This window comes from Nicotiana tabacum, chromosome 14 (genome assembly GCF_000715075.1).
Source record: "Nicotiana tabacum cultivar K326 chromosome 14, ASM71507v2, whole genome shotgun sequence".
Classification (NCBI taxonomy): domain Eukaryota; kingdom Viridiplantae; phylum Streptophyta; class Magnoliopsida; order Solanales; family Solanaceae; genus Nicotiana; species Nicotiana tabacum.
The window spans coordinates 113,720,726-113,792,814 of NC_134093.1; the positions used below are offsets into that span (position 1 = coordinate 113,720,726).

The 72,089-nt window shown below is 38.5% G+C and overlaps 3 protein-coding genes across 4 annotated transcripts; 2 read left to right on the forward strand and 1 right to left on the reverse strand.

Annotated features, from left to right (window-relative positions):
• The first annotated feature begins 9,422 nt into the window (after positions 1 to 9,422).
• On the forward strand, positions 9,423 to 29,928 carry LOC142168781 (PHD finger protein ING1-like). 2 transcript variants are annotated; one of them, XM_075229900.1, is made up of 7 exons: positions 9,423 to 9,581; positions 10,344 to 10,415; positions 11,019 to 11,206; positions 11,301 to 11,364; positions 11,472 to 11,568; positions 29,340 to 29,493; positions 29,581 to 29,928. In XM_075229900.1, the coding sequence occupies exons 1-7, from the start codon at positions 9,554 to 9,556 to the stop codon at positions 29,689 to 29,691; spliced, it is 714 nt and encodes a 237-aa protein (XP_075086001.1). In that variant the 5' UTR covers positions 9,423 to 9,553; the 3' UTR covers positions 29,692 to 29,928. The 2 variants fall into 2 exon arrangements, with proteins under 2 accessions (XP_075086001.1, XP_075086002.1); XM_075229901.1 differs by lacking the exon at positions 10,344 to 10,415 and having other exon boundaries at positions 9,442 to 9,581.
• Positions 16,875 to 23,604, reverse strand: LOC142161676 (uncharacterized). The gene is made up of 4 exons (XM_075229899.1): positions 18,438 to 23,604; positions 17,653 to 18,357; positions 17,447 to 17,565; positions 16,875 to 17,361 (listed from the first exon to the last, which is right to left on the reverse strand). The coding sequence occupies exons 1-4, from the start codon at positions 18,964 to 18,966 to the stop codon at positions 16,951 to 16,953; spliced, it is 1,764 nt and encodes a 587-aa protein (XP_075086000.1). The 5' UTR covers positions 18,967 to 23,604; the 3' UTR covers positions 16,875 to 16,950.
• A 17,276-nt stretch (positions 29,929 to 47,204) lies between the features above and the next one.
• LOC107785868 (DNA repair protein RAD5B-like) lies at positions 47,205 to 55,854 on the forward strand. Its single transcript, XM_016607266.2, has 18 exons — positions 47,205 to 48,422; positions 49,319 to 49,452; positions 49,541 to 49,676; positions 49,777 to 49,830; positions 50,191 to 50,340; positions 50,421 to 50,572; positions 50,653 to 50,731; positions 50,837 to 51,064; positions 51,412 to 51,555; positions 51,667 to 51,819; positions 51,996 to 52,063; positions 52,350 to 52,472; positions 52,571 to 52,670; positions 52,818 to 52,930; positions 53,028 to 53,598; positions 53,831 to 53,902; positions 54,436 to 54,534; positions 55,450 to 55,854. The coding sequence occupies exons 1-18, from the start codon at positions 47,370 to 47,372 to the stop codon at positions 55,570 to 55,572; spliced, it is 3,552 nt and encodes a 1,183-aa protein (XP_016462752.2). The 5' UTR covers positions 47,205 to 47,369; the 3' UTR covers positions 55,573 to 55,854.
• The last annotated feature ends 16,235 nt before the right edge of the window (positions 55,855 to 72,089 follow it).

A 72,089-nucleotide genomic window follows, 5' to 3' on the forward strand; every position in this document is an offset into this window, starting at 1 on the left:
TTGTGCAGATCCAGGTATCTCGAAGTCAGTTGATCATTAGCTAGTTGTGCGGACTGTTGCTGTGGAGACTCAAGGTAAACATGTTGCTGCGTCCGCAGGCTTCGAAGTCACCTTCTGATTTGTATTCACATTGTTTACTTTATTTCAAACAATTGTACTTAGTAAATTGTAGCAAACTATGTAGAGCTTATGACATGTACTAACAGTTTTGGGAATTGTAAATTTTATAGAGATTTTCATTTCAAAAATTGTTAGATGTTATTAAATTATTGTTGTTATTCAGTAAGTGTTAGGCTTATCTAGTCCCTAAGACTAAGTGACATCACCATTCCCAACAGAGGGGAAATTGGGTCGTGACAAAAATTTGAATTAAACGATGAATATAACCATATATTTATGAAATATAATCACTTTTGGATGTAGAACACTTACCTCAGTCGAAGTCATGAAGAAATCCTCAAAATCGCCCAAGAACCGAGCTTCAAAAATCCAAAAGGAAAATGGAAAGCGACCAAGTACAATCCTTATGTTTATGCCCAGTTTCGCACATGCGGACTAATTTCACGCTTCTGCGTGCTCGCTTTTGCGAGAAAAATTATGCTTTTGCGAATGTACTGGCCAACAGCCCCATCGCACCTGCAAACTATCCCCGCTTCTGTGCAAACGCAGGTGTGATGCAAGATTGCGCATCTGCGAAGCTAGCCGCCTCTGCGTTACAGGCACCGCACTTGCGGTGTCGCAGGTGCGCATTTTCTTCCTACGAATTTTAGAAGTTGGAAGATTTGAAAGTTCATAAGTTCAATTCACGGTGCGATTCGTAGTTTCGACATTGGTTGATGAGATTTGAGACCTCGAGTGAGTCCGTGTTAGGTTATGGAACTTGTTGGTATGTTTAGATGGGGGCCTGGGGGCCTCGGGTGTATTTCGGATGGGCTATGCGCCATTCTCTATTATTTTTGAACTGCTGAATCTGTCATCTGGTTTTCTCTTTCGCATTCGCACTTGTTCCTCCGCGTTCGCGAAGAGTAATTTTGGAGGAACGAATATTTGTTCTTCGCGTTCACATGCCTCCTTTCGCGATCGCGGAAGCCTACCTTCCCCTTCTTCGCGTTCGCATCCGATCCATTGCGTTCGCGTAGTAGAAACTAAGAGCTGGGAACTGTGACCATTTCCTCTACGCGTTCGCACTGCTCTATCCGCGAACACGTAAGTGTGCTTTCCCCTCCTTCGCGTTCATGTAGCCCGGTTCCTAGGCCATTATTTTTCTTATTCGCGATCGCACATGCTTGTTCACGATTGCACAACACCAATTCCGGGCAGAAGTCATTTCCTCTTCACGATCGCAGCTCTTCTTCCGCGATCGCGATGTACAAACACCTGGGCAGCAAAATATATTTTTCTAAATCGAGGGTTAGGCCATTTTTATCATATCTTGACTTGTAGAGCTCGGTTTTGAGCGATTCTTTGTGGGTTTTTCAAGAAAATCGATTGGGTAAGTGTTCTTCACCTATAATGTATTATATTCCATGATTTTATCTTTATTTTTATCATTTAATTTGTGGTTTGAGTTGAGAAAAATGGGGATTTTTGAAGAAAATTTTCAAAATGCAAAATCATGATTTGAGGGACGAATTGGTATCGGAAATTGATAATTTTAGTATGGTTGAACTCGTATCGGAATGGGTGTTCGGGTTTTGTGAAATTTGTCGGGTTCCGAGGTGCGGGCCCCGGGTCGACTTTTGGGTCGATTTTTAGATTTTGATAAATATTGAGGCTTTATGATACGGAATAGTTTCTTATGAGGTTTATTTGTACTTTGAAGTTATTTTGGTTAGATTTGAGCCGCCCGGAGGTCATTTCACCCAAGAAGTTCATTTTAGAGTATCGGCCTGTCTTCTTTGAGGTAAGTATATTTTCTAACTTCGTATGGGGGAACTACCCTTTATGATTTGAGTCTTCTATGCTAATTGTAGTCCGTGTACGCAAGGTGACGAGTACGTGCTCGGACTTATTTATGAAAAATTGGCCTTTTATGGTTCTTAGGTCCTTGTATTCACTGATTATGCAATTGTTATGTTATGAATACATCTCTTGATTACTAGTTTCACATTTACCTGCTTTAATTAGAATTAATTGCTTCATGATCCACTCTTGTTGCTTATTTGATTCTTCAGTGCCTTAACTGAAATTGTTATCTCTTCTATTGCCATGTTATTCTTTCCTAACTGCTTATCTTTATTTGAAGTTATAATTATCTCTTCTATAACTGTTCACCCTTAATTGAGGCTAAGATTATCTTTTTGCTGCTTATCCTTGTTGTATTTGTTGTATCTCTTTCCTAATTTACCAACCTTAAAAGAAGCTAGATATCCTATAATTTAGTTGACTGTCCTTATTTGGAATTATTCAACTTGTGTTAGCTCCCTCGTTGTCGAACTGTATATTGTGGACCGCTGTTATATAGTATTTCCTTTCTTGTTGAGTTGTTCTTATTATGACTAGCATTCTCTATCGTGGCTACTCCTTGTGACATAGTTCCTCCATTTTTTTGAGTTCTTTAATCGTTGAGTTGACTTATTTGCCGTACCCTTGTATTATTGTCATTGTTGTTGTTGTACTTGTTGTTGTGATGCACGAGGTTTCTGCCGTGCGGTTGTTGTTATTGTGATGCACGAGGTTTCTGCCGTGCGAGTGTTATTGGGTTGCACGAGCTTTCTGCCATGTTGTTGTTAATATTGATGTTTGCATATGCGGCATGACAAAGCAGACTATATATATATATATATATATATATATATATATATATATATATATATATATATATATATATATATCGTGCGGTTGTTGTTATTGTGATGCACGAGGTTTCTGCCGTGCGAGTGTTATTGGGTTGCACGAGCTTTCTGCCATGTTGTTGTTAATATTGATGTTTGCATATGCGGCATGACAAGGCGGGATATATATATATATATATATAGGTGGGATACATATATGTGGGCTGCGCATGTGGCGAGACAAGGTGGAAATATTATTATGCACATGTGGCGAGACAAGGCGGGCATTTACTTTACTATTGCACACGTGACGAGACAAGGTGGGCTATGTCAGGGATTGATTTGTGATGGCCTGGGGCATTGTTGTTGTTGATGTTTGTGTAGTGGTACACTTATCTGTGTGAGTTTTATCTTGTGGAAAGTTGTGAGAAAACATTCTACGTGTTGTCCATTTCCTTTCCTACACTTATTAGCTGTCATGAACCATGTTAGGACACTTGCACAAGCATATACGTAGTTGAGCACTCTTATCGGTTAAGAGGTTTTCTTGATATTGTTGAGTATAGATGCACACCCTTGTTACTTGCCTTCTATGTGAGAATGGCTCTATTTGGCACGTGAGTCGTCTGTGCGGTTATGAAGTGTAACGAGGGCACAAGATGCCCACTGTTAGGGTTCAGGTATTGGGACCCGTGAGTTGTAAATAGTTTGAGGTTAGGTACCTCGTGGAGTTTATTGACTAAAACCTGGTGTGAAAGTGGTTGTGTTCATCTAGCTCCTACCTGCCCTTCTTTTAATTGTGTTCATCGGATTTAGGCTGTGTTTTTCGTTCGTTCTTTTATGTCATTACTATGGTGTTCCGCTGATAGTTGTTGTTTTCTTTTCTTACTGAAATTACCGTATTATTTGCCATTTCGCGTAGTCTTTATGTAGAACTATACTCTGTTGTTCCTATACTTATACTTGTTCAGGTTATTTAGTCTAGTAGGTATCTTGACTGTTCCTCGTCACTACTCCACTGAGGTTAGTCTTGATACTTGTTGGGTACTGCTGTGGTGTACTCATACTACACTTCTGTACATTTTTGTGCAGATCCAGGTATCTCGAAGTCAGTTGATCATTAGCTAGCTGTGCGGACTGTTGCTGTGGAGACTCAAGGTAAACCCGATGCTGCGTCCGCAGGCTTCGGAGTCACCTTCTGATTTGTATTCACATTGTTTACTTTATTTCAAACAATTGTACTTAGTAAATTGTAGCAAACTATGTAGAGATTATGACATGTACTACCGGTTTTGAGAATTGTAAATTTTATAGAGATTTCCATTTCAAAAATTGTTAGATGTTAATAAATTATTGTTGTTATACAGTAAGTGTTAGGCTTACCTAGTCCCTAAGACTAAGTGACATCACCATTCCCAACGGAGAAAAAATTGGGTCGTGACAAAAACTCGAATTAAACGATGAATATAACCATATATTTATGAAATATAATCACTTTTGGATGTAGAACCCTTACCCCAATCAAAGTCATGAAGAAATCATCAAAATCGCCCAAGAACCGAGCTCCAAAAATTCAAAACGAAAATGGAAAACCACCAAGTACAATCCTTATGCTTATGCCCTGTTTCATACATGCAGACTAATTTCACGCTTCTGCGTGCTCGCTTTTGCGAGAAAAATTACGCTTTTGCGAATGTACTGGCCAGCAGCCCCATCGCACCTGCAAACTATCCCCGCTTCTGTGCAAACGCAGGTGCGATGCAAGATTGTGCATCTGCGAAGCCAGCCGCCTCTGGTTGCGGCCAAACACTAGCCCTATCCAATGTCGCTTGTGCGATGGTTGCCTCACTTCTGAGAGGCCGCTTCTGCGATCAAGCCTCTGCAGAAGCGATTGCACGAGCAATTAAAATTCCAGCAGATCCAACCAACGTTTAAATAATCTGAACCCCGTCTGAAATTCATCCGAGCCATCCGGGACCTCGTCCGAATATACCAATAAGTCCCGTAATATAACACAGACCTGTTCGAGTTTTTAAATTACATCAAACAATGCTAAAATTAGGAATCACGCCTCGAATCGAATTATGAGTTTTCAAATCTTTCCACTTCTATAATTTGTGCCGACACGTATCAAATCAATCCGGAATGACTTCAAATTTTGCACACAAGTCATAAATGATATAACGAAGCTATTCCAATTTTCGAAATCGAATTTTGACCCTTGTATCAATAAAGTCAACTCCCTGATATACTTTCTAAAAAAATTCCATTTTTCAACTTTCGCCAACATGCGTCAAATTATCCTACGGACTTCTAAATCCAAATCCGGACATATGCCTAAGTTTGAAATCACCATACCAAGCTATTGACATATCAAAATTCTATTTCGGAGTCGTTTGCTCAAAAGTCAAACTCTTGTCAACTCTTTTTATTTAAGCTTCAAAATATAAAAATAGTTCTTTCAATTAAATTTCGAATCTTCTGAAAATCAAACTCGACCGCACAAGCAAGTCATAATACACATCACAAAGCTGCTCGGGGCCTTAAGTCGGTGAACGGGACGTAAATTCTTAAAATGACAAGTCGGATCGTTATAGGAACCGGGTCACCACCTTAATACGAGTAGCGACATTCTAAAGTTAATTTGCCCAAAAGGATACTTCCCTTCAGAAAAACCCATGTCATCCTTCAAGCCTGAAAATAATTGAATAAAAAACCATTAAACTGAAACATTGGGGCAACGGAAAATACATAATCCCTTATCTTAAAAGTCAATGTAGGAGCCATAAATTGAGAAGAAGAAGAATACCTAAACGTAATTAAACTAGATCAAAATTGAAGCAGATGAAGAAAGAACGTACCTGAAGCAATTGAAGCGAAAGGAAGTCACAGGGAAGAAGGCAGTTCAGCCGAATTGTTGAAAAGAGAAAACCTTGAGGCATAGTGTAATTAAAAGAGGAAAAGATTTGGGAAATTTTTTGAAATGGGAGGGAGAAATTACCGCGTCTGTTTTTGGAGCAAACAAGAATGAAAATTTTAAGCAACAAAACCAAACTAGTTGAGAAAATTAAATTTTGTTTTTAATAACAAAAATATTTTTGGCATCAATAAAATTGCTAAAATCTCTATATTAGATAAATGCAATAATATTTTAATTGGTATGATGAAAATAACGAAAATCCAAGTGCTTAGTTTTGTTAGTATTATTTATATCCTTTCAAAATTTAAATTATCTCAAATAAAATGATAAAACAAAAATTATGTGTATATAATTATAAAGCTTAAATATCTTTCAGGTAAATATCGCGCGCGCCTGACGTATGGTCGTTACCTCACATAAGGTGTTATTTACGGTCAATCTAAAGCGTACTATATCACAACAATGATTTATACTTGCCTTCGAGCCTATATTTTTTACATAGCCTTAAGGTAAGTTATTTCTTACTATTCGCCAGGCATTAAAAATATATAAACATTCATCAATAAGATCTTTATTACTTATATTTATATATTTTTTTGTCTCATTCTACTATTTAGCTACTACTGCCTTATTCTTTCTAATTGTAAAATTTTATCACGATCTCAATTTCTTCCGTAGGATGTCGTGATGACACCTAGTCTCAAAAACTTTTACAAAAGAAACCTCACAATAAGAATAATTTTGTGAAGGTTAGAACAAAAACGCCACAAATAAAATATATATTGGGGTCTTCTACAACCCTCACAAATAAGCTGCCATAAAAAGAATTATTTTGTGGGGATTGACACAAACGCTACAAAATAAATGTATAGTGGAGGTTTTGTATAAACCCTATAAATAAACCGCCGCAATTTAACAGATATTTTGTAGTGAAATGGGATCCTTCTATTCTTAATTAGAGGTTTTAGATTCGAGTCACGAGAGTAAAAATAAATATTGGTCGAGACCGTTTTCTCATTTAATAGGCCTTATTAGGCACGGATCCAAATTAGTTGGGACTCCAATATAAATATCGTACACCAAATTGAAAACAAAAAAAATGAACTACTACAAAAGGTAAGTTCCAATATAAATAAATAATAAATATTTAAAGGGTCAAGAGAAGTTTCGTCCAAGTAGTAATGGCTATTTTTACTCTTATCATCTCACTAGAGCAAAATATGTTATAAGGAAATACTAAAGTTTTGCTCCTTTTTTTTTTTTTTTTTCATTTAGTACATTTCTTGATCTGCTATAGCTATTATTGTATTCGGAGGAGAATACAAATGAAGAGAACAGAATTGATGAAGCTGATTGGAATTGTTGTTCAAGAACACAATGAGAAACACGAAATTTCAAAGATCAATTCTTTAATTTTTTGTTCCTCAAGTTATATATAATCTAGTACATATAAAGAAAAAACTTTTGGGAATCGAAGATTATTATTATCAAAACCTATGCTTATTTTTTTTTTTTTTTAAGAAACACCATGATAATATCGGATTTAAACTTTTATAAGATCAAGAATCTTACCATGTCAAATTCGAAATGATATGCATGCAAATAGATTTTACTAGTAGAACAATTATACATTATATTACACTTTATAAGATTGATTTTTACTTGCTCAATTCAAGAAAGCGTAACAAATAAATCATACTTAAGTTTTAATCCTGACCATAATTAGGCAGAGTTGGATGAAGGGAACTTTTAATTTTATTGGATATCTTTTTTATTTTTGTAAATGTGAACAATATAAAAAGAAAAATCTTATAAGGATTGGAACATCCTTGGCGGGCTGCCCAGACTTCCACCTACGAGCTGGAGGTTCGATTCTTCATTTACGAATTCCTTCTCGAAAATAAAAATAATATTGTATAACCGCTTTCAAAATAATAGTCGAAAATCATATATATATATATATATATATATATATATATATGTTATATATAAAAAATATATAAATTTTATATACTCTTACGACTACATGGTATAATGAGTTTTGACTGTAGGCTAAAATTGATTTTTGTCCAATTCCCACCCCTTCCCCCTTCCTTCCATACTAGTAAATCCTTTCTTTAATTCACCGGAGGGTTAAATTCCGATTGTTGTCTCGTTCTATAACTCAGCAGTGATTACAAGCTGTCCAAATACTTTCTTAGCTTAGTTTGACTGTTCTTATTTAACCATGACTAACTTCTTTTGTATTTGTGCTTGTTATTTTGAGTTTTAGATGGTGCATTGTTGGTTAGACCGACTGAATAGGCAGATAACTTTAGTTTATTTAGAGATATTCGTTGTGTAAATGTTAGCTATTTTATAATGTTTACTTATGTACTTCCTTTGTGTCAATTGAAAAATTATGAAATGCTTTAGTTTCATGTCAAAAGCTAACCTAAAATTTTAATGTCAAGTGACATATCAATTTCATTCCATATCATGCCAGATTATTTATTATAGATGTGTTGTAAAAACATTAAGAGGAGAAAATTAGGAGAGCTGCAACATGCTTATTAGAAGCTACTTGCTCAATTTTAGTATACTGCTTATTTGTGACATGCCACCTGGCATAATGACTTTATTTCATTCAATGAGTTTTTTTTTTTATCTTCCGTGTTACTTTTTAGGAGAGAATTATACAAAGATAACCCCTTTTATCTTGATTGAAACGTTTTTCATTTTTGATTTTTAAAAATACATATTAATTTACATTTTCTTACCTAAGTTCCTAACCAGATATGACTATGAAAACTACTGTAAAATGAGAAAATATGTGCATTTCTCCTAACGGGTTGCTTCTTTTGACATTTTAGCTCTCATGTTTTAAATATTCTCTTTTATTATAATTTTATGTAACACATATGGTATACATAAATTAAATTCAATTATGTTGTCATACCAACTTTGCATCGCTAGTTAAAATACGGAAAAGTCAAAAACCTCCATAAAACGTTTTCTGTACAGTTTGATTATAGCAATATAGTGTATTATTTAAAAGGCTCAACAAATCAAAAAGTTAATTTTTTTTCAATAGGCCATTAACAGAAATTGAAAAACTCTTAACCTTTGAAGTTCAACCTTCATTTTTAGAATTAATTCTGATGAATTAAATCAATAGGCAAAAAGAAAAAGTAAATGCAAACTTGTGAGTGAACTCCATCATTCTTGTGGGCCCAATATAACTTGGCAGCTGATGTCACGTGTAGGACTCTAGCTAAAATAGCATGTCAAAAGATGGGCAAAATGGTCAACACAATGAATTATTTTTGTTGGAGCTACGGTCAGTAATCAATTCTTTCAGCCAATAGTATTGCACTATTTCAATAAAATATATAAATACCCTTATGACCCGTATTGAAACCGGATGCAGCTCAGTTGCTTACCGGAGGCAACTCAAACTCCCTCTTATTAATAGTAGGAAAATAATAAAAAGAAAAAAAAAACTTAAGAAATTAAGTGAGCAAAAATGCAAAATTTTACAAGTATAGGGCATTTCTCCTAAATGCCAAATATACTAGAGATTCATTAATCATTACAAACAAAACCCCCAATTTTAGCAAAAACACAATTTCTCTTGAAAATAAAAATCGCATAGGGGGCAGATTTACAAATTCCAGAAATCTCAGGAGGACTAAAGTGAAACTATCCCAAAGTAAAAATAAAGAAACTTTAGGGGCATAAATGTCCTAGTATTAATCGGAATCGGATCCTATATTAGGGCTTGAAACTCAAAACGAACAAATCGTCGCTGGCGGGAAGATTCTCATGCAATTAACCGAATCTTCAAATGTTCCTCTAAAATATAAAGTTTCTCCGGAAAATGTCATTCATCGATGAATTTCAAGCCAGTAAGTCTGAATTTTAGTTCTTAAAGTTTCATTTACCATACCTTTTTTTTGAATATTTGTTATCTGTTCCTATTTCTGTTTTATAGATTAATCGAATATAGCGTTTTCTGTTTTCCTTAATGTAGTGGTAAAGGGTTGCCATTATTTTCAGATTTAACAATTTTTTATTTAATGTTAGTACACATTTCCAATGTGTAAATACGGACAATAATTTCGATTGATAAATTTAGTGTTCCAAATAACTTTAGCATATATGCTGCAAATGTCTGTTGGGGCTTTATGTGCAAGGCACAAATATAGCGGGGAGAAGAAAATTATAAAAAACTAAAAAGTTATTTTAGAATAATAACTTTAAATGCAATTTGTGTTGGTGGAAGGTAGCAGGTACCCGATAGAATAGTCGAGGTGTGCACAAGCTGGGGCGGACACCACCGTCATTAAAAAACTATATAACACAATAAAATAATTATATTTAAAAAGGAAATGGAAAAAAAATTATAACTTAGTGAAGTAGTTATTATTTAGTATTGCCCACTTCATGACAGAATCCATTAGTGATATGATGCATGCCTTACTTTCCTGGTGGCCTGAATTGAAATGCTACCTAAGCGAGGCGAAACGCTGAACCTATTCTAGTTTCGAGCATGATATTCAGTATTGTCTATGCAAGTGTGATGCATTACTAATTATGGATGAATTAATTCCTCTGTGTGATTCTGCATTGATTTCTAACAAGTTGCTATATTGATTACATTGTCTCAGATATAGAAGCTCTTCCGAACCATTTACGGAGGAAATATGCCTTATTGTGTGATTTAGATAAAAGTCTGCAAGGTATTACTTATAGTGCAAAGCTTTATATATTATTGGACTGTTATGCAAGTTAGTTGCTTTCCAACTTTCCATTGTATTGTGCTTAATTAAGTACACTTGTACAGTATTGAGTCGATTGATAATCCACTAGCATTCTGAATCTGGAAAGTTTATGTATTTTAAGTGGAATAAGGATCCATCTTTGGCACAATGCGACAGGCAGCTTATTGTAGTGTATAGTCCTTCATGTAGTCCCTTTGCACTATATCTGATGGAACGTCTACTACTGCCATTACCTAGTTTAGTAGAAGCTTCAGTGGTATATCATTGTTAAATTGCAGAACAAAAGAGTAATTGTTTGGTATTCTGATTGCCAGTGTTCAACTGGTTCAGCAATTAGCCATATCGCCCCTTCGTTCTGTTTTACAATGCAAAGATGATCATAAGTATACTCCTGATTGGAGAAGGGAATATAGGGTGATTTTGTAAGATTCTCAGTAGTATTTAGCATTGCTGTGTTAGTAGCCCGACACGAGCACAGTAGGTTAGTGGTGTATGTTGTTTCTTCGTTGCCTAGTGTATGGCATTATTACTAAGAAAGTGCTTTTCTTTTCCCCTGAACAGGAGTCCAGAGGCAAAATGAACAACGTTGTGAGAAAGAAATAGAGGATATGATACAGCGTATTAAAGCTGGTAACGTGACACCAGACTCTTCACTAATCAAATTCTCTGATGATGCATTGGATGAGCAAAAGCATGCAATCAGGATTGCTGATGAGAAAGTTGCATTAGCTTCTCAGGCATATGATCTGGTAGGGATGTTGGGAACAACATCCTTTTTCTACATCAAACAAACTGTCATTAATTAGCTCCTTATGGCAATTAGTGAGAAAATTCTTGCAACAGGTAGATGCTCACATTCAGCAGCTCGATCAGTACTTGAAAAAATTTGATGAAGAGCTCCGGAGAGGTATGTTTGTATCAGCTTACTCATCTCCTCACCAAGAACAGTGTCCAAACTTACTCGTTTCTCTGACTGTTGAACAACTTTCTCTTTATGGATTCTCTTTTATGCAGAAAGAGATGTTGCTGGTGTTACTGGAACTCCTGCTACCACTGTTGCAAATAATGGCAAATCTGGAAGGTCTGGTGAGGGTAAGGGAGGGCGTAAGAAGTGAGTGATATATCTCTATCATATTTCACCATTCCTAATGCTAATTGCACATTGCGGATGCTTATTCTTTATTTATTTAATTAGTATCATTTCCTATTTGAAATGGAAATCTAATAAGAAGCCTCAATCATCTTAAAGAATAAATTGATTATGTGTTGAAAGTCAAGAGATCAATGTTACTAAAAGTTAGAATATATATTGGTTAATAGTATGGTTTATTCTATTTGGTCGCCTCATAATTTGGAATTTAGAATGTGATTGGTATGAAGGAAAATGTCTCCATGGAAAATGTTTTCATGGAAAATGAGTGGTTTTATCACTTATTTTCCCTTGTTTGGTTGGTGAGTGAAAAACTTTTTCCGGAAAATATTTTCTAGTATTTGGTCAGAGAGTAGAAAATATTTTTTATGCTACTTTTCTCACCCCTTTCCCCCAAGTCCTCATGTTTTATGTGCTCCCTCCTCCAAATACATCATGAAAAGAAAATACTTAATTTTTTGAAATGAAAGAAAATACTTTTTACTACATCATTTGTTGAAATGAAAGAAAATACTTTTTCTACATCATGAAAAAGCACTTTTTTTGTTAAAATGAAAAAAATACTTTTTTTGTATCATGAAAAGAAAATACTCATTTGTTGAAATGAAAAAAAAATACCCTATTTATAATATGAAAAGAAAGTACTATTAATAATCTGGAAAAGGGCTAAAAATTCCCCTAACGTATTGGAAATAGTTTTAAATTACCCTCCTTCCACCTATTAGACCATAATTGCCCTTAATGTTACTTTTAAGTCTGAAATTGACCCTCCTAATAAAAGCTGATTTGGAATATGTAAGCCTTTTAATCAAACTAGTCTTAGGACACGCGTGTACCCAATCTTGATGAGTATTGTTTTTAAACCTCTAAGGATAGAACTTCTAGATTACCTAATCCAAATACTTTTACGATTGTGCTATGATCTATTTATCTGTTATTCTTGTTCACTGTAAAATGAAATTCAATTAAAATTGAAGGTTGTTATAGTTAATTGTTTATTTGGTCATAGCATCTAGTTTGGGTTATAAAGGATTTATAGAGGAAGTGGCATATCTGAAGCTTCTGGAGAGCGTGGACGAGGAGGCGAAGAGGACGAATAAGGAGCGGTATAGGATGGCTTTAAGTGAAGTTAGCAGTTACTGCGGCCAAGACCGCTGCATTTGAACGCTTGTATGAAGAACTCGGAGGCAGAGGAGGGGATAAGAAGTTGTACAGGTTAGCCAAGGTGCGAGAAAGGAATGCCCGTGACCTGGACCAAGTGAAGTGCATCAAGGACGAGGATGACAGAGTTTTGTTGGATGAGACACTGATTCGCCATAGATGGCAGGCTTACTTCCATAAACTCTTGAACTAAGAGGGGGGATAGGAACATTGAGCTAGGCAACTTAGAACACTCTGAGTGTCGTCGGGACTTTGGGTATTGTAGGAGTATAAGCGCTGAGGAGGTTGAGAGGGCTATGTGTAAGATGAGCAGGGGGAGAGCGACGGCCCTGACGAGATCCCGTGGAATTTTGGAAGAGCGTGGGTAGGGCGGGTTTGGAGTGGCTCACTGGGTTATTTAATGTCATTTTTAGGACAACAAAGATGCCCGAAAAAAGGGGCAACATCCTATTCTTCAACAAGATCTCCAAACTCTTGAAGTGTCATCATGTTCGAGTTATTATATTGGTGGTCATCTTCTTCTTCATCGGAGGCTTCATCAATTAGGGTTCTACTTGAACTTGTAGAAACTCTTTCTTTGCTCCTTAAAGTACTTCCCCTAAAACCATAAACATTCTCCTCAACTCCACTTGCCATAGCAACATGACCAAAAGTAAGGCCTTCTCCTTCATATACTTCTTCATCTTCATGATTTTGGGGGGGCTCCGGTTAACCATTCATTTGCTTCATCAATGTTATCCAATAAAATTGGATCAATGATATTGCGAGCTTTGTAACGACAAGCCAATGTTCTATTATATTTAACGAACACGAGATCATTGAGTTTCTTTAGCTCAAGCCTATTCCTCTTCTTAGTATGAATCTGCATATAGGTTGTAGAAAGTAATTAAGAGGAGTACTTAGGACAATTGAGATATACTTTGATTTAGTAATAATGTAATATAGCTTCTCACATGTTCATAAACACTCCAATTTCTCTCGCATCCGGATGAGCTACAAGTTAAGCTTTGAACTCTAATAGCAAATTGTTGCAAGTTTGGAACTTCATAACTAAATTGCATCCACCATTCAACTGTAAAGATATTATTTTAGAAGTTATTAACTTAAAAGTTAAAGCTCTAAAGAGTAAAAACAATTGAAACAACTTGCTCACCTGGTGCCAATTTGGTTCTGGCTCTAATGGCCGAAGCTAATCCAAGTATTCCATCGGCTTGCATATACACACCCAAGTTCTTCCCCTATTTTGTCTTGCATCGCTTCATCTGGCACCAACCTCGCAACACATGCATGATGCCCCTTCCACACTGCTTTATCTAAAGTCTTGTTCTCGTTATTTGTATAAAAGATTCGGGGTTCAAAATATGCCCCGCTGCATGTAAAGGTTGATGAAGCTGAACCGTCCACCTTTCATCAATGATTTCAAAAACTTTCCCATATTTCCTCTTATCATGAACAAATGCCTTCTCAATAACTTCTTTAGCCATATCCATGGCTTCATAAATGTATCCCATTGGTGGTTTTCTCTCCCCATCCACCAAACGAAGTACAATAACCAAAGGATTACCAACTTTAAGTGCTTGAACAGTGTCATTCCAAAAATATGGACCAACAATATGTCTCGCAACTTCTTTCCCAAGAGCTTCCTTTGCATAGATACCCTCACTCCATTCAATTGACATGAACAAGGTTCGCAAATTTTTCTTTTGCAAGTAAAAACTATGCAAAGTCATGGTAGCTGTTGCGAATCTTGTCTTAGCCGATTTTACCAAATTTCTTTGGTTTGTGTATCTCCTCATCATGTTCAACAACAACGGCCTCTGACTAATGTAAGAATGTATCTTGACCGCCTTAGCAAAAACTGTAGGAAATCAAATTTCATAGTGAATAAGTATAAACAATTAACATGAAGGTTAAAATAGAAAATTAGAACCACTTGTTCACCTGTAGAATATGGGGCTAACTTGAAAATGTCGCCAAACATCAATTTGATACAATGTGCAGCACAAGGAGTCCAAAAAATATTCGGGAAAACTCCTTTCAACATGTCACCCGCTTTTTTATTCTCACTTGCGTTATCGGTAACAACTTGAACAACATTTTCCTTTCCAACTTTCAATATTGTCTTCTCAAACAAGTTGTACATTTTATTGGAATCGGTTGAAGAGTCACTAGCATCATAAGATTCAAGAAACAATCTACCTCTCGGAGAAATCACCAAAACATTAATGAACATTTTTCCATTTTTTGTTGTCCATTTATCCATCATAATGGAACAACCATAAGTTTTTCATTGCACCTTATGCTCCTCGACAATCTTGTTTGTCTTCTCCACCTCCTTTTTTAGACAAGGAACTCTTACTTCGTGATAGGTAGGGGCTTCATTCCTGGGCCATATTGGCCTACAACCTTAATGAATTCACCAAACTATCGGTGTAATTTACACAATTAGAAGGGAGCCCCGCATCATACATCCACCTAGCAAAAGTATCTACAGCGCGCTCCCTTAAACTCTTCCTACAAGAATTTAAGTCAACATCTTCACCTTTTCTCTTTTCATTTGGTTTTTGCGAGAAATAAAGATTAAGAGGACCTTTCACATTGCTACCGGTGGATGATCCACTTCCACTTGTTGAATTCTTTCTTTGAGATTTTGAGGGAGGTGGCCTCATTGATATATCATTGACTTCAAGGTCATCCTCATCCATTTGACTATCTTCGTCAAAAAGATTAATCATAGATGCTCCATGGCTCATTGGATTTTTTATCTCATTTTTTTTCGCAACATACTCTCTAATTTCATCCTTAACAGAATCCGGAACCTGTGAACATTCTTTGACATCTCTAAAACCACCAATTAGATGTCTCTTGTGACGATGTATTCCACCGTTATATATATTTTGACAAAAGATACATTGCACTTTTGTGCTACTGCCAATTGCAACTCCATACGCCTAAGCTGAATCTTTTTTTTGGCTTGATGCCATTGAATAATAAGATTGAATTTACTACAATCAACAAAAAAAAATGCAGAACTGTTAAAAAATGGCATAACAGTGAACAGAGAAAACAGAGCACATAGTGAACAGCAGAAAATGGAAAAATAGGAGAGGAGAAAACACAAAACAGGGCAGAACAAGAACAAAGAAATAAGAACTGAAAAAGAAGAGAAAATCAGAAGAGCACATGTTTGAGAACAACCAAAAAAAAATGCAGAACAGTGAACAGAGCACATACGAACAACAGAAAATGGAAAAAAGGAGAAGAGAAAACAGGGCAGAACAAGAACAGAGAAATAAGAACTGAAAAAATAGAAAAGAAGAAGAAAAAGAGAAGAAGAGAAAATCAGAAGAGCAGAAGTAGAAGGCAGTCGTCGCAGAAGAAAAGAAGAGAAGAGAAGAGAAGAGAAGAAAGAACTGATGGAGAAGAAGAGAACTAGAGAAGAAGAGAAACTTACCTGAAGAGCAGAAGTCGAAGGCAGTCGTCGCTTGCAGTAGAGAAGCAGATGTTTGGAAGAAGTGTGCGTAACAACTGATGTTTGGAAGAAGCAATTTTTAAAAAAAAAACCCTAGTCAGCCGATGGAATCGCTTAAGCGTGCTTTTGTCGCTTGTTTTCATCGCCTCGCTTTTCACTTTTTAAGGTGAAGCGTGCACTTATTTAACTGCGTCGCGCTTTAGGGCAGAAAAGCATAGCCCCCTCGCCTCGCTTCTGCGCTTTAAGCGAGAAGCGTGCGCTTTTAATAACACTGGGGCGGTGGAGCTGAGGTTGGGGAGGATTGTGGATATCTCTGAGAACCAATTTGGATTTATGCCAAGTCGTTCGACTACAGAAGCTATTTATCTTGCTAGGAGGTTGATGGAACAATATAGGGAGAGGAAGAGGGATTTACATGTTCATCGACTTAAAGAAGACTTACGATAAAGCAGTGTTTTGGATAGCGTGCGGCGACAAATAGCGACGAGGGCCCGCTTCACTGAGGCGAGAGGCGCGCAGCGAAGCGCTCGCTTTTTGATGTGAAGCGACAATTTATACAAAAACATAAAATATTATATACATATAACTAAAAACTCAATAACAATAATATATTAATAAATATATCATTCAAAAATTAAAGACTCAATAGATAGTCATAGACTCATAGTAGATTCATAAACTAAAGTCTAATAGTCTAAAACAAGCAACGTCTATTCTTCTTCAAGATTTTCAAATTCTACAACTTCATGAATGTTAGCATTATATTGGCTATCATCTTCTTCATCCTCGGAGTTTTCATCAATTAGGGACCGGCTTGAACTTGCTACTCCCTTTCCCTTGTAACTTGAAGAACTCCCTCTAAGACCATAGATATTCTCCTCAACTCCAACCGCCATAGAAACAGTACCCCAATCAAGATCATCTCCTTCATACACTTGTTCATCTTCATGATTTTGGGGGGCTCCAGTTAACCATTCATTTGCCTCGTCAATGTTGTCCAACAAAATTGGATCAATGGTATCGCGAGCTTCATAACATCGCCTCAATGCTCTATTGTATTTAATATACACTAGATCATTGAGACGCGATAGCTCAAGCCTATTCCTTTTCTTGGAGTGAATCTGCGCATAAGTTGTTTAGATTAATTAATCGATACTAATAATAATACAATATAAAATATATTAATATAATAAATCTACTTCTTACATGCTCAAATACGCTCCAATTTCTCTCGCATCCAGATGCACTACAAGTTAGGCTTAGTACTTTGATGGCAAACTTTTGCAAGTTTGGAGTTTGATGTCCAAATTGCTTCCACCATTCAACTATAGAAAAATATTTTAAAAGTTAATAAGTATAAATCAAATAAATTAATTTAAAGTTATAAGGATATCTATATTAAAGTTAGTTACCTGGCGACCTTATGTCTCTGGCTCTAATGGCCGCTTGTAAACCAAATAGGCCCTCTGCTTGTGAGTACCTACCAAACTCCTCCCCTATTTGATCTATCGTCGTTGAATTAGGGACCAACTTCTCAAGACATGCATGGTATCCAATCCACACCTCTGAAGCCAAAGTTTCATCTCTAGTGTTCTTGTAAAATAATCCCGGGTTCAGAAGATGGCCTGCTGCATGCAAAGGTCGATGGAGTTGATTCTCCCACCTGATATCAATTATCTCAAAAACTTTCTCATATTTTCTAACATCTCCCTCAAATGACGCTGCAGTAGTCTCTTTGGCTCTATCCATAGCCTCATAAAGATAGCCCATTGGTGGTTTTCTCTCCCCATCCACCATACGAAGTACCTTAATCAAAGGACCACCAACTTTAAGAGCCCGAACGACGTCATTCCAGAATGATGGAGAAATAAAAACTTTGGCAGTTTCTTTTCCCGCAACTTCCTTTGCATATCTATTATCTTTCCATTCATTTGAAAGAACTAGCTTTCTCAATTTTTTCTTTTGCAAGTAAAAACTATGCAAAGTTAAGAAAGCCGTTGCAAATCTAGTCTTGGCCGGTCTCACCAAATTTCTTTCATTTGTGAATTTCCTCATCAAATTCAACAACAACGGCCTCTGACTGATGTAAGAATATACCCTGACGGCCTTAGTGAAAACTGTAAAAGTAACAATAATAATTTTATAGTTAATACTTAATAGGATAGGACATAAGTATAAATAACTATATTAAAGTTACCTGAAGCATATGGGTTTTCCTTGAATATGTCACCAAACATCAAGTTGATACAATGGGCAGCACATGGAGTCCAATAAATGTGTGGATACATAGCTTCCATCATCCTACCCGCACTAACATTCTCACTAGCATTATCTGTAACAATTTGTACAACATTTTCCTTTCCAATTTTATCAATAGTCTTTCTAAACAAGCTGTACATTTTGCTTCCATCCGTAGAAGAGTTGCTAGCATCGTGAGATTCAAGAAAAACACTCCCTCTTGGAGAGTTCACCAACACATTTATGATCATTTTTCCATTCCGTGCTGTCCATTTATCCATCATAATGGAACATCCAAACTTGTTCCATTCCACTTTATGCTCCTCAATAATTTGGTCTATCTTCTTCACCTCTTTTTTAAGATGAGTTACTCTAACTTCATGATAGCTAGGAGGCTTCATTCCTGGGCCATATTGTCCTACAGCTTCAATGAATTTATCAAAAGTTTTGTAGTTAACACAGTTGAAAGGAAGCCCTGCATCATACATCCATGCTGCAAAGGCACTTACGGCGCGGTCTCTCAAAATCTTCTTGGCTTCTAAACCTAGACCTTCTTCACCTTTTCCCTTTTCTTGTTGTTTTGCCGAGAAATAAAGATTGAGAGGACCTTTTGTCACTGTACGTGCCGTCGTGGATGACCCACTAGAACTATTTGAAGATATCTTATGAGTTTTTTGGGGGGAGGTCTCATTTCACCATCTTCATCCATTTCATCATCTTCATCAATTAGATTCACCGATGCTTCAAAATTCATTTGAGTTCTTGTCACATTTTTCTTATCAACAAACGCTTTTACTTCCTCCCTAACCTCGGGCGGACAAAGGGGACATTGTACTACATTTTTAAATCCACCTATCAAATGTTGCTTGTGACGAGTTATCCCACCATTATATGTTTTTTCACAAAATACACATTTAATTGCGGATCTTGATGAGCCTTGTATAGCATAATTCCAAGCTATATCATTTCGTTTATTACTATCGGATGACATTTCAACGCTGTTTTATTGAAAAAAAAATTATCAAGTCAATATGCAATTAATTCTACTCTATAAGAGACTATAAGTCAATAATTGAAAAAAAAAAAAAGGGGCCTGAAAGAAACAGAAAGTTTGTTAAGAGAAGAAGCAACCTCTGTTATTTTGCAAAAACAGGGCTTCGAAACAACCTCTGTAATTTTGCAAAAACAGAGCTTCAAAACCTCTGTTATTTTGCCAAAACAGAACCAAAAAAAATAGAGCACAAAAACAGACCTCTCTTTCTGTTAAGAGAAGAAGAAACCTATGTATTTTGCTCGAAAAATAGAGCAGAAAACAGAACTCTGTTTCTGTTCTTTTCGACAAAAAAACAGAGGAAAAAAAATAGAAAGAAGAAGAAGAAGAAGAAGAAGAAGAAGAAGGAGAAAGGAGAAAGGAGAAAGAAGAAAGAAGAAAGAAAAAAGAAGAAAGAAGAAAGGAGAAGAAGAAACCTCTGTATTTTGCTCGAAAAATAGAGCAGAAAACAGACCTCTGTTTCTGTTCTTTTCGACAAAAAACAGAGGAAAAAAAATAGAAAGAAGAAGAAGAAGAAGAAAGAAGAAAGAAAAAAGAAGAAAGAAGAAAGGAGAAGAAGCATACCTGGACTTTCAATGGCTGGAACCTCAAGCTTCTGAAAGAAGAAGACGATGGCTCGCGAGTTCAGAACGTCAAAGTCTCAAAGAAGCTCTGTTGTTTTGTTCAAGTTGAAGAAGATATGTTGTCAAGCCCTAATCACGACCCTTTTTGTTGAGTCTTTGCTTTTTTTCTTTTTCTTTTTTAAAAAAAACAAAAGGCGACGCTATGGTCGCTTCTCGCGACACTGTCGCCTCTCGCCACGCAGGCAAAGGCGAGCGCTATTTCGAAACGCAACGCAACAGAGGCTCTGTGGCGACACTGTCTCGCCTCGCCTCGCCTCACGCTATTAGCGCTGAGGCGAGCGCTATTTATAACAATCGGATAAAGTGCCAAGGGAGGTTCTGTGGAGATGTTTGGAGGCTAGAGGTGTTCCTGTTGCTTACATTAGGGTTATTAAGGACATGTATGGTGGAGCTAAGACTCGAGTGAGGACCGTAGGAGGGGACTCGGAACACTTCCCAGTTATGATGGGGTTGCATCAGGGGTCAGTCCTCAGCCCATTTCTATTTGTCTTGGCAATCGACGCGCTGACGCGCCATATTCAGGGAGGTGTCGTGGTGCATATTATTTGCAGATGACATTGTTCTGATTGACGAGACCCGAGGTGGTGTTAATGGGTGGTTAGAGATCTGAAGGCAGACCCTGAAGTCTAAAGGTTTCAAGTTGAGCAGGACCAAGACATAGTACTTGGAGTGCAAGTTCAGTGGGACGACTCAGGGTGTTGACGGAGAAGTAAGGCTTGACTCTCAAGTCATCCCTAGGAGAAAGAGTTTTAAATATCTTGGGTCAGTTATACAAGGGAATTGAGTGATCGACGAGGATGTTACTTATCATATTGGGGCGAGATGGATGAAATGGAGGCTCGCTTCAGGTGTTTTGTGTGATAAGAATGTGCCACATAAACTTAAAGGTAAGTTTTATAAAGCGGTGGTCAGACCGACTATGTTATATGGGGCTGAGTGTTGGTCAGTCAAGAATTCCCATGTCCAAAAGATGAAGGTGACTGAAATGAGGATGTTGAGATGAATGTGCGGGCATACCAGGCTGGATAGAATTAGAAATGAAGTTATTCGGGATAAGATGGGCGTGGCCTCTGTGGAGGATAAGATGCGGGAGGCGAGACTTAGATGGTTCGGACATGTGAATAGGAGAGACGCAGATGCATCTGTGAGGAGGTGTGAGAGGTTGGTCCTGGAGGGCCTAAGGAGAGGTAGAGGTAGGCCGACGAGTATTGAGAAGAGGTGATTAGGCAAGATATGACGTTGCTCCAGCTCACTGAGGACATGACCGGGGATAGGAAGGTGTGGAGGTTGAGAATAAAGGTAACGGGTTAGAATAGGTCGCATAGCGTTGTCCTTGTCTATAACAGTAGCTTTAGTACATGAGTTAGCGTTAGTTATATATTTTCGTATTTCTTGATTTATGTGATTACTTGTCGTTGCTTTCGTTTCGGCCTTATGATTACAATACTTAGTTTTAGTTTTGTATCTTTGTATTTTTTTCTTGTTTTAGAATTGGTGTGATTGCTGCTGCCCTTCCTTTTATCTTTCCTAAGTTGAGGGTCTTTCAGAAACAACCTCTCTGCCTTTTTGAAGGTAGGGGTAAGGTCTGCGTACATACTACCCTCTCCATACCCCACTTGTGGAATTACACTGGGTTGTTGTAAACAAAAAAAAAAAGCTATATTAAAAAAAAGATATTTTTTGTAATATATAGGCTAGTGAATTGATCTTACAATATGTCAAGAACAGAAAACAAATAATTAGTAAAAAAATACAACAACAACAACCTAGTATTATCCCATTAGTGGGGTCTGGGCAGGGTAGTGTGTACGCAAACCTTACCTGTCACGGCCCGAAATTCCCACCTTCGGGACCGTGATGGCGCCTAACATTTCACTTGCTAGGCAAGCCAGCGTTAGAATATAATTAGCCATTTTAACAAAATTTTAAATTAATTAATAACAAGGAAACAAATGCGGAAGTAAGGTCTGAAATAAAGTGAATAATTCATAATAATCGCGATATCTCAATACCATCCCAGAACTGGAGTCACAAGTGCACGATCTTCTAGAATAATACAGATAAAGGTCTAAATAAAATTCAAGCTGTTTGAAATATAATACACCGCAGAGATAATATAGAATGGGACTTTAGAACTGCGAACGCTGTGCAGTTATACCTCAAGTCTCCACTGGTAGCTGTATCCGAGCAAATCTGCAGTACGCCGCTGGGACCAACTCCGAAATCTGCACAAGAAGTGCAGAGTGTAGTATCAATATAACCGACCCCATGTACTGGTAAGTGCCGAGCCTAACCTCGACGAAGTAATGACGAGGCTAAGGCAGGTCACATACAATAACCTGTACGCAATAATAATAATAACAACAATAATAGAAATGAAACAAGTCTCTTTTCAACAGTTGAAGCCAACTCGACAGTCATAACCAATTATTATTTCAATCAGTTTCCGTTGCGGCGTGCAACCCGATCCCACAATATATTCATTTCAATCAATTATGTTGCGGCGTGCAACCCGTTCCCCCAATATAAACTTTAAATAAATCTGTTGCGGCGTGCAACCCGATCCTCCATATAAACTCTAAATAAATCTGTTGCGGCGTGCAACCCGATCCCCCATATAAACTCTAAATAAATCTGTTGCGGCGTGCAACCCGATCCCCCATATAAACTTTAACAACTCTTAAATGTATTAGAAATACTCCAGTAAATACCACGTTCAATAAGAAACTATTAAGCATCAAGACATACAATAATTATAATTTAGTTATGAGACAAACAATGTCAAGTAGCAATTAATTGAGGAAATCAGGGATAAAATAGGCAGTTTAATATTTATTATGCAAAACGTCAAATAACAATTAAGACACATAAATCAATTAAGCATGTAACAATTATTGCAGGAATTCAAGAATTAATATTTGACAAGGAATATAAGTGAAACAATTATTTTAACGATTAATTCGTGTCTTAAAATAATTTAAGATGTTTAAATAATTAAGCAAACAATTAATTTGACAAAGTATAGGCACCCGTCACCTTGCCTATACCTCGTTACACATGAAATTCACATAGCAAATAATTCAAGGGTTCTATTACCTCAAGTCAAGGTTAACCACGACACTTACCTCGCTTTGCAACCAAATTCAAGAATCCAATAAACCTTTGCCTCACGAATTTGTGTCCGAAATCCTCAAATCTAGTCATAAGCAATTCAATATACTCAATATAAATCGTAGGAATTAATTCCATATGAATTTACTAATTTTCCGGATTAAAAATCCGAAATTCATCTAAAAAATCAACAGTGGGACCCACCTCTCGAATTCCGGAAAAACTCACGAAATTCGAACACCCGTTCCAATACGAGTTCAACCATACAAAAATTATCGAATTCCGACACCTGATTGACCTTCAAATCTTAATTTTACATTTTTTGAAAGATTTTATAAAAAAATAATCTTTCTTCCATAAATTCACGGATTCATGATGTAAATGAGTATGGAATCATGAAATATAATCAATATAGGATAAGGAACACTTGCCGCAATGTTTTCCCGTGAAAATCGCCCAAACATCGCCTCTCCCCAAGCTCCAATTTGTCAAAAATGGAAAATGGGACGAAGTCCCCTGCTTTATAACTTACAGTTATGTCCAGGCTGCCCTCGGCCCTCGATCCTCCGCCCTCGGCCCTTGATCCTGGGCCTCGATCCTGGACTTTCGATCCTCGGCCTTCTATCCCGGGCCTTGATCTTCGGCCTTCGATCCTAGGCCTCGGTCTTCGGCCTTCGACCCTCGGCCTCGATCCTTGGCCTCGGTCTTCGGCCTTCGATTTCTGCCCCCAAATTTCCAGCAGAAAATATTGCAGCAGCTGTTTAAGTCCAACTTTTGATCAGTTAACCATCCAAAACTCACTTGAGGCCCTCGGGACCTCAACCAAATACACCAACAAGTTCTACAACATCAAACGAACTTATTTGAAACTTTAAATCACATCAAACGACGCTAAAATCACAAATCACACCCCAATTCAAGCCTGATGAAACTTAAGAATTTTCAACTTCTACATTCGATGTCGAAACCTATCAAATCAAGTCCGATTGACCTCAAATTTTGCACAAAAGTCATAAATGACATATCGGAGCTATGAAAATTTTCAGAACTGGATTATGACCCCGATATCAATAAAAGTCAATTTGTGGTCAAACTTTGAAATCTTTAAGCCTTTAGGCTTCTAGTTTTCGCCAACTGGCGATAATTCAAGCTAGAGACCTCCAAATTAAATTTCGGGCATACGCCCAAGTCCCAAATCACGATACGGACCTACTGGAACTGTCAAAACACTGATCCGAGTCCGTTTTCTCAAAATGTTGACCAAAGTCAACTCAGTTGAGTTTTAAGGTTCTATTTCACATTTTAATCAATTTTTCATATGAAAACTTTTCGGAAAATTATACGGACTGCGCACGCAAGTCGATGAATGATAAATAGTGCTTTTCAAGATCTTAGAACACATAATTAATTATTAAATTTAAAGATGACCTTTTGGGTCATTATATTACCCCTACCCTGGGGTAGAGAGGCTGTTTTCGATAGACCCTTGGCTCCCTCCCTCCAAGAACTCCCCACCTTGCTCTTGGGGTGGCTCGAACTCACAACCTCTTGGTTGGAAGTGGAGGGTGCTCACCACTAGAGCAACTCACTCATGTCTAATTAGTAAAAAGATAACTAAAGATAATTTAGTATTCAAATTTTCAGGAAGAAAATTCAAATTGTTGCAGGTAATCTACAACCTACATATCAACATTGTTTTGAAATAATATATATCTTGTGATTACGTAGTCAAATTTCTTTTTTTTGATGAAGTAAGGAGAATTCATTAAAAGCATCCGACGGATGCAGGTAAAAGATTGCAGTTTAGAGAGATGGTGTCTACTCATATACACTAAAAAACTATTCTATCACTAGGGAGCAGACACAATCAAAAAATTGAATAGAACTAGTTACAGGTGCGTGATTTAGCCAACTAGTGATAGAATAGTTTTTTGATTGTGTAACTATTCTATCACTAGTTATTACAATATAGTGATAGGAGTAATAACGAAAAAAATCCTTCAACTATATAATCAAGAGAAAGAAAGGAGACATTCAAACAGATTTTACGTTGTCAAAATTGAACTAAACACGAAAAGAGAATTTAAAAGCTCACATATTTCATATCAGATTTTATCAAATTAGGGGCAACTTCAGACCTAAAAATTAGCATTAAGGGCAATTATGGTCCAATAGGTGGAAGGAGGAGCAATTTTAGACTTAAAACTAACAACAAGGGCAATTATGGCCCAATAGGGAGAAAGAGGACAATTTTAAATCATTTACAATACGTTAGGGGCATTTTTGGCCCTTTTCCGTTAACAATATTTCAATTTAAGAGGGGTTGGGGGTTTGAGGCGAGGGTAGGGGCAGGGTGGGGTGGGGGGTTAGGCGGGGCATGTTGGGGTGTGGTGTGGGGTGGGTTGGTGGGGGTTGGTAGGGATGAGGAATATGGTGAGAAATCTTGAAAAGGAGTTTCGGAAAATGTTTTCCCTTTTCATGATAGGGAAAACATTTCCTCCAATTGGAGGAAAATGAGTTCATGAGGAAAATATTTTCCAAAACATTTAAGCCAACCAAACATGGAAAAATTAGAAAACATTTTGTTTTCCTTCATACCAAACACACCCTTAGTATTCAGGAAATTTTCTTAGCCTAAACTTTCTTTACTTAGGAAACTTACTGTAGCCTGAACTTTCTTTATTTCTTCAGCTTAAATTTTCCTATTTCATGTAACCTAAATTACTTATTAGGAGCTTTCATTTATGTTATTCACCATCCAATTCTAGACAAGTTTCTTTTCTATTTTCATATGGTGTTAGAGCCTCTACGACTTTGTGTAAAGACCAATGTAACGTCGACCTACTGGCTGCTGGCGTATGATGCCTACTTTGCCAATGTACTTTACTTGCAAGATATTTCAACCAGGTCTTGCAATCCAACCTAAGTTACTCGGACTCGGGTACGGGTATCCGACACGGGTACGGATCCAAAGGTCGGATTCTTCATGATCTAAATTTTAGGATTCGAGGATACGGATCTAGGTACGGGTACGAGTGCGGGGATTCGGCAAAAAATAAATTAAAAATCTAAAAATATAGCTATAAATTGGATGAAGAAAAAAATTTGAATTTTTTTGGTTTTGGTCACAGAAAGTCGAGATGAGCAGAGAGAGAGAATGACTTCTTTGTCCATTTTCTTGGTCTTTTGGAGGGAAAGTAGGTAGAGAAAAGATAGGAAGGATGTATTTTGCTGTCAAAAAAATTCACTCTGTACCCCACCCCACTTTTTAGACAAGAAAGTTCACTACCCCACTTTTTTGACAAGAAAGTTTACTCTGTACCCCACTTTTTTGATAAGAAAGTTCAGTACACCACTTTTCATGGGATAGTACAATAAAAAATATAAAGAGATTTGTACCACTTGCCTTTACTTAGGGAAATCAATTCTCAAAATTTTCCCTAAAATTTTGGTCAACACACCGGATCTTGTCTACCGGATCCGACACAGATCCCATACCCTTACCCATGTTAGTGTCGTGTCGACACAGGTACGGTGCCCAAATTGCCGAGTCCGAGTAACTTAGAATCCAACTACTTCTTAGTCCTGAAGGTTCTTCCTAACCCTTACGTCTCAATGAACTTCTCCCTTTCGTACCCTTCGAATCTTCTCTCGTCATCTCCTTCTGCTTGAGATACTGTACATGTTCGGCGATGTCTAAAAGTCACTTCCTACACCACTTGCAGGGGCGGCGACCCTATAGAATATGTGGCCTAAAGCCAAAATTGAAAAAGGCCTTAATTTTGTTCAATAGATTTTTTGTATATTTTATTTGGAGTTTATCCTTATGACTTCTTAAAATGTAAAGTAATGAATTTCCTTTTTTTAATAATCAATTTCTTTTTTGATTGACTATATCCAAATCCTGTAATCTTTCTTGAGATAGTGTTGATCTTAACCAAGATCTTATTGATTTTAGTGTTTTAAATTTTCTTTCAACTGAGGTAATGATTACAGAAACTGTTTAAATTATTCTTTAAACAATAAAATATTTATGAAAAGAAGAACAAAGACTTGACCTGATTGAGTATGTCAATTATTATATTATCTTCTACTTGTAAAATTTCTCTTAGCACTTTAAATTCCAAAATATAAGTTGAATCCATGAATGTCATAGTGACTATTATGCTTTAAGAAACATTCTGCTTTTTTCAAATCTGAACATTTGATAGTCTAATTAGCTTGCCCTTGAATATTTGCAATGCCACTCAAAGAATTGAAGGAAAATAGTACAAAGTCAAAGTCGCAAACAAGATTGATTCAAGTTTAAGTGAATTAGACAAAAGAAGTAGGATTTAACTGCAATGTTTATTGGCTACAACTTTCAACTGTAATTACTTTGATCATATTTTAAATAGTAGCATAAACTTTGGAAATTTGTGCTTAATGGATTGTGAAAGTTTGACAACAAATAATTAAAAAGACTCATTTTTACTACTAATAATAAGTGCATAATTTTATACTTACATATAATTTGAGCAATTTTGAAACCTAAACTGTTTTGGGGCCTAAAGCCCTTTAGGGTTAAGTCGGCCCTGGCCACTTGTAACTTCAAAGTTGATCTGCTTTCATCCCCTACCCTGAAGGTTATGTTGCTGATGAAATCTCCGCTTCCTTTCATAATATTCCTCCAAAGTCCACATTCAAAAGGAATTATGATATTTTCAGTCCTCCATCCCCTTTGAACATTCCATCCTTTTCTTCCTCCATAGGCATGCTCCTCGATCCCCCCCCCCCCCTCCATTTTGTTGGGGACGTAACGTCCTCCCAGTGACTAAGTGCAAAATATGCTATTCACAGAGAATTAAGATAAGTTCTCTTTTCTATTTATTTTCTCTGTTTTCACAATTAGCAATATATTGACGTAAATAATGAGGTATACCAAGTTATCTTGCCTTGTACTCTTGAGTCGTCGACTCTTCTAAAAGTTCAGGCTGACAATAATATAGGCTGTTAGGTAGAGTCGGAAATTATTTGGGTGCTTAGGTCCTTCCCTATATAGGATTTTATGGTCTTCTGTTAGGATGTAAAAGAAGTTCGTTCATGAGGATGGGGAATAGGTGTCTTAAGTGTTGATATAAGGAACTGTAATTCAGACTGGTCCGGGGTCGCTAGATACTCATTATTGCAAATAAGTGGCTTAAGAAACCTATTTTTGGTGCTTCTCAAGAGATGGGGCTCAGAATACTTAAAAACTGACTTTTTAGCTTATTCAACATTTTTCCAAAAATTCACCTGCCGTTCCAACTCAAGTTATATCACCTGTGGTTGCGTAGCTTGTACTCGGCTTTGCTAGTTTCTCGAGGAAGTGGTTAAGGGTATTGTTCTGTTCATCCTCTAATTGTATATGATAATCATTGAATCTGATTACATTTCTTTGAGGCCTTTCTTGATTTAAGTGAGGGGTTTCCTAAGTTGACAGAGGAACAACTGTGTTTAACCTCTTTGGGATTACAATGTAGAGAAATCCACTATTTTAGTTTCAAAACATAGTGGGCAATGGACCTGACCCTTTATCCTTCTCCACTTAAATATTAAAGTTATTTCAACAACTAGGTTTCAAGCTCGTGACATTCAAGCTTGCTCTTAAAACCAGCCAATCGCGTTCCTCTGTTAGAAAGTTCTTCCTTACCGCACATCCATGCTGTACTGCCTTTACAGTTAAACCAGAGCCCAGGGTGCAACTCTTGGGATTATAATTCCTACCTTTATATGATGGAATGAGTGCAAATTAATACAGAAAGTCATGTCCGGTGTTTTGCTGCAGAAACTAGAAAGGGAAGCATTCTAAAAGATGCAGATTTATTAAGTGTAAGCGGAACAAATTGTTTGATGCATTAGTTTGGACAAAATGGCTTCCCTTTGGTACTGAACCAGCTTAATTCACTATTGGTGTTAGTTTTGCAAGTTTCCACATTTTTCTCCATTAAGGTTCAGTTTCTGGTTGCCTGAATGATAAAATGTCGTGTGACTGTATATCTATGTCCCTGTGTAGTACAGACTAAACTTGTGTTAAAGGGAATAATTTCTTCCGCAGAACACGTCTTGCAACAGCAGCGGCAGCTACAGCCACAGCAGCAGCAGCAGCAAGTGGAATGGATTTGGATCTACCTGTTGATCCAAATGAACCAACATATTGTTTCTGCAATCAAGTTAGCTATGGTGAAATGGTTGCTTGCGACAATCCTAATGTATGTAATAAACCAAGTTTTATCAATTATCTTTTAAAACTTGATTAGATTGAACTTTTGCTAAAAATTTGATTACTCCTTCAACAGTGCAAAATAGAGTGGTTCCACTACGGCTGTGTTGGCCTCAAAGAACAGCCAAAGGGAAAATGGTTTTGCGCGGATTGTGCAGGAACACAAAAGAAGCGGAAAGGCAGATGATAGAAAGTAGAAGAAAATAACTCAGTATACTGATTTTAGACGTTTTATCACTGGAAAAATTTATGTAGATACTGTACTTCTGTAATTTTGTTGTGTAGCCATTATTAACAAGTCACACTTGCAGCATTCTAATTGTATGAACTATAACGAACAAATAAACTATTGTCTTTTACCAATCAACATATTTGTAACCTACACCTTGACCATCAGTCAAATAAATACCATCTTCCTTGACAGTCCATTGACAAACAGTTGCACGGGCAGGACTAAGTGCATCCTTAACACACGTATCTTTTTCATTGAATACCTCAAAAGCTTTTTTCCTTAGAATTCCACCAAAACTGGCCAAAAAAACATAGTTTTAGACCAATTGACATGAAATGACCAATTGATATTGGTTGAAGGGGAGCCTTAGAGCAACTGTGTGACTTATAGGTTATGGGTTCGAGCTGTGGTATCAACCATTACTGCTTGCATCAGGGTAGACTGCCTACATCACACCCCCTTGGGGTGCAGCTCTTCCCCGAGACCCTATGTAAACGCGGAATTATTTGTGCACCGAGTTACCCTTTTTTTGATATTGGTTGTTGGAGCAATATTATGGTACCCTATATCATCGTCTTCAGATGCACAATGTACCCATAGTATAGAGGAGTATTTGGGAGGGCATTCCATACATAAATCTCATACTTTTGCCCAGGAAATATATTACATTGTGCTTGTGAAAAAGCAAAAGAAGAGATGCATAACAAAAAGATAGCCTTGATTTGTGAAAAAATCATGCCCGGAAACTGTTCAATTTTGCTTGTGTTTGGCTTCTTATAATCATGCATGTCTTATATAAAAGAAAAAAACTTTTAAGTACTTTCTAATTTTGTGAGTGGAGATTTATGATACCATCAACATTGGCAAGTAGTTCATTCCTGTCCAATTTTGCAATCGTGGAAAGAAATCAGATATTGAGGTATTCCTTTACTAGTTTGACTATTTGGAATATGATTAATATTATGCCATTAGCGGGATTTTATATACGGACTTAGAGATCAAATATAATGTGATAAATTTAAAATATATAATGATGATTAATATTTAACGTGTCGAAAAAATCAAGAATTGCATTGTTTTTATAGAGAACTATTTTCTTTAGCCTAAATCATGTCTCTATCTTGTTTAGGCATGCTTCTCCATCTGCTCTTTTATTTTCTCTATAATTTCCTCCCTTGATGTATATTTTAGTTCCTCTGAATAAGGATATCCAACTTGCTGCTTTGGTGCCATCTTTTAATTACTGAAAAATGAATTTGATGTTCATAATTCGATAAAATTGAAATGGAACAAACTGAACCCAACAAATCGAAATGGAATAAAAGAAAATCCCTAAAGAGAAACACCGAACCGTACCGAGTCTAATTATGTTTGATTTTAGTATAGCCTTTTAAGAAACCAAATACTACAAAACCATAACATACCTATTGTGACCCTATAGGTGAGGTTTGGGGAGGATTGAGTATATGCAGACATTACATCTACCTTCTGTGAAGTAGAAATGTTGTTTCCGATAGACCCTAAGCTCAAGAAAATCGCGTTCGAAACCGGTTTGAAGAATACAAGAGTAAAAAAAAAAACTAAGATGAAAATACATAAGGAAAGAAAAGTATTGCCATAAAAAATAGTAAAGATAACCAAAGTAAAAGAAACAACAGTAATAATAAAATTGAACGATAAGATAATAATAGAATAATAAATATAATATTGATAAGGCTAAGAAGAAGCAGAATGAGGTGCTCTAAACTAGACCATGCATGCTCTCGCACGGCAAAAGAGAAATCATTCGAACACCTACTAACCATCTTAACTAATCCTCGACCGCCATAATCGAAAATTCTTAAGATTGTCAAAATTAAAATCTTGAACCCTAGTGACACTGAATGAGGTTACAAACCACTAAAAAGAACTCTAGTTTCAATAAACTAAATAGTTCAATATGCTGAAAAATCCATATAATTCAACCAAAGAACAGCACTCTTATTTATTGTGAAGTATTATGAGATAAAACATACAAGTCTCTCACCAATCTGTGTACTTGTAACCTACACCTTTACCATCAGTCAAATAAATACCATCTTCTTTCACTACCCATTGACAAACAGTAGTAGGATGTGGAATATTAGATTGACCTGCATCTTTAACACATGTATCTAAATCATTAAATACCTCAAAAGATTTGTCCTTAGAATTCCACCAAAAATGACAAAAAAACATAGTTCTCAACCACATACTAGCATGAAATGACCAATTGATATTTGTGGTTGGAGCAATATTATTGTAACCTATTTCATCATCTTTAGATGCACAATGTACCCATAGTGGAGGGGAGTTATTTGGGAGTGAATTCCATACATAAACATGATATGTTGGACCATTAAAGAAATTGCCTTTTGCTTGTGGAAAGCAAAAGAAGAAAATAAATACCAAGAAAATAGCCTTGATTTGTGAATAATCCATGCCAAGGAAATTGTTAACTTTGGCTGAGTTTGGCTTTCCAAACAATATTGGCATAAGGTCTAGACATGGTATCTAGCATGATTTACAGCAAATCTTTTTTTAAAACGCATAAGGAGCATATAGCTACACCAGGTTGTTCAACTTTACAGTTGCTACGGGACGGACCAAATCACGATCCCCCAACGGTGCACGCCCATACACCCGTCACCTAACATGTGTGTCACCTCCAAATAGTCATATGACACACAAATCTGGGGTTTTATACCCTCAGGACTAGATTTACAACCGTTACTTACCTCAATCCGAGCAAATCTCTACTCCGCAATGCCCTTGCCTCTCGAATCGGCCTTCAAGCGTCCCGTATCTAGCCCCAAGAAGTACAATACCATTAATACACGCTAAAGAAATCAAATCCACAAGAAAACTACTAAATTAGACTCAAAACTCGAAATTGGCTCAAAACCGGCCCCGGGCCCACGTCTAGAAATCCGATAAAAGTTACAAAACCCGAAAGCTCATTCACTCACGAGTCTAACCATATAAAATTCATCAAAATCCAACATCATTTGGTCCCTCAAATCCTCAAATTACACTCTCCAAAATCCCAAGCCCTAACCCCCAATTTTCACTTCAAAACCCCACTAATTAGATGAGAAATCAACGGGGAAAACACCATAGCTAAGAGTATTAGAGCTCAAGCAACTTACCTATGTGAAAACCCTTGAATCCCCTTAAAAAATCATCCCAAAAGCTCCCAAGTCCGAGTTAGAAATGGTGAAAATCAGCAAAAATCACGAAGTCCTCAATTTATACATTCTGCCCAGTGAAACCGCACTTGCGGTCCCTTTTTCCGCTTCTGCGACGCCGCACCTGCGGAATTTCCATCGCAGGTGCGGAACTCACTTAAGATCCCTGGTTCCGCATCTGCGGCCAAATCTCGCATCTGCCCAGCTACTTCAATCTCGCATATGCGATCTCCCGCTCGCTTTTGCGGGCTCGCACCTACGATGAGACATCCGCAGGTGCGATTATGACAGCTGAGTTCAACTTCAGCAATTCTTCCAATTTCCAAACTTGTTCCGTTAATCACCCAGAATCACCCCGAGACCCTTGGGACCTCAACCAAACATACCAACATATCCCACAACATCATACGAACTTAGACAAATCACTCAAAACAACATCAAAACATCAAATTACACTCGGATTCAAGCCTAAGGACTTTTAAATTTTTGAATTCCTCTAACGATGCCGAAACCCGCTAAACCACGTCCGAATGACCTCAAATTTTACACATAAGTCAAAAATAACACCACGAACCTATTCCAACTTCCAGAATTCCATTCTGATCCCGATATCAAAATTTTCACTACCAACCAAAATTGCCAAAATTCTAACTTTCGCCAATTCAAGACTAATTCTACCACGGGCCTCCAAATCTCATTCTGAATGTGCCCCCAAGTCCAAAATCACCTAACGGAGCTAACGAAGCCATCAACATTCAAATTCGAGGTCGTTTACATATTAGTCAATGTCCGGTTGACTTTTCCAACTTAAGCTTCTACTTTAGAGACTAAGTGTCTCAATTCACTCTGAAACCACTCCGGACCCAAACTGACTAACCCGGTATAATACAATATAGCTGAGTAACACAAAAAGAAGTAGAAATGGGGGGAAACGGGGCTAAAATTCTTGAAACGACCGGCTGGATCGTTATATCCTCCCCCTTTTAAACAACTGTTCATACTCGAACCGGTCTAGAAACATACCTGGAGTCTCAAATAGGTGTGAATATCTGCTCCGCTTCTCCCGCTAGGTCTCCCAGGTAGCCTCCTCCATGGGCTGACCTCTCTACTGCACTTTCACTGAAGTTATATCCTTGACCTCAACTTCTGAATCTGCCGATTCAAAATGGCCACCGGCTCCACTTCATAAGTCATATCACCCTCCAACTGAACCGTGCTGAAGTCCAAAGCATGGGACGGATCGCCAACATACTTCCGGAGCATGAAAATATGAAACACTAGAAGCACACTCGACAAGTTGGGTGGCAAGGCTCCCCTGTCCTCTTAAACACCTCAAAAGGCCCAATAAACCGGGGGATCAACTTGCCCCTCTTCCCAAACCTCATAACACCCTTCATGGGTGATACCTTTAGTAAAACCTTCTCCCCAACCATGAAAGACACATCACAGACCTTCCTGAATCAATTTCACCTTATATAATGCATCTTGGACCAAGTCTGTACCCAAGAGCCTAGCCTCACCCGGCTCAAACTATCCTACTAGATATCTACACCTCCTCCCATATAAAGCCTCGTACGGAGCCATCTGAATGCTCGACTGATAACTGTTGTTATATGCAAACTCCGCGAGCGGCTAAAATTGATCCCATGAACCCCCAAAGTTAATGACACAAGAGCGTAACATGTCCTCCAATGTCTGAATAGTGCGCTCGGACTGTCCGTCCGTCTGAGGGTGAAAAGTTGCGCTCAAATCAACCTGAGTACCTAACTCTCGCTGCACGGCCCTCCAAAACTGCGATGTAAATTGAGTGCCCCTATCTGAAATGATGGAAACTGGGACACCATGCAGGCGAACAATCTCTCGGATGTAAATCTCAGCCAACCGCTCTGAAGAGTAAGTAGTTCCAACTGGAATGAAGTGCGCAGACTTGGTTAGCCGATCCACAAAAACCCAACTAGCATCGAACTTCCTCGAAGCCCAACTACGAAGTCCATGGTGATCCGCTCCCACTTCCACTCTGGGATCTCTAACCTCTGAAGCAAGCCACTCGGTCTCTGATGTTCATACCTAACCTGCTGACAATTGAGACACCGAGCCACAAACCAAACTATATCATTCTTCATCCGCCTCCACCAATTGTGTTGTCTCAAATCCTGGTACATCTTCGTGACACCCGGATGGATGAAGTACCGCTAGCTGTGGGCCTCCTCAAGAATCAACTCCCGAAACCCATCCACGTTGGGCACACATATCTGGCCCTGCATCCTCAATATGCCATCATCACCAATAGTCACATCTCTGGCATCACTTCGCTGAACCCTGTCCTGAACAACGAGCAGGTGAGGGTCATCATACTGACGCTCCCTGACACGGTCATAAAGAGAAAACCTGGAGATCACACAAGCCAATACCCGAATCGGCTCCGAAATATCCAATCTGACAAGCTGGACTGCTAGGGCCTGAACATCCAATTTCAATGGTCTCTCTGCTGCTGGTAGATACGCTAAACTCCCCAAACTCTCCGCCCGGCGACTCAAGGCATTGGTCACCACATTGGCCTTTCCCAGATGGTACAAAATAGTGATATCATGGTCCTTGAGAAGCTCTAACCATCTCCGCTGACGCAAATTAAGATCCTTATACTTAAACAGATGCTGCAAACTCCGGTGATCAGTATAGATCTCACAATGAACCCCATACAAATAATGACGCCAAATCTTCAAGGCGTGAACAATGGCTGCTAACTCAAGATCGTGGATAGGATAGTTCTTCTCATGGGTCTTCAACTGGCGCGAGGCATAGGCAATCACCCTACCCTCCTGCATCAGAACACATCCAATACCTACCCTCGAGGAATCACAATACACGGTGTAAGAACCTGAAGCTGATGGCAGAACTAACACTAGAGCTGTGGTCAAAGCAGTCATGAGCTTCTGAAAGCTCTCTTCACACTCATCCGACCACCTGAATGGAGCACCCATTTGGGTCAATTTGGTCAAGGGCGATGTAATAGATGAAAATTCCTCCACAAAGCGACGGTAATAGCCCGCCAAACCAAGGAAGCTCCTAATCTCCGTGGCTGAGGATGGTCTAGGCCAACTCTGCACCGCCTCTATCTTCTTCGGATCCACCTGAATACCCTCACTGGACACCACGTTCCCCAAGAATGCTACTGAACCGAGCCAAAACTCACACTTGGAGAGCTTTACATAAAGCTTCTCCTCTTTCAATCTCTGTAATACAATCCTCATATACTGAGCATGCTCCTCTTAGATACGAGAGTACACTGGGATGTCATCAATGAATACAATAATGAATGAGTCCAAATAGGGCTGGAATACACTGTCCATCAAATGCATGAACGTTGTTGGGGCATTGGTTAGCCCAAAAGACATCAGTAAGAACTCATAATGGCCATATCGGGTCCTAAAAGTTGTCTTAAGAATATCCGAATCCCGAATCTTTAGTTGGTGATACCCGGACCTCAAATCAATCTTGGAGAACACCCTCGCTCACCGAAGCTGGTCAAATAAATCATCAATACAAGGCAAGGGATACTTGTTCTTGACTGTGACCTTGTTCAACTGCCTATAATCAATGCACATCCTCATGGAACCATCTTTCTTCTTTACAAATAGAACCGGTGCACCGCAAGGTGACACACTAGGTCGAATAAACCCCTTATCAAGGAGTTCCTGAAGTTGTTCCTTCAACTCCTTCAACTCCGCCGGTGCCATATGATACGGTGGAATAGAAATGGGCTGAGTGCCCGGCACCAAATCAATATCGAAGTCAATATCCCTGTTAGGCGACATGCCCGACAAGTCTGCAGGAAACACCTCCGGAAAATCACGTATCACCGGAACAGAATCAATGGTAGGAGTCTCTGCACTAACATCCCTCACAAATGCCAAATAAGATAGGCAACCCTTCTTAACCATATGTTGAGCCTTCAAATATGAAAGGTACATAATCTATAGAAATGCTTCACTCAACCCTCAAAAATACCGGCATCGCCAACGTCACGGACTTACCGTGACAATCTAGAACAACATGACATGGAGATAACCAATCCATACCCAATATCACATCAAAGTCAACCATACTGAGCAGCAAAATGTCCACTCGGGTCTCTAGACCCCTAATAGACACCACACATGACCGATACACGCGGTCCACAACAATAGTATCACCTACCGGAGTAGATACATGAACAGAGGAGACTAGAGACTCACGGGGCATATCCAGAAAATGACCAAAATACGAGAAAACATATGAATAAGTGGAACCAGGGTCAAATAATACAGAGGCATCTCTGTGATAAACTGAGACAATACTTGTAATCATAACATCTGAAGCAATAGAATTTGATATGGCAGGGAGGGCATAGAAACGGGCATGGCCACCCCCTGATCTACCTTCCCCTCTAGAGCGACCCCTAGATGACTGACCTCCACCCTGAGCTGACTGGGTGGGTGGTGAAGTAACTGGTGCTGAAGTCGAAGGCTGACTCCTCTGCTGAGATGGACCTCTATGACGACGAGGACACTGCCTCCACATATGCCCAAACTCCTCACACTCAAAACAACTCCATGGTGCTGGTGGCGGGGACTGAAGGGAGCCCCGAGCACCGGGATAACTGGTAGAAGAACCTGGCATAGAGGAGCCCTGAACTGATGGAGTACGGGATGAACTCTGGGCTAGAAGGGCACTGAGTGATGAGTGGCCCTGATGAGAACTGTGATAACCATGGCCCGATGATGCACCACGGTGAACTGGGTGGGCTGGCTGAGCATGCCTGAATGGACGGCCTCTGTCGTGCTGGAACTAACCCCTATAAGGAGCACCACTAATTCCTCCCTGTCCTCGAGGCCACTTGGCCTCCCTCTCATCCTCTCTTGGCCGCGAACCATCTCAATCTACCGAGCAATGTCGACAACCTCATCAAAAGTAGCACCAGACACCTTATCTCTGGTCATAAGCAACCGCAGCTGAAAAGTGAGACCATCTATAAACCTCATGATCCTCTCCCTGTCTGTGGGAACCAACCAGATAGCATGACGGTCCAACTCCGAGAATTGCATCTCATACTGCATCACAGACATATCACCCTGGCGAAGCTGCTCAAACTATCTGCGCAGCTCCTCTCTGTGGGACTGAGGCACGAACTTCTCCAAAAAGACCACGGAGAACTGCTGCCAAGTAAGGGATGCTGCGCCAATAGGCCCACGCCTCTCGTAAGTCTCCCACCATATGAGTGCAGCCCCAAAAAATTGAAAAATAGTGAATGAGACCCCACAAGTCTCCAAAATACCAGTTGTACAGAGTATCCTCTGACACATGTCCAAGAAGTACTGAGCATCCTCTCTCTCTGTTCCACTGAAAGGTAGAGGCTGGAGTCTCCCAAACCTCTCCAACCTATGCCGATCATCCTCAGGCATAGCATGAACCATATAGTCCTGAGCATTTGTAACCGGTTGGGCTGGTGGTGCCCCCGGTGTCTGAAGTTCCTGAACAACCTTCTCGGGTGTACGAGCGGTGGGAGTCTGAGTGCCTCTCCCGGCTTGAGAAGTGGTTGCGGCCGTCGAGATAGAGACCGCCTGAGCAAGGCCGGTACACGCTGTCAGAATCTGAGTTATGGCCTCCTGAAGGCCCGGAATCACAATAGGCACATGTGGTGCCTGAGCTGGTGCATCAACAACTAGAATCTGATCCTGATCTGGGGCAACTTGTGGGTCTGCAGGTACTGCCCCAGCTGTTGTGCGGGCTACACCTCTGCCCCTACCGCGACCTCGGCCTTTTGCGGGCCTGGCTGGTGGTACTGGTGGCTGTCCATCCTGTCTGGTAGTACTAGTCCTCACCTTCTGTGAGAGAATGAAACAACAGATGTTTAGTTACCAGAATCAACAGATTCGCACGACAAGAATTCAAGAATGTGGAATTTTTCCTAAAGGTTCTGCAGCCTCTCGAAGATAAGTACAGACGTCTCCATACCGATCTGCAAGACTATGCTAAACACGCTCATGACTCGTGAGACCTATGTAACCTAGGCTTTGATACCAACTTGGCATGACCCTAAACTCAAATATGTCGTGATGGCGCCTATCGATAGTACTAGGCTAGCCGACTCCCACAATACTACAACAATTCATTCACATATATGCCAAAAGGCGTCTTGTATAACAGAATTTCATAAAAGAAACAAGGGTTGAACTCAAAAATAAAAATGCGAAATGAAAAGCCCCAATCATCGGAGTGTCACTGAGTCATGAGCAACTATTAAAAACTGGTTCGACCACAATAAGACTAACATAGTATGGGAAAAATCCAAAATACAACTAAGGGGGAGATAAAGAAGGAGAAAATAGGGATGCGATCGCGAGGTAGCTACCTTGCTAACTGCAATGATCAGCTACAGGAATATCAGCAGTCGCTATCGTGACCAAAAATACCTGAATTTGCACACAAGGTGCATAGTGTAACGTGAGTACACCAACTTAGTAAGTAACAGAAATAAATAAAGGCTGAGAAGTAGTGACGAGCTAAATGCAAGTACCGTTCATATCACAAAAAAAATTAGTAAAGTGCGGCATGATTTGTAACCAGAGTTTAAGTCAAATCAACTTGTTTAAATCAAGTTCAAGTAAATCAATTAGAAATATCTTTCAACAGTTCTCAAACAAGGAGTTAAAGCAACTATGAGCATGGATGATGAAATCATATACTGCCCCTCGGGCTAACATCACTCAGTCCTCCCAATCACTCTAACCTCACAATAACTCATGCCTCACGATTGCTCAGCACTCGGCACTCGCACTCAGTAGGTACATGCGCTCACTGAGGGGTCTTCAGACTCCGGAGGGGCTCCTACAGCTCAAGCGCTATAATCTGCATGGACAACTCACATGTTGCACGGACAACTCATGTGCTATAATATCATATCAGAATCCACATGGACCACTCACGTGCTGAGGTACAATACCTCACAAACATGCCCTCGGCCTCACTCAGTCATAAACTTCTCTAGTCTTTCGGGCTCTCAAAAAATCAAAGAAATCAGCCCAAACCACATTAACATGATGCAACAAATAAAATAACAGAGACTGCGCTATGATGTAAGAATGCACGAACATGACTGAGTACGGGATTTCAACTAAAGCAGTGAGAGGACAGCAAGAAAACGACATATAAGGGTCCAAACAATATTGGCATAAGGCCTAGACATGGTATCTAGCATGATTTACAGCAAATCTTTTTTTAAAACACATAAGGAGCATATAGCTACAACAGGTTGTTCAACTTTACAGTTGCTACGGGACGGACCAAATCACGATCCCCCAACGGTGCACACCCACATTCCCGTCACCTAGCATGCGCGTCACTAAAAATAGTAGAATGATACACAAATCCGGGGTTTCATACCCTCAGGACTAGATTTACAACCGTTACTTACCTCAATCCGAGCAAATCTCTACTCCGCAATCCCCTTGCCTCTCGAATCGGCCTCCAAGCGTCCCGTATCTAGCCCCAAGAAGTACAATACCATTAATACATACTAAAGGAATCAATTCCACAAGAAAACTACTAAATTAGATTCAAAACCCGAAATTGGCTCAAACCCGGCCCCCGGGCCCACATCTAGAAATCCGATAAAAGTCACAAAACCCGAAAACTCATTCACTCACGAGTCTAACCATATGAAATTCATCAAAATCCGACATCATTTGGTCCCTCAAATCCTCAAATTACACTCTCCAAAATCCCAATCCCTAACCCCCAATTCTCACTTCAAAACCCCACTAATTATATGAGAAATCAACGGGAAAGCACCATAGCTAGGAGAATTAGAGATCAAGCAACTTACCTCTGTGAAAATCCTTGAATCCCCTTCAAATATCACCCCAAAAGCTCCCAAGTCCGAGTTAAAAATGGTGGAAATGAGCAAAAATCACGAAGTCCTCAATTTAGACATTCTGCCCAGTGAAACCGCACATGCGGCCCTTTTTTCGCTTCTGCGACGCTGCACCTGCAGAATTTCCATCGCAGGTGCGGAACTCACTTAAGATCCCTGGTTCCGCATCTGCGGCCAAATCTCGCATCTGTGAAAGCGCACATGCGCATCTGCCCAGCTCCTCCAATCTCGCATCTGCTATCTCCCGCTCGCTTCTGCGGGCTCGCACTTGTGATGAGACATCCGCAAGTGCGATTATGACAACTGGGTTCAACTTGAGCAATTCCTCCAATTTCCAAACTTGTTCCATTAATCACCCGAAATCACCCTGAGGCCCTCGGGACCTCAACCAAACATACCAACATATCCCACAACATCATACGAACTTAGACAAATCATCAAACCACTCAAAACAACATCAAAACACCAAACACTCAGATTCAAGCCTAAAGACTTCTAAACTTCCGAATTCCACCAACGATGCCGAAACCCGCTAAACCACGTCCGAATGACCTCAAATTTTATACACAAGTCGAAAATAACACCACGAACCTATTCCAATTTCCGAAATTCTATTCCGGCCCCGATATCAAAATTTTCACTACCGACCAAAATCGCCAAAATTCTACTTTCGCCAATTCAAGCCTAATTCTACCACGGGCCTCCAAATCTCATTTCGGACGCACTCCTAAATCCAAAATCATCTAACGGAGCTAACGAAACCATCAAAATTCAAATCCGATGTCGTTTACACATAAGTCAACGACCGATTGACTCTTCCAACTTAAGCTTCTACTTTAGAGACTAAATGTCTCAATTCACTCTGAAACCACTCCGGACCCGAACCGACTAACTCGATATAACACAATATAGTTGAATAACACAAAAAGAAGTAAAAATAGGAAAAACATAACTAAAATTCTCGAAACAACCGATCGGTCGTTAAATTTTAGCAAAAAGAAAAATCCAATACTCCCCCGTCGGGAGCTTAGCAAATGTAAAAGGGAGAATAGAGGAATATAAAAGGAAAGGGGGAAGCAAATTAAAAAATTTAAAAGGTTGAGTATGGCCGACATAATTTGTGGAATTTTCATAGGGTTGGCTCGTTGGCCGTCCCTCCATTTTTTTATATTAATTGCACTTTTCCCCCCATTAAATTTCATATTATTAGCATTCAAGTCCCGTTAATTGGTCAATTTGCGCAAAATGGCTGAAATACTTAAACTGAAAGATAGCAATTCTATTTCTAATTTATTGTCGTACTTGAATTGTTTACGCAAAAAAGGCTGACGTCCTAACTTTAATTATCCATTCGTAATATGCACATTATAAATGGTTAAAATAGTAAATTAGGAACATGGAAAATATATCGAACTCTTAGTTGCCGAGTTGTTGCTTTATCGTTTTGGTTCCTGGTATTTAATTGTAACATGTTTAACCTTTAATTAAGTGATGTGAGCAATTTTTATCCAATAAAACGGATCTCATCTAACTAAATGAATTATTTATGACTTTGGCATTTAAAAAAACTTTTCCAAAAAACAATTACAAAAAATCTTTGGCTTTTTAGATTTGTGGAAATTTCACCGGGTTAGCTTTGTTGGCCGACCCTCCATTTCTATTAATTGTAATTTCGCTTAATTTCATATAATTTGCATTTATGTTGGTCACTTTGTGCAAAAAGGCTGATGTGCTTATATAGTGTCACTCCCCGACCTCGGAAAGCGCGACTGACGCTCAACCGAGATATCTCAGTCAAGCAAGCCTTTACAATACCTTCTACCAAACTCACCCATGAATAAAGAGAAGAATACATTTCATTAATAAGTCAATAAGAAGTCATGTGAACAACATCGGTCCTTTTTCCCATTAGTCACGTCATTAACAAGTCTTCAAAACAGCACATTGTACAATCATACCTAACGTGGAACAGGTGATACGATTACAACATTTTTAGTTTAACCTTCCCAAAAATAGATACAACCTACAATATGTCTACGGAATCTCTAACAGGAACAAAAGAGTGTTATGACAGTGTCGGCAATAAAGCCCCGACTATATCTCAAAACACTACGTACAAAGGATAAAAGATATAGGACCCCGAGATAAAGTGGGGCTCACCAAATCAGCAGAGGAGAAGGTATGCCGCTATCACTGATCAATGCCACCCGCTATGGAACCACCTGCATCCATTAAAGATGCAACGCTCCCGACAAAAGGACGTTAGTACATATGGAATAGTACTAATATGTAAAACTAAACACCCTCTAAATAGAACGAGCAACAGTAAACGGGGAATAAAATATGAAACCAATAAGAGACTCAAACAACATCAAGGTGTCAAGTCAAGGGAAAGGTAAATTTCAAATAGTATTCGATTAAGTTGGGAGATCTTTAGCACCGATACACCGCTGTGTTTTAGCACAGAGTCCGATCTCAGCCCGACCGGCTAAGCCGTCTCATCCCGAGACGTACACTCACAATACCACCATGTACGCGACATAGTGCCCGATCTCAACCTAATCGTCTAAGCCGTCTCACCACAATGTCGTGTGGGTCGACATCACATCACATCTCCCTAGCAAAAATCTCATCCCATCTAAGGGGAAACATCTCAACACACCAATCTCATCCCATATAATGGGGAAACAATCTCATCATATTAACACGAGGATTTGCCCCATAATCACTCCTACACTGGCACGTGTACCCTTCCTTGGTGGCTAAACGATACTTCCGAGGCATTTACATGTCATTCATTTTATTGGCATCATGGGCCATAACACAATATAATCACGTTGGTAGTATTTCTTAATTCATGCTCACTATTTCACTTTCAATCATTATCATGGACAATCAACAACAAGGCCTTTCAAATTAAGACTTTAAACACATACTTGAGCAATTTTAGGGTCTTAGGAACATGTGACTTCTTACACAATTGATATGATGGCTTTAATAAAAATTCACGCTTTTAAATCATAACATAGCAACACACAAACCATACTTAAACCACATTCTCAAACATTAATTTAACATAACAAGAATCTTTGGAATATATAGTGAACACATAATTATTTCGACACAAGGCTTATTTGACAACAAATTAATTTATAAAGAGCATCACGAGACTTACAAGGACATTGCGGAGTTCAAATCTAAGAGAAGAGTTTAGCCAACATACCTTGCCTCGAGCTTTTTAATTTACTACAATATTCCGAAAATCCTAACCACTTCGATTTATTTAGAGATATAAAAAAATTGAACACAAATTAGGAAGGAGTTCATAGTTCCAGCTCAATTGAGTATTTTATCAAACACTAGGTGTGCATTAAGGGTTCAAGGTCCTCATATGATGGATTATTTCATCCCACTACACAAGGTTCGCCCAAAAGGGCTCAACAATCTTCCCACTACCCTAAATGGTATATGCATATAAAATAACCAACTCAGACACCCAAGAATTTCTTGGCTTATTGCATATTTACAATTAAAATCATGAAATTGATGGTTATGGAGTAAGAACTTACCTCTAGGATGAAGACATAGTGAATTCTCCTTGCAATTTCTTCAACTTTAAGCATGAATTGATGGATGATGAGCTTGGTAACTTCCTCTCTCACTCTATGTCACTCTCTATAAATATATGTCTTTCCCTTTAAAATGATCCTTAAGTGTGTTTTATAAGAATGGGGTCGGGTTCAAAAATTAGAAAAATAGGAGCCCCGTCACAGGTCTATGCGACCGCATAATACTTTTGCGGTCCGCACAATAGGCCGCATAATGGCCCTCTGAACTGGGCATTTCGGCCTCACTCTGCGACCGGTCTGCAGTCCGCAAACCCATTTTACGGTAGCATAATACGTCGCAGAACCTCCCTCGGAAAAAAAATTGAGTTGGGTCTGCAATGGGTTGTGCGACCCGCACAATAATTATGCGACCGCATAATGGACTGGAAAATTTACCCAGATTTCTGCCTCAGTCTGCGGCAGATCTGCGGTTCGCAGAGCAGTTGTGCGACCGCATAATGGACCGCAGAAAATGCCCTGTATTTTCAAAAAAATTCTTCAACTCCCTAACGCACTGTTCAACCCACAAAGTCCAAATCTCTACAATCGTCAACACATAAACCTTCTTCGGCACCACAAAAACCCGAGTCTTTTATAAAATTTTACGGGGCCTTACATATAGGGAGGATTGCATATTGCTTTGTAATTTTCTCTCGGAGTACTTGAATTTTTTATACTTGATCTCTCGTCCAAAGGACTTTTTTTAACCTCTCCCTAATTAGGAGGATCTATAGTATTTCCACACTTCCCCTCCAACGTAACTCGAACCCAGGACCTAGGCTTCATAATTTTAGTTAGGGGTGTACATAGGTCAGGGTTAGTTCGAATTTTTCAATTATCAAACTAAACAAATGGTGCCGGGTTTTAAATTTATAAACCAAACCAAACCAACAAAGTCGAATTTTTCAATCTCGATTTTCTCGAATTTTTTAAATTTTTTCCGGTAAAGTTATTATAGCATAAAATACGTAACTTGTGCTCCAAATATTTCTTAAGTCCTAGTAAAATACAACTATATAATGTGTTTTTCAAGAAACTAACACAATAATATGAGATAAGTTATAGCATTATACTAAAATATTCAATAACAAAGATAAAATAATAAAATTATATAAAGTAAATATTGCTAATTAATAAGCCATAATGAAAATTAACATAATCTAAAAATACTATATATGTCATGCTAAAATAAGTATAGCTAATAAGTACTAATATTAATTACATAACAAAGCACTAAAGAAAAAGATAAACTAAGTTATACAATTTCATTATAAACCAATATAAACTAAAATAATTATCCAACACTATCGTCATTCCTAGTATTGAATTGAATTTCTTTAGTTAGCGTTAGTATTGATTTGAACTTTGTTTGAGTTATTACATTTATGGCTATAAAATTTATTTATCATTCAAGAATGTTAAGTCTAAACTTGAAATAATACGTTAAACGATAAAACTGTAAAAAAGTTTATGAAATATTTATAAATTACATTACAATAAATATTTATTATATCAAATATTTTTAAAAATTATATAAATGTACTATCGGGTTGGTTTGATTTTGGTTTGACTTTTTTGAGTTAAAACCAAATCAAATAAATTATGGTGGGGTTTTATTTTCCAATACCAAACCAAATCAAACCAAACCACATTATTTTTTTTTTTCGATTTGACTCGAATTATTAATTTGGTGCGATTTATCGATTTTCTTTGTACACCCCTAATTTTAGTTATATATTCATTATATAAACATTATAAACTTGTAAGATAGAAATTTGGGAAAAGGGTAAAGAGATCGAACTTTTAGTCATTGATTGAGTTATTGCTTTATAGTACCTCTTTTCACTTTTAACTAATCCATGTGAGCTATTTTGATCCAATAACTACCGGATTTCCTCAAACTAAGGTCGCTTGGTATGATAGATAAAAAAATAATAATTTTGGGATAAAATTTAGTACTGTTTTATCTCTTGTTTGATTACTTATTCTCGTGATTAAAAATAATACGAGATAATTTATACTTGGCCAGAAGGTGGACTAGTAATATCAAGATAAAATAGTAAAATTGACAATCGCAAAATTAATACAACATACCAAACAACCAATAAGAAATAAATACATGATAACTAATTCTACCATAATTAATTTCAATATAACTAATCTCAATTTAATTAATCTCAACATAACTTATCATCAAACCAATCGATCCGAAATGGACTATTTACGCTGCAAAGGGACTTTAGGCATTTGCGAAACGTTTCGGCGACATAAAACTTAAAAAAAAAACAACCTAGTTTTGCACTAGTTCTAAAGCACTTATCTAGCAGGCGTTTGGACATAAAAATTATAATTTTTGAAAAAAAGTACTACCTGGTGTTAAGTTGAAAAATAAAATTTAGAATTTGAAATTATGTTTGGACATGTATTTAACTTGAAAAGTACATTTTTGTGAGTGGAGAACAAATTTGAAAAACCGTCTAAACAATTTTTTTGTTTTTGAAAAACTCACCTTCGAAATTTTTAAAAAAATTACAAAATTTAATAGACAAACACATTTTTTTTTTGAAAATAAGAACTGCGCCAAAACGACATCGCTGCACAATAAGAACGCAACTTTTTACCCTCCACTCTTTCGCGCCAAAAACTTTTACCCTCCTTACAAACAGTGAAACAGCGCCAAAAAAGGAAAACCCGCGAAATATAACTAAGGTAAAATCTATTACCGCCAAAACTTTCAATGCCTACAAAAATGAAAGAATCCCTTTTCAACCCTTTCTATAGTCTCTCAAAAAGTTTCATCTCCATTTGCTCGCTAATTCATTTTCTCAGCTTTTTGTAACAAAAAATCTCAAGAATTTCTGCACTTCTTTTTTAGCTTTAATACCTATTATTACTTGCACAAAATCAATGGAAATGGAAGCAAAGGTAGAATCAGAGAACGAGAAGAAAATAAAGATGATCAAATCAATCATCGGTTCTGAAATTACAGAAAAGGCCATTCTTGAAGCCCTTTCTCAACAAAACAATAATCCAGATGCAGCCATTAACCACTTGCTCGATTCTTCGCGGCCATCAGCGGTTCAAAAGACTGTTACTAGCACTGGGGTTAGGATTTCTCCTATGGTAAAACAAGAAAATGTTGAAGAATCAGTGGGCTGTGGAACAGTTCATGGGCTAAAAGTTAAAGAAGAACCTGATGTGGGTATTGATGAAAAAGGGCTAGAAGTGGAGCAAAAGAAGGTTGTTGATGGTTATGAATCAAAAGGGTCTGTTGATAAATGTTATTTGAGCTTTGATGGTGAAGAAATAGTTAATGGACTAAAAGTTAAAGAAGAACCTGATATGGGTATTGAGGAAAAAGGGCTAAAAGTGGAAGAAAAGAAGGTTCTTGATGATTATCAATCAAAAGGATCTGTTGGTAAATGGGATTTGAGCTTTGATGAATGGTTAAAGTTTCCCGAAAACAATCCAGAAATTGATACACAGAAGCCGAAAGAAGAAAAGAAACTCGAAATCATGAAAGTTAAAGAAGAGCAACAAGATGTACTTTGTGTTGAACCATTGTCAGCAAGGCCTTTATCAAAACAAGAATACAATTCCCTGAAAAACAGTAATGTGGCTAATGGTGCAAAACAAGAATACAACAGACTGAAAAGTAGTAGTAATGTGGCTATTTGTGTAAATATGGAAAAAATGGGAATTAAGAAAAATATGCTTAGTACTGTTGTGATAGAAGATGGAGATTTTCCTGAAGATCTTGATTGGTTATTAGTTGGGAGGACTATTGTTACTGGGCTTTCAACTACAAAAGGGAGAAAATTGGAAAACAATGAAATTGTTCATTTTGCTTTTCCTCAACAAGGAAATAGTAAGTGTAGTTCACAATGGGGTGGATCAAGAGCTGCTGCTGCTGCTGCTGCATCTTCCATTGTTAGATTCTCGACGAAAAGATTTGGGGAGGTAAACTTGAATTCAATCATATTATTAGCATCGTTGTTTTAGTACTTAGTCTTGTTATTCACTTTGCTATAAAGTTTTTTGTTGTCTATGATTCAGAATTTAAATTTGATAGGTTAGTTATCGGTCCAAATTTAATACTTATTAATATTTTAATAGCTTTTCACATATGTATCTATACTTGTGTCCAAAATATTTTGAACCCATTGCACAGACACTCTATCTGCCTTTGTTAGTATGGAATATAAGTTATGAGTTTAAGTTCTTTTTTTACATAATCATGTCAATTATTAGGCAATTACAATTAAACAATTGATGTTTGTAAAAAAAGGTAACTAACGTGCTATCAGAGGTTAAAATTCATTGATAATGTGAATAAATTTTACACCTTCATAACTTAATTCCTAAGATTTTTGGCATTGAACTCTCAATTTTGAAATGAGCGTTAATTATATACATTGTCGATGTAAAGAATGTTTTACACTATCAGGGTATGATATATAGGTAAGCCTCCTTAAAATGTGTTATTTGTAATCTTGAAAATAAGATTGGTTATCTCTATATATATATATATATATATATATATTGGTTATCCACTACAACATTAGGTGATTTGATAGTGTAAACATACCTTACAATGTATATAACTTAAATTCTGTTGAAATTATGGGTTTAGATTTAACATTTGTTGAAAAGTTAATGATATGTGTCTATACTTGGTGTAAAAAATATTGGGTTCGGTTAAACCTGTTGCATAAAAACTATCTACAACCACTAGTATGGAGTTGGTATTTCCACATTTTGTCATGTGTTGTTTCATGTGAAAATCTTGAATTTGGATGCCGAGATCACACTAATACAAAATCAAACTCATATCTATTTTTTAAACAACTTCACAGATTGGGCGTCTCCCAATGGAATGGGCAAAATGTCTCATTCCACTTGTAAATTCTTCAAAGGTAAAGGTTCATGGCCGATGTGTTGCTGCGCCTGTAACTCTGCAGCTAATGCAGGAGCTTATGTTGTATGTAAGGTAAAACACATACTGTTCTTTACAAGTTTGTGTTAAAGAGCTTAGTATATATTGTATGCTGTATGTAAATCATGCTCCTTTTTTTCAGTTTCTACATTCACCAGTCAGTGTTTACTAGCGGCGATAAGTCATCTTGGAAGCTGGATTCTCCCTCACAAATTGATACCACAACATATCCACTACTTACTTTGTTCAAGTTACTCAAAGTCAAACCATTTCAAAATGTATGTTAGATATAGTTTATTGTTCAATGGATTGAAACCATCCAAAACTCCTTTTAGTTTTTCACTGATGTATGCCTTCTCTTTTGCTAATGTTTTTCAGGCTGAGTTCACTCCGGATGAACTTTATTCTCGTAAACGCCAGCTTAATTTAGATGTATGTTGATTCTTAATTGTGTCATCTCACTATTGTTTCCTCATTTCAGTTGCCAAGTTCTCAATATATAGAAGCAAGAATAACAAACTGTTTGTTGATACTTGATAGTGTTTTTTAGGGCAAGTTACACATTTGGCCGATCAACCAAGAATAATTGCATCTGCTAGCCAAACATACAAAAAATATGTATAAAATATCTGTATTATATGTATATTGTACATTAATATACAGAACATGTACATTTTGCCAGCTATTATTTTTGAAGCAGCAATACTGTGTAGTTTTCCCTGTTCTTTTTTTTTTACCAGTGCAACAATATGCTGATTTGAATATTACTGATGTTCTTCTTATTGTTGACAGTGTGATTCGAATGAGGCTGCTTCAGCATTACCAATAGCAAAACGAAGAAACGGCTGCCAGCAGTATTCAGAGCAAAACAAGGATGAGCATGATATCTCTGAAGCATCGTTTAACAAACTTGTTGGTTCTGTAGACATGTATGACTTGAAGGTATAATCCAATCGACATACTTCTTTTTAGTAAAACTGAAATGAGATAATGTCGAAGCTTATAACTTTTACTTCATATAGGAAATGGATGCTCCCGATACACTTATGTGCTGCCTAAGGCCTTACCAGAAGGAGGCTCTTTACTGGATGTCAGAATCAGAGAAAGGAAGTGATGTTGAGGAAACATCTAAAACTCTTCATCCATGTTGGGCAGCATATCGGATATGTGAAGAGTAGGCACTTTTCTCACTGAATAAGAAAGTGAAAATATTAGATTTTTAAACATAAATCACTAATCTAACTTGTCCAACAGGAGGAAAGTTTATGTTAACATTTTCTCTGGGGAAGCAACGACAGAATTCCCAACTGCATCAAAATCAGCACGAGGAGGGGTGAGCTTTTCTTTCTATTGATTAATTTACTACTTAGTGTGTTTCTCTTAATTTTAGTTCATTTATTCATTCTTTTGTTTCTCTAAATGAATTTGATCTCTGCAGATATTGGCAGATGCAATGGGGCTTGGAAAAACAGTGATGACAATTGCTTTAATTCTTGCTAGACTGGACAGGGGTAGTAGCCTTGATGATCAAGAATTTGTCTCAGACGACGCAGATGAAACTGAATATATAACGAAAAGACTCATTGATACTGATACAGAAGTCTCAAGAAAGGCAAAAGGTGGCACTCTCATTGTCTGTCCCATGGCATTGCTAGGCCAGTGGAAGGTAATTGGGATAATTACGTTTTTTGGCGCCCTAAAAAATAATAGCCGGAAAATGTGTATGTTTAGCATATTAGGTATAAATATACATATTATATACACAATCAGTGTTATATGTTTTTTATATTTGGGCTAGCGCCTTAATTAATTTCGGACGACTGACAAAAGTGAAAAAAGCCCAAGACAATTCTCATAAAACAAGTAATGAAAAAAGCCTAAGGTTCTACATACTATTTTTATGGCCATGTTTCATTCTATTAGATCTCTGAACACTTTGTACCTTGTTACTAAATCTTGAAATATTTTTGCAGCTCTCAATTACAGAATTCCTGTTGTTTTCTTTTTTACTAGGATGAACTTGAAGCACATTCAAAACCTGGTAGCGTTTCAGTTTTCGTTCATTATGGTGGGGACAGAAGTAATGACCCTAAAGTGATAGCAGAACAAGATGTAGTCCTAACAACTTATGGTGTCTTGAGTGCAACTTACAAGGCTGTAAGTAGTAATTAATGGATGTCATTTTCAAGTATTAACATACATAAATTAGTTCCACATCATCTTCCTCGCTATTATTGTTATTCTAATGCAAGCTTAGTTGTCCTTCAGGATAGGGAGAACAGCATATTTCATAAAGTTGATTGGTACCGCGTTGTTCTGGATGAGGCACACACCATAAAATCTTGGAAGACTCTAGGTGCACAGGCCGCGTTTACTTTGTCAGCGCATTGTAGGTGGTGTCTTACTGGTACTCCTCTTCAGGTATGTCGCAAAATTGCATGGTTACCCTTGATATACTTAAGTTCTTTTGCTTCACGGACTTTTTTTGTATTTGAGATGACTGCTGAATGCTGATTGCTATCTCATCCGGTTTCCTAAATAAGAATTGCCTGATATTTTATGATCTGTATTGATGTAGTAACTACTAATTGGTGCAGAATAATTTGGAGGACCTTTACAGCCTTTTATGTTTCTTGCACGTTGAGCCATGGTGCAACTGGGCATGGTATGTATAGATGAATAGTTTCTTTTTATTTTTAGCGAAAACTACACATTATAGATGCTTCCAAAAATAATAATCGGAAATATGTATACTAATATGTAATATACATTCTGACATATTTTTTGTATATTTGGCTGTTAGTTGTAATTATTTTTGGCCGACTGGCCAAATGTGTAACTTACTGTGTGTTGATTAAATTGCAAAGTACTTGGCCTTTCTTCTATCTCCATTAAAAATTTCTCGGCAACATGACTGAGCTATTTCATCGTCCTGTTTGCCCCTAATATAGGTGGAACAAGTTAATACAGCGACCTTATGAAAATGGTGATCAAAGAGCTTTAAAATTGATCAAAGCCATTTTAAGGCCATTAATGTTGAGAAGAACAAAGGATACCAAGGACAAAGAAGGAAGGTTCTTATTCTATTCTTTTCAAATCTTCATTATCCTCTTCTTTCAATTGATGCAGACTTAGTATATTTCCGGGCACTTATGTGTTCTTTTGAAATCAGGCCGATTCTTGTTCTCCCTCCAACTGATATTCAAGTCATTCAGTGTATAAAATCAGAAGCCGAACGTGACTTCTATGATGCCCTCTTCAAGAGATCTAAAGTAAGAATGAAAATTTTGTTAATACAATTGCTTTCTTGAAATTTTATCATCTAATTGCTTTGAGTGTCTTGTATTCTTTAACGCGAAATGATCGTTGTTGCTAATGGAATGTATGCTTTATACTTTTGTTTTTGGTGAATAAACCAGGTTCAATTTGATCAGTTTGTGGCACAAGGAAAAGTTCTTCACAACTATGCTAATATTCTCGAATTACTACTTCGATTGAGGCAGTGTTGCAATCATCCTTTCCTTGTTATGAGGTTAAAATGAGTCTTCAATCTATTAAAACTTAGCAACATATCTTGTTAGTTTCTTCTTGGATCTAACACTATATATTTACTGCTTGTAAATGTGCAGTCGAAGCGATACACAAGAATTTGCAGACTTAGACAAGCTAGCAAGAAGATTCTTGGAAACAAATCCTGATTCTACAACACAGAAAGCACCTACACCAGCATATGTAGAAGAAGTTGTTGAGGGAATTCGTAACGGCGAAAATACAGAATGTCCAATATGCCTTGAGTCAGCAGATGATCCTGTGTTAACACCATGTGCTCACAGAATGTGCAGAGAATGTCTACTTTCAAGTTGGAGAACTCCAACAAGTGGACTTTGTCCAATTTGTAGACAAATGCTAAGGAAAAATGAGCTATTTACATGTCCATCCGAAAATCGGTTTAGGATTGATGTTGAGAAGAATTGGCAAGAGTCTTCTAAGGTTTCAAAACTGTTGGAATGTTTAGAATCAATAAGAAAAACAGGCTGTGGTGAAAAGAGTATTGTTTTTAGTCAATGGACTTCATTTCTTGATCTTTTGGAGATTCCACTTAAGAGAAAGAAAATTGGTTATTTGAGGTTTGATGGGAAGTTGGTGCAAAAACAAAGAGAAAGGGTCTTGAAAGAGTTCAGTGAGACTAATGAGAAAACAGTAAGTAGTATTAAATTATTAATCTATGTTGCTCAGACTCTCCAAAATATTGTCGAGTGTGTATGTCGAATACTCCAAAACTAGTGCATTTTTGGAGGATCTAATGTGGGTGCGACAATATTTTTGGAGAGTCGAGCAACATAGTACCAATATACTAATCTGTTTTCTTCAATATTTTTTGCTCAGCTCTTCTGAAGTTCTAACCTTTTTTATTTTATTTCAATGTGTTCAGATTTTGTTAATGTCACTAAAAGCTGGAGGTGTGGCCTTGAATTTAACAGCAGCTTCTAATGTCTTCCTCATGGTAATCTCTTTCTCATACATACATACAGGGAGTATTTTACCTTCCAATGTGGGACTTTTCGATGCAAATTCGAGTTGAATTGGCTTCAATACTAATACCGGACAAAAGGCACAGGGTAACTCGATGTACAAGACATCCCGCATAGGGTTCGCTGAAGGCCGCACCCAGGGGCGAAGGTACATAACCCTAAGGGTGGTCAACTGACCATCCTTCGTCGAAAAATTACATTGCATATATAGGCAAAATATTAGATTTTAATGGTATATAATATATATTGAACACCCTTTATTGGGATTTTATTTATTTATTTCAAGTTTGAACACCCTAGATAAAATTTCTGGCTTCGCCACTGGCTGCATGCACCCCAAGAGATGTGATGTAGACATCCTACACAAGCATTAGTACCGGTTGCTTTCACTGCTCGAATACGTAACATATAAATTACACAGAGAGTTTAGTGTACCGGCCGGCCTTTTTTCTTTTTATTTCCTTGCCATATGATAGTTGATGTTCTTACTTTTAATCATTGCTAGGATCCATGGTGGAATCCTGCAGTAGAGGAGCAAGCAATAATGAGAATTCATCGTATTGGTCAAAAGAATACAGTTCGTGTTAGAAGGTTCATTGTTAAGGTAAAGATTCCTCATTTCAAAAGCTGTCTCACAACAGTATATTGCTATCACTTCCAAGTAATTTTCTTGATTAAAACCTTGATAGAATTAAGAAAGAATCCTAAGTTTGTTATATGCTTGCCCCTTTGTGGTTAAATCCTTTTCATCATATGAGATAAAGTCAAGCTAATCTTGGTTTTATAACCATAATATCAAACATGTCACATACATGGGGGGATTTAGGGGCGGAAGGGGTTCACCTGAACCTCTTTTGCCGAAAAATTACATTATATATATAAGGTAAAATATGTTTTTTACATCTATATATTAAGTTTTGAATCCGTTGACCTAAAAATGTAGCTTAGTGGTTAAAGGGGTTCAAAATTTTTGCAAGATCATAGGTTCAATTCTCGCTAGCTGTAATTTTTTTAACTTTTTTTTTTTAACCCCTTCGCGGAGGTCCTGCCACATAAGCATCTAAGGGAATAGTCTACCGATCAATTATACAAGTAAAAATCATGAAAAATTAGGGTTCAAATTTCAACCTAGAAAATACTATCTGCCTAAGGTTTGCACACAATCTTATTCAGTACACGTTCACTTGAGATGTATAGCTAAGTAGTGTAATAGTTAAAGTGCGCTCAAATTGCTTTGAGTGCACAACTATTATTTAAAGAGTTTAAGTTATATATTGTCTTTTTCGTATATAATCAGATTATTTTTACGTGTAGCATGTAACATGTTATATTTTCAAGATTACATATCCTATATTTTAAGTAGTCTTACTTGTAAATATTCCAAGATTGATTATTTTTTTTGTCTATTTCCATAAAAGCAATAGTAAAGGGTTAACATCTTTTTACAACTTTGTGTTAACAATTTTGTTATTTTAGTTTACAAATATTAATGATTTTATTTATGGAAAATGGGGTGTAGGACACAGTAGAAGAAAGAATGCAACAAGTACAAGCAAGAAAGCAAAGGATGATAGCTGGAGCTTTGACTGATGAAGAAGTACGTTCGGCTAGACTTGAAGAACTCAAAATGCTTTTTCGATAGTTGATTTTAACCAATGATAAATCCCAATTATATATATTTAATTGGATGTAAAATTAGAAGAAAAAAGAAATTAATGTTCTAAGGGTGGATTAATTGTTTTTTGTATAGTCCCAACTTTCCACCTGGATTTTGTAAAGTCTTGTAAAAGTAGCAAACCATGGGTTGGTTGATTCTCTTTTTTAAGATATGTTCTTGTTGTTTATGCTTTGGCTTTTCTTGAGGCTATAGGTTTTGTATATTCTTCATCCATCAATGGCGATTCAGTATTTTCATCATAGCTTATTTTATTCTTGTATTTTTTCAAATTTGTTTGGTTAAAAAGTTACTTTTTTTAAGCCAATCAAAACGGGCTAGTAAATGGTGATTCAATTGTGCTTGGTTAGTAGTAGGAGTATACATAGGTCGTGTTTGTTCGGATTTTTTAATTACCAAACCAAATCAATTGTATTGGGTTATTAAATCTAAATACCAAATCAATAAAAGTTTGGTTTTTAAATCTCGATTTCTTTCAGTTTTTTCGGATTTTTAATTTTTTTTCATAAAGGTTTCATAGCACAAAACATAAAATTTGTGCTCCAAATATTTCTTTAATCCTAGTAAGACAGAACTATATAAGGTTCAATAAAATAACATAAATATGAGATGAGTCATAACATTGTACTAAAATATTCAACAATAAAGATAATAAAATTGTATAAAATAAATATTATTAATAAGCCATAATGAAAACAAACATAATTAAAATTACGACTAATAAGTATGACTAACATTTACATGACTAACCACAAAAAAAAAATAACTCATACATTTTAGCTAAATAATGTAAAAATTGTAATAATATAAATATCCAATACTATTTTTATTCATAGTACAATTGAATTAAATATCTTTTATTAGCATTAGTAGAGTAAATTTCACTTTACCTCTTAACCTTTTAGATAGAGAAACGATATCCCTCACCTTTTGTAGGGGAATAATAATCCCTTTGGGTTGGGAAACAATATCCCTCGCCTTTTGAGATGGAAATGAACCCCCCTTTGACCAAAAAATCAACAAAAAATGAAATAAAAAACTCTTGCCGAAATTTACAAATGTCGTTATTATCCCTTGACTGACATAAACTTTAAATATTATAAAAATTTGATTAATTTCTTCCTTCAAAGAGAAGCATCTCCCAAAAATTCTCAAATTGCTTTTGCTAATTCGAATTGAAAGGTGATATAAAATCGGTCTATTTCCGACATCATATCCATAGTTAACCCATTCAACTTAGTTAGCAGTTCCAATTTCGTATCAAAGTCACGGTCGATATCGTCACTAGCATCAAGATTGCCACTATCATCAAGAAGAAAACTAATAATATAAACTTGGAATACATTAATACTTAATACAATTAATTATTTTTTCATCCAAACAGAAATATCTTTAAAAATATGAATTAGTACACTAATAACTGTTACATATTGTCAAGGCTAAACTTTCTTTAAAATCTAGTATTCATTCAAGAAGGTTTTCCTATGGCTCTTGCTCCTTGAAGGTAAACAAATTTATTTTTGCTCTTTATGAATATATTCATACTTTCATATGGATGTTATTTGGTTTTATGGTGTTTTGTTAGGATATGAGAAGAAGTGGTAATGGTGGCAATGAGTTATACAATGCCCACAAATCATACATGCAGGGGAAGATGAATAGGAAAAGAAATACTTAATCTAGGCAACTGATAGCATGATTGTGTTGCAAATGATACAGGAAAGCAGAGCGACAATTGTGACTAATACTAATCATATACAGTTATTGATACTACATAGGATAATTTAATACTATATAGGATAACAATTTGTACTTTTTAAAGAAATTTTTGGAGGAAAAAAATTGTTGTATTCTCCTAATACTTAAAGTTTCCTCCAAATAATGGATTAAAATGACATTTTTTAAATTCCGGCAAGGACCTTTTTCATTTTTCTTGTTTGTTTTTGGATTAAGGAGGGTTTGCTTTCCCAAGGCGAGGGGTATCGTTTCCTTACCCTAAAAGGTTAATGGGGTTAAGTGGAATTTACTCGCATTAGTATTGATTTGATTTTGGTTTAGGATTTATTTGAGTTACTAATATTTATGGACTATAAAACTTATTGAAGCATCCAAAAATTATAAGCCCAAACTTGAAATAATACGTTAAAAGATAAAATTATGAAAAAGCTTAAGAAATATTTATAAAATATACTACAATAAATATTTTTATGTATTAAATATATTTAAAACTTCTATGCGTATAATGTCGGGTTGGTTTGGTTTCGGTTTGACTTTTTAAGTTAAAACCAAATCAAACCAAACCAAATATGGTCGATTTGTTTTTCCAATATCAAAACAAATCAAACCAAATCATAGTCGGGTTTATTTTCTCGGTTTGACTCGGATTATCGGGTTGGTGCGGTTTGTCGGTTTTATTTGTACACCCCTAATTAGTAGTGTTAGGTGTTGTCCTGATTTTCTTACCATGTTTGATTTTTCTATCTTTTGAAGGAATGGACAACATATTTACCATAATTGGGTTTTTCTTCTTGTAGAAGAAAATTATAAATCTCTCGTATTTGCTTAGTTCCTTTTCTTGTAGGAAAATGTTTGGACTTCTATAAATTGAAGATCTTTCCTTCAAATTCAGCAGCATCCACAATGCAGCCATATGGGGTTTGAGAGTCGTGTTTATGAGGAAAACTTTATGGGACAAGTGTTAGTGTGTCACTTGTGTTTGCCTTTTCGTGAGGTTATTTTTTCGATATTTTATACTCTCTTTTATATCGTGGATTTCTCATCTTCGCCGTGGACATAGGCCAATTGACCGAACCACGTTAAATATTTGTCTCCTTTTGGTATATTTCTCATTTGTTGTCTGATTTATCGTCGTTCAAGGTTGTTTTGCTAGCTTACGCATGACACCTGATTTTTTCGGTCCTAACAAGTGGTATCAGAGAGAGGTTCAAGACATGTTCATCTTGGCGGGTTCAGTTCTAGCCGCAACATATTTGTAATTTGACCGGTGTGCTACTCATGTAGAGACAAACTTTGTGGTGGAGATTTGGAGATGCGACCTGTTGAAAGTTATGTGAAGAAGGTGGGTCAAGTTTATTTTGTCAGAAAACTCAGGCCAAAGGGGAGAATTGTTAGGTGTTGTCCTGATTTTCTTACCATATTTGGTTTTCCTATCTCTTGAAGGAATGTGCAATATATTTACCATAATTGGGTTTTCCTTCTTGTAGAAGAAAATTATAAATCTCTCATATTTGCTTAGTCACTTTTCTTCTAGGAAAATATTTGGATTTCTATAAATTGAGGATCCTTCATTCACATTCACCAACATCCACAATGTAGCCATACAGGATTTGAGAGTCGTGTATAGGGGGAGAACTTTACGGGACAAGTGTTAGTGTGTCACTTGTGTTTGCCTCTTCGTGAGGTTATTTTCTCGATATTTTGTACTCTCTTTTATATCGTGAATTTCTCATCTCCGCCGTGAACGTAGGCCAATTGACCGAACCACGTTAAATATTTATCTCTTTTTTGGTATATTTCTCGTTTGTTGTCTGATTTATCGTCATTCAAGGTTGTTTTGTTAGCTTACGCATGACACCTAATTTTTTCGGTCCTAACAAGTGGTATCAGAGAGAGGTTCAAGACATGTTCATCTTGGCGGGTTCAGTTCTAGCCGCAACATATTTGACGATAATCGTGATTTTTTTCTGAGAAATTTGATCAGTGTGCTACTCATGAAGAAACAAACTTTGTGGTGGAGATTTGGAGACGCGACCTGTTGAAAGTTATGTAAAGAAGGTGGGTCAAGTTTATTTTGTCAGAAAACTCAGGCCAAATAGGAGAATTGTTAGGTGTTGTCCTGATTTTTTTACCATATTTGGTTTTCCTATCTCTTGAAGGAATGTACAACATATTTACCATAATTGGGTTTTTCTTCTTGTAGAAGAAAATTATAAATCTCTCATATTTGCTTAGTCACTTTTCTTCTAGGAAAAGGTTTGGACTTCTATAAATTGAGGATCCTTCATTCACATTCACCAACATCCACAATGTAGCCATACGGGGTTTGAGAGTTGTGTTTAGGGGGAGAACTTTACGGGACAAGTGTTAGTGTGTCACTTGTGTTTGCCTCTTCGTGAGGTTATTTTCTCGATATTTTGTACTCTCTTTTATATCGTGAATTTCTCATCTCCGTCGTGGACGTAGGCCAATTGACCGAACCACGTTAAATATTTATCTCTGTTTTGGTATATTTCTTGTTTGTTGTCTGATTTATCGTCGTTCAAGGTTGTTTTGTTAGCTTACGCATGGCACCTGATTTTTTCGGTCCTAACAAGTGGTATCAGAGAGAGGTTCAAGACATGTTCATCTTGGCGGGTTCAGTTCTAGCCGCAACATATTTGACGATAATCGTGATTTTTTCTGAGAAATTTGACCGGTGTGCTACTCATGAAGAAACAAACTTTGTGGTGGAGATTTGGAGATGCGACCTGTTAAAAGTTATGTAAAGAAGGTGGGTCAAGTTTATTTTGTCAGAAAACTCAGGCCAAAGGGGAGAATTATTAGGTGTTGTCCTGATTTTCTTACCATATTTGGTTTTCCTATCTCTTGAAGGAATGTGCAATATATTTACCATAATTGGGTTTTCCTTCTTGTAGAAGGAAATTATAAATCTCTCATATTTGCTTAGTCACTTTTCTTCTAGGAAAATATTTGGACTTCTATAAATTGAGGATCCTTCATTCACATTCACCAACATCCACAATGTAGCCATACAGGGTTTGAGAGTCGTGTATAGGGGGAGAACTTTACGGGACAAGTGTTAGTGTGTCACTTGTGTTTGCCTCTTAGTGAGGTTATTTTCTCGATATTTTGTACTCTCTTTTATATCGTAAATTTCTCATCTCCGCCGTGGACGTAGGCCAATTGACCGAATCACGTTAAATATTTATCTCTTTTTTGGTATATTTCTCGTTTGTTGTCTGATTTATCGTCGTTCAAGGTTGTTTTGTTAGCTTACGCATGACATCTGATTTTTTCGGTCCTAAAAAGTGGTATCAGAGAGAGGTTCAAGACATGTTCATTTTGGCGGGTTCAGTTCTAGCCGTAACATATTTGACGATAATCGTGATTTTTTTCTGAGAAATTTGATCGGTGTGCTACTCATGAAGAAACAAACTTTGTGGTGGAGATTTGGAGATGCGACCTGTTGAAAGTTATGTAAAGAATGTGGGTCAAGTTTATTTTGTCAGAAAACTCAGGCCAAAGGGGAGAATTGTTAGGTGTTGTCCTGATTTTCTTACCATATTTGATTTTTCTATCTCTTGAAGGAATGTACAACATATTTACCATAATTGGGTTTTCCTTCTTGTAGAAGGAAATTATAAATCTCTCATATTTCCTTAGTCCCTTTTTTTCTAGGAAAAGGTTTGGACTTCTATAAATTGATGATCCTTCATTCACATTCACCAACATCCACAATGTAGCCATACGGGGCTTGAGAGTCGTGTATAGGGGGAGAACTTTACGGGACAAGTGTTAGCGTGTCACTTGTGTTTGCCTCTTCGTGAGGTTATTTTTTCGATATTTTGTACTCTCTCTTATATCGTAAATTTCTCATCTCCGCCGTGAACGTAGGCCAATTGACCGAACCACGTTAAATATTTATCTCTTTTTTGGTATATTTCTCGTTTGTTGTCTGATTTATCGTCATTCAAGGTTATTTTGTTAGCTTACGCATGACACCTAATTTTTTCGGTCCTAACAAGTGGTATCAGAGAGAGGTTCAAGACATGTTCATCTTGGCGGGTTCAGTTCTAGCCGCAACATATTTAACGATAATCGTGATTTTTTTCTGAGAAATTTGATCAATGTGCTACTCATGAAGAAACAAACTTTGTGGTGGAGATTTGGAGACGTGACCTGTTGAAAGTTATGTAAAGAAGGTGGGTCAAGTTTATTTTGTCAGAAAACTCAGGCCAAATAGGAGAATTGTTAGGTGTTGTCCTGATTTTCTTACCATATTTGGTTTACCTATCTTTTGAAGGAATGTACAACATATTTACCATAATTGGGTTTTCCTTCTTGTAGAAGAAAATTATAAATCTCTCATATTTGCTTAGTCCCTTTTCTTATAGGAAAATGTTTGGACTTTTATAAATTGATGATCCTTCATTCACATTCACCAACATCCAAAATGTAGCCATACGGGGCTTGAGAGTCGTGTATAGGGGGAGAACTTTACGGGACAAGTGTTAGTGTGTCACTTGTGTTTGCCTGTTCGTGAGGTTATTTTCTCGATATTTTGTACTCTCTTTTATATAGTGGATTGCTCATCTCCGCCGTGGACGTATGTCAATTAACCGAACCATGTTAAATATTTATGTCTTTTTTGGTATATTTCTCGTTTGTTGTATGATTTATCGTCGTTCAAGGTTTGTTTTGCTAAATTACGCATGTCACCTAATTTTTTCGGTCCTAACAAGTGGTATCAGAGCGAGGTTCAAGACAGGTTCATCTTGGCGGGTTCAGTTCTAGCCGCAACATATTTGACGATAATCGTGATTTATGTCTGAGAAATTTGACCGGTGTGCTACTCATGTAGAGACAAACTTTGTGGTGGAGATTTGGAAATGCGACATGTTGAAAGTTATGTAAAGAAGGTGGGTCAAGTTTATTTTGTCAGAAAACTCAGGCCAAAGGGGAGAATTGTTAGGTGTTGTCCTGATTTTCTTACCATATTTGGTTTTCCTATCTCTTGAAGGAATGTGCAATATATTTACCATAATTGGGTTTTCCTTCTTGTAGAAGAAAATTATAAATCTCTCATATTTGCTTAGTCACTTTTCTTCTAGGAAAATATTTGGACTTCTATAAATTGAGGATCCTTCATTCACATTCACCAACATCCACAATGTAGCCATACAGGATTTGAGAGTCGTGTATAGGGGGAGAACTTTCCGGGACAAGTGTTAGTGTGTCACTTGTGTTTGCCTCTTCGTGAGGTTATTTTCTCGATATTTTGTACTCTTTTTTATATCGTGAATTTCTCATCTCCGCCGTGGACGTAGGCCAATTGACCGAACCACGTTAAATATTTATCTCTTTTTTGGTATATTTCTCGTTTGTTGTCTGATTTATCGTCGTTCAAGGTTGTTTTGTTAGCTTACGCATGGCACCTGATTTTTTCGGTCCTAAAAAGTGGTATCAGAGAGAGGTTCAAGACATGTTCATCTTGGCGGGTTCAGTTCTAGCCGTAACATATTTGACGATAATCGTGATTTTTTTCTGAGAAATTTGATCGGTGTGCTACTCATGAAGAAACAAACTTTGTGGTGGAGATTTGGAGATGCGACCTGTTGAAAGTTATGTAAAGAAGGTGGGTCAAGTTTATTTTGTCAGAAAACTCAGGCCAAAGGGGAGAATTGTTAGGTGTTGTCCTGATTTTCTTACCATATTTGATTTTCCTATCTCTTGAAGGAATGTACAACCTATTTACCATAATTGGGTTTTCCTTCTTGTAGAAGAAAATTATAAATCTCTCATATTTGCTTAGTCACTTTTCTTCTAGGAAAAGGTTTGGACTTCTATAAATTGATGATCCTTCATTCACATTCACCAACATCCACAATGTAGCCATACGGGGCTTGAGAGTCGTGTACAGGGGGAGAACTTTACGGGACAAGTGTTAGTGTGTCACTTGTGTTTGCCTCTTCGTGAGGTTATTTTCTCGATATTTTGTACTCTCTTTTATATCGTGAATTTCTCATCTCCGCCGTGGACGTAGGCCAATTGACCGAACCACGTTAAATATTTATGTTTTTTTTGGTATATTTCTCGTTTGTTGTCTGATTTATCGTCGTTCAATGTTGTTTTGCTAGCTTACGCATGACACCTGATTTTTTCGGTCCTAACAAGTGGTATCAGAGCGAGGTTCAAGTCATGTTCATCTTGGCGGGTTCAGTTCTAGCCGCAACATATTTGACGATAATCGTGATTTTTATCTGAGAAATTCGACCGGTGTGCTACTCATGTAGAGACAAACTTTGTGGTGGGGATTTGGAGATGCGACCTGTTGAAAGTTATGTGAAGAAGGTGGGTCAAGTTTATTTTGTCAGAAAACTCAGGCCAAAGGGGAGAATTGTTAGACGTTGTCCTGATTTTCTTACCATATTTGGTTTACCTATCTTTTGAAGGAATGTACAACATATTTACCATAATTGGGTTTTCCTTCTTGTAGAAGAAAATTATAAATCTCTCATATTTGCTTAGTCCCTTTTCTTGTAGGAAAATGTTTGGACTTTTATAAATTGATGATCCTTCATTCACATTCACCAACATCCAAAATGTAGCCATACGGGGCTTGAGAGTCGTGTATAGGGGGAGAACTTTACGGGATAAGTGTTAGTGTGTCACTTGTGTTTGCCTGTTCGTGAGGTTATTTTCTCGATATTTTGTACTCTCTTTTATATAGTGGATTGCTCATCTCCGCCGTGGACGTATGTCAATTAACCGAACCACGTTAAATATTTATGTCTTTTTTTGTATATTTCTCGTTTGTTGTATGATTTATCGTCGTTCAAGGTTTGTTTTGCGAAATTACTGTTACGCGGCGCCTTCCTGAAGTTCCTTGGAAGGGCGACGTAAGGCTAGGCAACCGATGTCAGTACGGTTGCTGTCCGCCAACTGAGGTCCCCTCCGTACGCTAGACTAGATTGTCAGTGCCGTACGGGAAAACCAATGTCATGAGCAATTGAAAGAGAGCAGAAAAGAGAATTGAGAATGAAAGAAAGCTTGATTGCATTGAATGAAAGCTATTACAGAAAACAAGGCGGTGTCGGGGGGAGAGACACCAGTACAGAGAATTGTTTGCTTGCTTGAAAGTTTTGATTGCTTGGTCCCCCTTAATAATGCTTAAAAAAAATAAACCAAAGTTACATGACTAGACCTATGAAAGCTGGAAAATCACACTTAAAGAAAATGCAGCAAAACTACTCTATATTTACAATGAAAAGGACTTAGTCTTCTACAAAGCAGCAGCAAGTCCGTTGGCAGCAACTTTGTCTTTAGCATCAGGGTCTGCGCGCGCGGCATTGTCTGCGCGCGCGGCGCTGTCGGCTTTTGCCTGTGGCTGGGCGCTGGCGATGGCTATCGGTGGGGCGACAGAGGCACATGCGCGCTTGTCACTTGGAGCTGCCGAGACCACGGGGCCGACCGTGGCGACGGGCGTTGGGAGGCTGGCCAGGACGCCACGGGGCGCGTCCAAGGGATCATGGGGCATGGCTGGAAAGCCGCCCATGACATTCTCCCCCACCTGAGTTGGCGACGTCCTCGGCGCCTTCCTTGCAAGGTAATCATCAATCAGGCTCTTGTAGGCTTTGAGGTTTGTTCCCCTCTCCCAAGTATTCTCCTCTGCATCACATCCCTGCCATTTCACCAAGAACTCCTGGTGATCTTTTCTTGAGGCGTGAATCACTCGATCATCAAGAATAGCTTCAGCACGCCTTTTTCCGGTTGAATTGGGGCCTCGAATACTTGGTATTGTGAGTTGGCTTCGTGAAGGATCCTCCACATCTTCCCGAAAAGGTTTCAGGAGACTGACATGGAAAACAGGATGGATTTTCCACCAAGCTGGGGTATCCACCCGGTATGCAACTTTCCCAATGCGCCTTTCAATGGACAAGGGTCCAATATATTTTTGCAATAGGCGAGGGTCATGGACCCCTGCAAACAAGTACCGCTTTGGGATTTTGACCATCACTTTGTCTCCCACCTGGTATTCCACAAAGCGGCGATTCTGATCAGCATGCCTCTTCATCCGCTTTTGGGCTTTGACAAGATAGCTCCGCACTATCTCCAAATTTTGCTTCCATTCTTTTGAGAAGCTGGCAGCCCGAGGAGATTTTGACATGTTTGGTGCGTTCACTGTGTGTGGGAGTAGCGGTTGCTGTCCGGTAACAATTTCAAAAGCGCTTTTGTTGGTACTTGAGCTCTTTTGTGAATTGAAACACAGTTGAGCAGCATCCAGAAGCTTCACCCAATTCTTCTGCGATCCGGTCACAAAGTGCCGGAGATATTCCTCTAGCATGCCATTGAATCGCTCCGTCTGGCCATCAGATTGCGGATGAAAACTTGAGCTATGACTCAATTTTGACCCGAGGCACTTAAAGAGTTGGGTCCAAAAATTGCTAGTGAAGCGTGAGTCGCGATCACTAACAATGTCTTTAGGTAAGCCCCAATACTTGACGACATGAGAGAAGAATAGTCGAGCTGTATCTTCTGCTGATATATATTGTGGGGCTGCTATAAAGGTAGCATACTTGGAAAACCGATCCACCACAACCAAGATAGTTGTGAGATCTCCGACCTTGGGCAATCCGGTGATGAAGTCCAGGGAAACGCTTTCCCAAGGTCTTTTTGGTACAGCTAGTGGTTCCAAGAGCCCTGCCTGCGTCAAGCGGTCTGACTTATCTTTCTGGCATACTAGACAAGTCTTCACATACTGAGCGACGTCATCGACCATTTGAGGCCAATAATATGCACGGCGAAGCAATGCCATGGTGCGTTCCTCGCTGGGATGACCGGCCCACAAAGTATCGTGGCATTCTGCAAGAAGAGTCCGTCGCAGATCTCCTCCTTTAGGAGCATAAAGTCGGTTCCCTTTCACCTTCAGGAACCCATCTTCGGTGTAGAACTGGCGAGTCTTGCCCTGTCCTACCAAATCAACCAAATACTGTGCAGCAGGATCCTTGATGAGTAGATCCTGTATCTGGTCTTTTATGGTGGTGGTTACTTCGCTTCCCTTTAGGGCGGCGAGAACACACATCGATGCTAGATCAGCTCTCCGACTGAGTGCATCAGCAACATGATTGGTCTTTCCACTTCGGTACTCCAGGTTGAAGTGAAATTCCGCTAGGAGTTCCTGCCACCTAGCCTGTCGTCCATTCAGCTTTGGCTGGGTCATGAAATGGCTAACGGCTGTATTGTCTGTCTTGACCACGAATGGGGCTCCCAGTAGATAATGCCTCCAAAGGCGTAAGCAATGAACGACAGCCAATAATTCTTTCTCATGGGCGGCATAGCGTCGCTCTGCATCCTTCAGTTTCCGGCTCTCGTACGCTACGGGATGCCCTTCTTGTAGCAATACTCCACCAAGTGCATAGTCGGAGGCATCCGTTTGCACTTCGAATGGCTTGGCCAAGTCAGGGAGGGCCAAGACTGGGCTACTGGACATAGCCATCTTCAATGCGTCGAAGGCCTTTGCCCGCTTGGGGCCCCAATCCCACGGGGTGGCCTTCTTGAGAAGTTCTGTCAGCGGCACTGCAATGAGGGAGTAACTTTTCACAAACCGCCGATAGAAGTTGCATAGGCCAAGGAACGACCTCAAGGCATGTATATCCTTAGGAGGCGGCCATTCTGTAATGGCCTGAATCTTCTGCTGGTCCATCTTGATCCTCCCTTCCTCGATGACATGTCCGAGGAAGTCAATTTGTTTCTGAGCAAAGGAGCACTTGGATAGCTTCGCATATAGTTCGTGCTCCCGCAATCGGGCTAGGACCTTCCGCAAATGCTCCAGGTGTTCTTCTAGTGTCTGGCTATATACCACAATGTCATCCAAATAAACCACGACGAATTCGTCAATGTATTCTCGGAAGACTTGGTTCATCAAGGTGCAAAATGTGGCTGGCGCGTTAGTCAAGCCAAAGGGCATAACCAGGAAGTCGTACGACCCATATCTTGTCACACAGGTCGTCTTGTGCTCATCACCATCGGCAATCCGAACTTGCCAATAACCTGTCCTCAGGTCTATTTTGGTGAATACCGTCGCACCACCCAGTCTATCAAACAAGTCTGCCATTAGCGGAATAGGGTACTTCTTTTTCACGGTGATTTTGTTTAGAGCCCGGTAATCCACGCAGAGTCGCAAACTACCATCATGTTTCTTTTGGAATAGCACAGGGGACCCGTATGGGGACTTAGAGGGCACAATGATCCCTGTGTCTAGCATTTCCGTCAATTGTCTCCGAAGCTCGGCGAGTTTGGGTTGTGACATTCTGTATGGCGCCCGGGCAGGTGGCTTCGCACCCGGCACCAACTCAATCTCATGGTCCACAGTTCGCCTAGGCGGAAGACGCTTTGGCATGTCTTGTGGCATGATGTCTTCAAATTCCAGAAGTAACTCCTTCACGGGTGCAGGAATGGGACCCGAGGAGCGTTCTATATCTTCCATGCAGAGGGTAGCCAGGAACGTGGGTTCATGTCTTTTTACCCCCTTCTTCAACTGCAAGGCCGAGATGTTCTCGGCTGCCATCTTCATGGGAATGCACGGAATAATGCAGGGCTTGGCCCCATTTGCCCCCATCATCAGCAGCATGTCTGCATACGGTGCGGGCATGGTATTGGTCTGTCTCAGGAATTCCAACCCCACGATTAACTCAAAGTCATCTATGATCACTACGCGCAGGTTGAACTTTCCTTCATAAGGGCCAAGCTTCACTGGTACTTCTTTGGCTATTCCACCCACTGGTTGAGGTGGTGAGTTGATAGCCTTCACACGACCTTTGCCCTTTCCTACGACTAGTCCAAGACGCTCCACCTGAGTCGAGGCTAAGTAGTTGTGGGTGGCACCTGTGTCTATCATTGCCCGAATGGGCTTGCCATTTACCTTCATGTCAACGAACATTAGGGTCCTCTCTTGATGAGGAGGAGTCCTCAAATTCGCCTTCTTATTTCCTTTCCTGGCAATTGGACAGGGGTCCTTCTTCTTGCGGATACCGGCACTGGTACCCGCTAAGGGCTCAGAAATGGAGCCAACAATTGCATTGAATGCACCTACTGGCTCGGTCTGGTCCGCATCATCGGCGTCGTCATCCGTCCCATCCTCAAAAGCTTGATGGGCATTCATCTGTGCATGTGGACATTCATTATTCCAATGTGGTCCGCCGCAATGGCGACATCCTGAGGGGGGCTTCCTCCCCCGATCATTGTTGTTAGATGCAGCACTAGTACTGCCGGAAGAGGGAGTCTTGGATTTGGGTGCACTCCGGTCTCCTCCACTTCTGCTAGGGCCACTAGTGTTTGGTTGGCCCCCTTTGTATCCTCCTCGGACAGGCTGTTGAGGCCTATCCTTTCGGGCTTCCACTTGGTAATCCCCAAGGCACTCTGCTGCTTGGATTGCCTTAGGCAACGTGTCTACCCTTTGTCTCTGCAACTCCATCCGGGCATAAGGTTTCAACCCTTCCAGGAAGGTGAAGAGTTTGTCTTTGTCCCCCATGTCCCGGATGTTCAGCATGAGCGCGGAGAATTCCCGCACGTAATCTCGCACTGATTTGGTCTGGCGGAGCTCCCGCAACTTTCTCCTGGCATTGTACTCAACATTTTCGGGGAAGAACTGTAGGCGTATGGCTGCCTTCAGTTCCGCCCATGTGTCGAGGGCATCTTCACCTGCCTTGATGGCTTCGTACTTCACCCGCCACCAGAGTTTGGCATCACCCTGAAGATACATGGCAGCAGTTGCTACCTTCTTAGCTTCTTCCAGGCTTCCCACGGCATCGAAGTATTGCTCGATGTCGAAAATGAAATTTTCCACTTCTTTGGCATTCCGAGCTCCACTGTATGGCTTTGGCTCAGGAATTTTCAGCTTTTGTGCCATGGGGGCGAGGTTCACACCACCCCCAAATTGGTTTCCGCCTCCTCGAAGTAGGCCTTGTAAAGCAGCATTGACAACATTGAGCTGGCCTGTCAAGTTGTCAATGGTTTGTTGCATGGCAGTCACCCTGTCTGCCTCTTGTTCCCTGTTGGCTAAATCCTCAGCACGCTCCTGCTGGAGGACCTCAAATTTACCAAAAATTTCAGCTGCCTCTGTGGCTGCTGTTTGCCGGTCTCCTTCAGAGTCGCGGCTGATGTTTTCTATGTCAACTTCGGCCTGGATGAGTCTGCGGTCCAGGTCGTCCAACCTTTGCACTAGGCTGGTTTTTAGATCGGGCACCATTTCCACGATGGGCCGTAATGCGTCAACTGTTCCCTCAAGGGTCGCGATGCGATCCCCATAATTCACCATGGTCAGAAATGGTGGTAATTGCAATGTGATCCCTCGTCCGATGTCGAGCCTAGGCTCTGATACCAACTGTTATGCGGCGCCTTCCTGAAGTTCCTTGGAAGGGCGACGTAAGGCTAGGCAACCGATGTCAGTACGGTTGCTGTCCGCCATCTGAGGTCCCCTCCGTACGCTAGACTAGATTGTCAGTGCCGTACGGGAAAACCAATGTCATGAGCAATTGAAAGAGAGCAGAAAAGAGAATTGAGAATGAAAGAAAGCTTGATTGCATTGAATGAAAGCTATTACAGAAAACAAGGCGGTGTCGGGGGGGAGAGACACCAGTACAGAGAATTGTTTGCTTGCTTGAAAGTTTTGATTGCTTGGTCCCCCTTAATAATGCTTAAAAAAAATAAACCAAAGTTTTATAACTAGACCTATGAAAGCTGGAAAATCACACTTAAAGAAAATGCAGCAAAACTACTCTATATTTACAATGAAAAGGACTTAGTCTTCTACAAAGCAGCAGCAAGTCCGTTGGCAGCAACTTTGTCTTTAGCATCAGGGTCTGCGCGCGCGGCATTGTCTGCGCGCGCGGCGCTGTCGGCTTTTGCCTGTGGCTGGGCGCTGGCGATGGCTATCGGTGGGGCGACAGAGGCACATGCGCGCTTGTCACTTGGAGCTGCCGAGACCACGGGGCTGACCGTGGCGACGGGCGTTGGGAGGCTGGCCAGGACGCCACGGGGCGCGTCCAAGGGATCATGGGGCATGGCTGGAAAGCCGCCCATGACATTACGCATGTCACCTGATTTTTTCGGTCCTAACAAGTGGTATCAGAGCGAGGTTCAAGACAGGTTCATCTTGGCGGGTTCAGTTCTAGCCGCAACATATTTGACGATAATCGTGATTTATGTCTGAGAAATTTGACCGGTGTGCTACTCATGTAGAGACAAACTTTGTGGTGGAGATTTGGAAATGCGACATGTTGAAAGTTATGTAAAGAAGGTGGGTCAAGTTTATTTTGTCAGAAAACTCAGGCCAAAGGGGAGAATTGTTAGGTGTTGTCCTGATTTTCTTACCATATTTGGTTTTCCTATCTCTTGAAGGAATGTGCAATATATTTACCATAATTGGGTTTTCCTTCTTGTAGAAGAAAATTATAAATCTCTCATATTTGCTTAGTCACTTTTCTTCTAGGAAAATATTTGGACTTCTATAAATTGAGGATCCTTCATTCACATTCACCAACATCCACAATGTAGCCATACGGGGCTTGAGAGTCGTGTATAGGGGGAGAACTTTACGGGACAAGTGTTAGTGTGTCACTTGTGTTTGCCTCTTCGTGAGGTTATTTTCTCGATATTTTGTACTCTCTTTTATATCGTGAATTTCTCATCTCCGCCGTGGACGTAGGCCAATTGACCGAACCACGTTAAATATTTATGTCTTTTTTGGTATATTTCTCGTTTGTTGTCTGATTTATCGTCGTTCAATGTTGTTTTGCTAGCTTACGCATGACACCTGATTTTTTCGGTCCTAACAAGTGGTATCAGAGCGAGGTTCAAGACATGTTCATCTTGGCGGGTTCAGTTCTAGCCGCAACATATTTGACGATAATCGTGATTTTTATCTGAGAAATTTGACCGGTGTGCTACTCATGTAGAGACAAACTTTGTGGTGGGGATTTGGAGATGCGACCTGTTGAAAGTTATGTGAAGAAGGTGGGTCAAGTTTATTTTGTCAGAAAACTCAGGCCAAAGGGGAGAATTGTTAGACGTTGTCCTGATTTTCTTACCATATTTGGTTTACCTATCTTTTGAAGGAATGTACAACATATTTACCATAATTGGGTTTTCCTTCTTGTAGAAGAAAATTATAAATCTCTCATATTTGCTTAGTCCCTTTTCTTGTAGGAAAATGTTTGGACTTTTATAAATTGATGATCCTTCATTCACATTCACCAACATCCAAAATGTAGCCATACGGGGCTTGAGAGTCGTGTATAGGGGGAGAACTTTACGGGACAAGTGTTAGTGTGTCACTTGTGTTTGCCTGTTCGTGAGGTTATTTTCTCGATATTTTGTACTCTCTTTTATATAGTGGATTGCTCATCTCCGCCGTGGACGTATGTCAATTAACCGAACCACGTTAAATATTTATGTCTTTTTTGGTATATTTCTCGTTTGTTGTATGATTTATCGTCGTTCAAGGTTTGTTTTGCGAAATTACGCATGTCACCTGATTTTTTCGGTCCTAATAAGTGGTATCAGAGCGAGGTTCAAGACAGGTTCATCTTGGCGGGTTCAGTTCTAGCCGCAACATATTTGACGATAATCGTGATTTATGTCTGAGAAATTTGACCGGTGTGCTACTCATGTAGAGACAAACTTTGTGGTGGAGATTTGGAAATGCGACATGTTGAAAGTTATGTAAAGAAGGTGGGTCAAGTTTA

Excerpts from the sequence above, each read along its gene's own strand:
- LOC142168781 (XM_075229900.1), top strand. The coding sequence starts at position 9,554 with ATGTCATTCATCGATGAATTTCAAGCCA. Across the intron at positions 11,365-11,471 it reads TGATGAAGAGCTCCGGAGAG|AAAGAGATGTTGCTGGTGTT; the intron begins GTATGTTTGTAT and ends TCTTTTATGCAG. Across the intron at positions 11,569-29,339 it reads GGTAAGGGAGGGCGTAAGAA|AACACGTCTTGCAACAGCAG; the intron begins GTGAGTGATATA and ends TTTCTTCCGCAG.
- LOC142161676 (XM_075229899.1), bottom strand. The coding sequence starts at position 18,966 with ATGTATGATGCAGGGCTTCCTTTCAACTGTGTTAACTACAAAACTTTT. Across the intron at positions 17,566-17,652 it reads CAGAGACATAAGGTCGCCAG|TTGAATGGTGGAAGCAATTT; the intron begins GTAACTAACTTT and ends ATTTTTCTATAG. Across the intron at positions 17,362-17,446 it reads ATTGGAGCGTATTTGAGCAT|ATTCACTCCAAGAAAAGGAA; the intron begins GTAAGAAGTAGA and ends ACTTATGCGCAG.
- LOC107785868 (XM_016607266.2), top strand. The coding sequence starts at position 47,370 with ATGGAAATGGAAGCAAAGGTAGAATCAGAGAACGAGAAGAAAATAAAG. Across the intron at positions 49,453-49,540 it reads GAGCTTATGTTGTATGTAAG|TTTCTACATTCACCAGTCAG; the intron begins GTAAAACACATA and ends CCTTTTTTTCAG. Across the intron at positions 52,671-52,817 it reads CCCTCTTCAAGAGATCTAAA|GTTCAATTTGATCAGTTTGT; the intron begins GTAAGAATGAAA and ends TGAATAAACCAG.